Here is a 72089-nt window from a genome sequence, read left to right on the forward strand (position 1 = left end):
ACAATCTATTATTACCAAGAGCATCTTTTGAAAAGAAACAATATTTGCTGCTCTGTCTGCAGGTTTAGAGGTAAAAAAATAAAAAATAAAAATCAATTATTCATGGATGGTTTTAAACAATACAAACAACATTAAGCTCAGTAATTATAAGATAAGCACTGAAGTAATTTTCACTTGACTGGGTGGGGATGTGTAAGTCTAAACCTAAAATTTGCTTTTGCAGCTGCAGGGGTACCACTTTGTGCCTAGGGATGCTAAGGAGTAAACATATTTTAATTCTGTTTTAAAAATACATACCTGGATTGCATCTTCTAAACACCCTCCCTTAAATTGCTGGGGCTTTCTGATTGAAGAAAGCTAAGTAGCATTATCTTATTCTGTTGAGCTGGAAGTCAATAACAGTGCAATCCTCTTATACCCGACAAGTATGGAAGAAACCAATTTTGTCCTCAGAAAGTATAAAACGGAATTCTGGACTAAAGTGCAGGAGTGCTATTTTTGATGCAAAATAAGCAACTACAGTGGTACCTTGGTTCTCAAACTATATGAGTTCCGGAAGTCTGTTCCAAAACCAAACCATTCCAAAACCAAGCTGCGCTTTCCCATAAAAAGTAATGCAAAACGGATTAATCCGTTTCAGAAATTTAAAAACAACCCCTAAAACAGCAATTTAACATGAATTTTACTATCTAATGAGACCATTGTTCCATAAAATGAAAGCAATAATCAATGCACTGTACTATAAAATAAATAAGACAGTATTGTAGATGGTAAAAAATTATTTATTTATTTTTCTTACCTGCACTGATGATAGTCATTGTTTGGATGGAGGGCTTTTATCCATTTCCACAGTCACACAATCAGTAGCTGAACTGAGTTCCACACAGTCACAAAAACAAATTAACCAAAAATGCCTCAAAAACAAAAAACGCAAAATAAATAGCAAAAACAAAAGCACCAAACTTAATCCATTCCAGAAGTCCGTTAGACTTCCAAAATGTTCGAAAACCAAGGCACAACTTCTGATTGGTGCAAATGCCCTGGAAACAATAGCCAACAGCCTCTTTGGACATTCAGCTTCCGAAAAACGTTCAAAACCCGGAACGCTTGCTTCCGGGTTTTCGGCGTTTGGGAACCAGGGCATTTGAGAACCAAGGTACTACTGTATTTAAGTGTATAGCTTTAGTGTGAAAAGTACAATGAATCACCCTATACTACTTACGTGATAAAAGCATCCCCTCCTTTCCTTCCCAGGTGGTGGCCAAAGTACTAACCCATACAATTCTGTCAAAAAACTATTCAAATCCAGTCTCTCACAAACAAATACTGTACCCCTTGCTTCCCATATTTGTCTTTTCTCTCTCATCACTTTCTCCCTGTCTCTTGTATTTAGGTAAGATGGAGATACACAGCCCTGCTGCTCTGTTTGCTAATTCATTTGTTAGACGCAAAACACAACAAAATTTGTATGAAAGTACACTGCTTGGTTGCTATGGTCTGTATATGTATGTGGGCAGGGGAGGTGAAACCATATCATCCAACAATCCTCAGAAAATAGGGACAGAGTGGGACCTTTAAAGCGCTAAACAGCCTTGGCCCACTATACCTGAAGGAGAGTCTCCACCCATCGTTCAGCCCAGACACTGAGGTCCAGCTCCGAGGGCCTTCTGGGAGTTTCCTCATTGCAAGAAGTGAGGTTGCCGGGAACCAGGCAGAGGGCCTTTTCGGTAGTGGCGCCTGCCCTGTGGAACACTCTCCCATCAGATATTAAGGAAAGAAACAACTATCTGACTTTTAGAAGACATCTGAAGGCAGCCCTGTTTAGGGAAGTTTTTAATGTTTTTTTATCGTGCTTTTACTATTCTGTTGGGAGCCGCCCAGAGTGGCTGGGGAAACCCAGCCAGGTGGGCAGGGTATAAATAAATGATAATGATGATAAGCTGGGGTGCTGTGCAGTGGCGTGGCATGAGGCTGCCTAGGGGCAGTTGCCCCTGGTGCAAAATTGTTAAGAGGCGCAAAATTTCAACACCCAGTGCTGCCTCAGTACAGCTCTGCCTTTCCGTCGCTGGGCTCCACTGAGAATGGATTCTCCCTACGAACAAGGAAGTGACCACTCCAGACAACAATATCACTCTTCTTTTCTTATCTCTGTAGCTGCGATCTCCAGGTTGATGCAGACGCCATTAGGGGAATTGAATGCACATCCTTCCCACCTCTTCCATGTGAGACAATACCTCAAATAACTATGAACGGACAGGGAAATAAATTTATCTGAAAAGTTCTGAGTTGCCATTTCACCTTATGAGGTGGTTGCAAGTTTTCCTTTTTTTCAACTTAAAAAAGGAGTAGTTCTGAGCATCTTACAGTGATGTAATCTATATAACTATACAATCTTTAGAAGACACCTGAAGGCAGCCCTGTATAGAAGAAGAAAAAGAGTTTGTATTTGATATCCAGCTTTATCACTACCCTAAGGAGTCTCAAAGCGGCTAACAATATAGGGAAGGTTTTTTAATTTTTTTTTAAAAAATGTTTAATGTTTTCTTATGTTTTTATATGTGTCGTAAGCTGTCCAGAGTGGCTGGGGTAACCCAGTCAGATAGGTGGGATAGAAATAATCACATGATGATGCTGATAGAATAGGAAGTCCCTATTTTCATCAGAGAAATGTCAGAGGATATGCCATTTCAGTTGGCAAGACTGAACCCTGGTTGCCCTACTGAACCAGTCTCTGCTGACTACAGTTACCTTAAGACAGGGGTCAATAAACTTCTTCACCAGGGGGCTGGTCCACTGTCCCTCAGACCTCATGGGCGGCCGGACTATATTTTGAAAAAAAATAATGAACGAATTCCTATGCCCCACAATGCATTTTAAATAAAAGCACACATTCTACTCATGTAAAAAACACCAGGCAAGCCCCACAAATAACCCAGAGATGCATTTCAAATACAGTGGACCCTCCGGATAAGAACTTAATTCTTCCTGGGGGTCTGTATTTCCCCGAAAAGTCTGTATCTGGTGGCGCCGCTTCTGTGCATGCATGTGGCATGATAGAGCACTTCTGCACACGTGTGCGGTGCAATAGAGCACTTCTGCACATGCATGCAGGGCGAAACCCCAAAGTATACACTTCCAGGTTTGTCGCGTTCATAACTTGAAATTACATTACCCGAAGGTAACGTAACCCAAGGTACCACTGTAAAAGGACACATTCTACTTATGTAAAAACACGCTGATTTCCGGACCATCCGCAGGCTAGATTTAGAGGGCAATTGGGCCGGATCTGGCCCCTGGGCCGTACTTTGCCTACCCATGCCTTAAGACCTCACAAACACAGTTAATAGTAGCGTGTAGATCCTCTCACCCAATTCTCTGAACCTTGAATCCCTGGCTTGTGTTTTTTTTAAAAGCCAGAAAAGATGTCAGATATGAAGAAGAAGAAGAAGAAGAAGAAGAAGAAGAAGAAGAAGAAGAAGAAGAAGAAGAAGAAGAAGAAACTTCCATCAGCAACAAACCGAAGAAGGTCTACTAATTAAAATTTGGCAACAAAGAAGGATGAGCTGAGAGGTGCAAATCAAATCAAAGTTGAGGAGAAGCTGTGGGGAATGCTGTCTCCTCCAGCGCTTGTTTTCAGGGAAATGGGGATGCATATTTTAAAACAAAAATAATGATTAAAGCTTGATTGCATTTACTCATGGCATATTCGGAAAGAAGAAGAAGAAGCCGTGAACATGCACCACTGGTTCCATCCTCGTGTCACTGCTTAGCAGGGCTAATACTAAGCCTTGAAGCTCTTTTACATAAATAGGATGACAGCTCAAAACAGTTGGGGGTGTTTTGATTGCCAATTTAACTTGTGTTTAAATTAGTGGGTATTTAAGTGTTACTAAAACATTTAGGGCCCTATTCACCAAAGCATCAGTTCTCATATTCTAATGCTTTGGCACGATGTTCAGTTTGTTTTTTTTCCCAATGCCATTTTGTTAGCAAGCATCTTGAACAGGATGTCAACCGACTGCAATTAAAACTTACTTGGAAATACCAGATACACTGGCATTAATGGCAGGGTAAGAAGGAAACATTCTGTGATATCAAGGATTTCCTACCCCACAACCTCAAGATAAGCCTCAGCATTCCTGGGGTTCTTTTTGTAACTAGGAATATTTGGTTTGATTTGATTTTCTAACAAAAACTATTGCTTTGTTGGACCCCGAGGATCATCTAGTCCAACCCCCTGCAATGCAGGAATACACAGCTGCCCCATTCAGGGATCGAACCTGCAACCTTGGCATTATCAGCACCATGCTCTAACCCACTGAGCTATCCAAGCACCTTGAAAAGCAAAAAACCAAGGACACCCCTGTGAATTACTTAATATGAAATACCAAAGTGCTGTGAACACATTTGCTGTTGTGGAAAAGCTATCTTCACTGGATCTTCTCAGAGGAAAGGCTTCTAGGACCTTTGTACGCAGCAAGCTCTTATTTGCATGCATAAAATGTTTCTCATGTACATGTACAAATGTAATGCATGCATGCTGTAAATGTGTATGTTACACATGAAGGTGTGCTGTGAGCATGCCTTTCCCCTGTGTGAATGTAAGGTAAACTTACACAGGCCCTCAAACAATTAATTCAATGCAAGAGGTAATTTGAAGAGCACTTAGTTAAAAGATGGAAAATAAGACAACAATGAAGCAGAAGTAGCAAATAGTTAATGAACCAGAAGGGGAAGTTGGGGGAAGTTATGGGGTGGGGGGAGTTCTGTTTTATTGTATTTCTCTCATATGATAAATGTGTTGAATATTAAAATGTAAACTTAATAAAAATTTATTTTTTTAAGAAAAACATACACAGACCCTACAAGTGTCCCTATTTTCCAGAGACAGTCCCAGAAGCCGTCCCAGTTACAGAAGCCATCCCAGTTTCGGATTTGATCCCAGAATGCCCCGCTTTTTCTTAGGACATCCCTATTTTCATCAGAGAAATGTTGATGGGCATGGAGTTATCCCCGATCCAAGGTGACACCTGAAGGCCCTGTAGAGGGAAGAAGAAGAAGGAGAAGAAGAAGAGGAAGAGTTTGGATTTGATATCCCGCTTTATTACTACCCGAAGGAGTCTCAAAGCGGCTAACATTCTCCTTTCTCTTCCTCCCCCACAACAAACACTCTGTGAGGTGAGTGGGGCTGAGAGACTTCAGAGAAGTGTGACTGGCCCAAGCTCACCCAGCAGCTGCATGTGGAGGAGCGGAGAAGCGAACCCGGTTCACCAGATTACGAATCTACCGCTCTTAACTACTACACCACACTGGCACACTGGAAGGTTTTTTTAATGTCTAATGTTTTATTATGTTTTTATATATGCTGTAAACCACCCAGAGTGGCTGTGGCAACCCAGTCAGATGGATGGGGGTATACAGAAATAGATAGATAGAGCGGAACCTCAGTTTTCGAGCGTTTCAGAAGCCGAATGTTTCACAACCCGAACGCCGAAAACCCGGAAGTAATTGCTTCCATTTTCGAATGCTCCTCAGAAGTCGAACGGCTTCTGCTGCATGTTTTTCAATCTCCTCAATGGAAATTGTCAACAGCCCTTTTGCGCCTCGGTTGTCAACGTTTCGAAAGTCGAACGGTCTTCTGGAAAGGATCACGTTCGACAACTGAGATTTCACTGTAATAATAGAATAGGACGTCCCTATTTTCATCGGAGATATGTTGGAGGCTATGGCATTTGTTTAAATGAAAAGATTTCGTCTGAGCATTTATGTGCTCAGACCCCTTTGCTACTTGATTATGAAGCCTGACCGCTCGAGATGGAGTCAGTTGGATAGGCGCTAAGTACAGTCCCCATCCTCTGCCTGGAGAATATAGCTCTCCCTGCCCCACCTCTGGAAGAAAAAAACAGAACTATTAGCTCCAAGCGTTACTTCCTGTCTGCTAATGAGTACAGCCAGGAACTGAAACAGATCGATGCAGACCAGCTCATGCTGTATAGCGTTGGTGTGATCAGCCAACAATCATAATCTCTCTTTGTTTTGTGCCACCCTGGAGATGAATTATTCATCAGGCCCAATTTTATATGCCTATTATGTCTGTGGGTAATGTCACTGTGGCTCACGGCACCAGGAAACCTTGGCACTCCGCTTAAGGCACGGCGTTGTGTGCCATTGTGTGCTTTTTAGGTTAGTGAAGCAAACCCAGGGAGTTTAGAGTGGCATCAGCTGTGGAGGCAGCTGTTATGCCCAGCCCTTGGAGCTGGAGGAAATGTACTGCAGGGCCCACCCCCAATAGAGTGCAAATGAGGAAGAGGGGGGGAGATTTGGGGATCAAAGAAAGATGGATGTTCCACAGTTAGTGCTGTTGTTTGCGTGCACGTACACACACACACACACACACACACACATCTTTGAACGCACACTGCAGCCTCCAAAACTGCTCATGAGTCATTCAGTCGTCGTAATTTATGTATCAGAAATATGTGCTTGTGAAATTCAGAAATGATTTATTCTTCAGTTGTTGCTTTTATTTACTTGCTTAATGGATTGACTGATGTGCCAGCACCCCTCCGGCAGAAGAGCCCCCGCTTCTTTCTGCCTTTTCTTTAAGGACGTATATTGCTAACAGACAGGACTTTTTTGCAGATGTGCTAAATCGGATCGCCGTTGTTCTTCTGTGTTTATAACTGAGTTCCTGTTGGTCTGATGATTGGATCTGTTCTCCACTGAAAAACACCCCCAAACCCAGGTACATGGCTCGCCGGGGCATTCAGAAAGGAACAATAATGTTAATTTTCATAATAATCAACAAGGACAATAGCAATAATAAGAAACATCGAAAATACTTCTGGAAACTCAAAACAGGATTTGAAACCAAGATAGGCACCTAGACTAAGCAGTTCTCTCAAAGAGCTCTTTCCCGAATCTAATAGAGTCATTCCATAACAATGGGAGTTATTACAATTCCATCTGGCATCATTTATCTGCAGATGAGAGGCGTGCAGGCAGAGAGGTCCACAATCTAATTTACTAAAATGGCGGCTTCAGATTATCTCCTGCTCTATGTGGCCATCCAGCTCATTTTAATTTTGAACTGCAGCCATGCCACTAGAACAGAGGTAAATGATCGTTACTGGGTTGGAGGCTTCTGGGCAAAAGAGAGCTGTGGGTGTCTCCTGACTTGTAAATATTTTTATCTGGCAGATTCCATGCTTGCTATTGCTTATCATTATTACTGTTGTTGTTTTTCTTTTAAAAGAAGGAGAAACCATTTTGAAGGTAAGAACAAAACTGTAGCCACGAGATGATTTGATTTGCAGAATGCAATCTCGACAACACATCTCTGGCTATACGTCTGGGCGCATGTGCTGCAGTTTTCACAACGAAGCCAAGTGAACTCATGCCAGCAAATGATTGCTGAGAATGGTCATAATGGAGGACTCAGCTATACGGCTGCAAAGAAAACATTTTAAGTGCGTTGTAAAGTGCATTATACCAATGTGACACTAGATGGCGATGGTGAGCTATGGCAAATTCCATATATTTTTCAAATCGGTTTTTTTTAAAAAAAGCATTTTCACAATCTTTTTTTTATACGTGTGCAGATTCCACCTAAGGCTCACCACCTTTTGGCAAACTCATTTTAAAGGGGCTGTGTGACATCACTTCCTGTTCATTACTGGCAAGGGATGATTGCATCACAGCACATGTGATAACAGATTTCCAGACAACCAGGGACATTGGGTATACAAATGGCATGCTGTGTGCATGTGACAGATCAAGAAGGTCATAGTGTGAGCTGCTATAGACTGCTACAGTTGGGATCAATCAGACAAGAGCCAGCCAGCAGAGCACTTTTCAGCTATGATGGGTCCCTGGTTCTCCTAGCAAATGGATGTTATCTGGCCTTCTGCTGCCTTTTTGACCTAAACCCATCTCTTGGCAGGAGTAGCCTCCACAGGTGTCCAGAATGCCTGAAAGACATGGTGTCAATTAGGAGAGAGATAAGCGGATCTTAATTGTCAGCAATGAGACAGCACATCGAACCCTGGGTTGTGGGTCGTGACAGAATACTGAGAGTCATAACGCTAAAGGTAAAGGGACATGGGTGGCGCTGTGGTCTAAACCACTGAGCCTCTTGGGCTTGCCGATCGAAAGGTTTGAATCCCCGCGACGGGGTGAGTTCCCATTGCTCTGTCCCAGCTCCTGCCGACCTAGCAGTTCGAAAGCACACCAGCGCAAGTAGATAAATAGGTACCATTGTGGCGGGAAGGTAAACAGCATTTCCATGCGCTCTGGCTTACATCACGGTGTTCCACTGCACCAGAAGCGGTTTAGTCATGCTGGCCACGTGACCCAGAAAGCTATCTGTGGACAAATATCGGCTCCCTTGGCCTGAAAGCGAGATGAGTACCACAACCCCATAGTCACCTTTGACTGGACTTAACTGTCCAGGGTTCCTTTACCATTTTTTTACTTTAGTCCTAATGCCTTCGAAGGCAAGCCTGGTTTGGTGCCATGCAGTGCTTCCTTTAATCCTTGTAAAGATGCATGAAGAAAACTCTTTTTGCCAAGAGCTTAGGGCAGTGGGTATCGGAATTTCTCTTTTTTAGCTTCAGAACAACCCTGCAAAGTGGCTCTAGGCTGACCGTTGTGGTTTGAGGACCCGACCCCCGTGAAGTAAAATGAAGACACAGGGACACGTGATATAAGGTTAATGGGCTAGAAAAGGCCACAACTTTATTGATTACAGCAATGAAAAGGTATTGGCTTAGGCATTGGATTGCGAAACAAGTGGGTTTATTCACCAGGGGTTCATCACCTGTTGATGCTAATCCAACTATAGGCTCACCCCTGATGTCACCGAGGGTCGTGCCATGGCCTCCCGCCAAGCAGGCTTCGGACGGAATACACGACCGCCAGATTCCTTTAATGGAATACCCCTAGACATTGAAGGCATAGGCGATGGCCACACCTAGCACTTTGACACACCACAACACATTATTCCAATGCCTAACCTACCCACCAATACCACCAAAAAGTTGTGACGATTGCTACGAGGTAGGCGAAAAAACCAAAAAGCCTAATGCCAAATGGAAAAACTCCTACCAGCCCCCCCGGGCAACCGGGGCGACCAACCTAAGGTCCATAGCAAGGCCAATGACCTAAGCCCTAACTCAAAGGGAGTGGAGGGTGGGTGACTCGCACAGGACGACAAAGAGAAATGAGGCCGGGGAAAAGGCTGGCACTGCAGCATAAAGGCTGCTGGACACGCCCCCCCCATGGCACCTGGTTGGATGGCCACCGGGGGGGCGTGAGTGCCAGCCAGGTGAGCTGGAGGCAGGGGGCAACGCCCCCTTCTAGGGGCGGTGTTCGGGCTCCCGTCCACAACCACTCACCTCTCTTTCAGGGAGGAGAGTCTTTGCTGACTAGTCCCATCCACGGAAGGTCAACTTGTGAGTCTCATGGATCAGCAGAGGTTTAAACCCAGGCTCTGCTACTCTCCCTATACGCCACGGTGCTGGAAATTATCCAGTACCCTTGTGCCTTTGCTGAAGCAAAGATGAGTCATATTGGCTAAGTGAATTGTCAAGAGAAGGTAGATCAGTGCCAGAGCAAATTATAATCTTCAGGAGCTCCTGGCTGTCAGGTTTGAACTTTACAAAAGTTGACCAGTCTCCTCTTTCTGTGAAGACAAACTGGATGTACTAAGATGAGGAATAGTGGTGTGTACATAGACCATAAAAGCACTGCATTTGGAATGAGCTTAGATTGAAGGCTGGCTGGTTCCTATAAAAACAAGAGATGAAGCTGAAAGCAATCACCTAATGTATTGGCGAAAGTACCAGTCAGCAAATGCTGACTGAAAGTCTCTGGGTACCTCACTGAACTCTCAGAAAGCATAGGAGTGAAGTGGGAATTGTTGCCGTAATGACAAGATAAAGTTACTAGGGAATACGAGGGAAGTAGCTACACTAACATAAATTCTTTTTGTTTGCTGTTAAAAGTGGCTGATCAAATAACGGGATATATTACCCCAAGCCCTGTTATAGGGGCCTCAGCACGTCCCCCATATAACCTCAGGTCAGCGTAACCCTATGTAAACAGCTCTTCAATTTACCTGAACTACTCAGTTGTGTGATATTTAGAATATCCTCAAGCCACATTTGGACAAACATTTCTCTACAGCAATTTGATAGGAGGGTGGTGGAGGGGTTTGTGGGGTTTTTTTGGATGTTATTTTTAAAAGAGCTGTCGAAGATTTCTGCTCCATCGTCTCAGCATCCGTTGAACATTATACCTTTGCTTTTAATTGGGGGGAGGGGGGAGAGAGAGATGCAATGTGTAGACTGCTTGCCTGCTAGGGCCAATAAGGCAGATGGCTGGATAACTACCACTGCTGCAACAAGATTTTGAGTTGTAGGCGCCGCAGTGAGATTCTCATTTAACTGCTGGCACAGTAGGGCTTGTGCAAATACTGCGTTTTATACTTGGTTGTTGCATCAAGGGGAATTCCCTTTGAACAAGTGTAGCCAGATCTTGTGGACTCCAACTCCCATAATCCCTGATCATAGCCCATACTGACTGGGAGGGTGGTCACTGGAATTCACTGGAATCTGCAGCACATTTGTTAGTGCTGCCTCAGTAAGTCAGCTTACTACAGATGTCACAATACTCAGCATTTTTGCATACTTGCCACACCATGTAACTCTGACAACAACAACAACCCTATCAATTAAGTGAGTAGTATTGTCATCATATTGCCTATGGGGGAGTGGGTAGACTGAGGAAGAGAAGAGTTGCCGAGGGCTACTTGCTAAGTTCATGGTAGTTACACAGGTGTTACTGTGGTCTAAACCACTGAGCCTCCTGGGCTTGCCAATCAGAAGTTGGTGGTTTGAATCCCTGCGACGGGGTGAGCTCGGTCCCAGCTCCTGCCAGTTCAAAAGCACACCAGTGCAAGTAGATAAATAGGTACCACTGCGGTGGGAAGGTAAATGGCGTTTCCGTGCGCTCTGGTTTCCGTCACGTCCTGTTGCTCCAGAAGCAGGTCAGACCACATGTCCTGGAAAAACTGTCTGTAGAGAAATGCTGGCTCCCTCGGCCTGAAAGCGAGATGAGTGCCGCACACCCCACAGTCAAATTTGACTGGACTTAACCATCCAGGGGTCCTTTACCTTTACCTAGGGTGAGATTTTTTTTAAGAAAGAGTCTTAGAGACACTTAGAGAGTCTTTTTAAGAAAGAGTCTTAAAAAGTAGAGACATCACCTTGCCAACAAAGGTCCGTATAGTAAAAGCTATGGTTTTCTCAGTAGTGATGTATGGAAGTGAGAGCTGGACCATAAAGAAGGCTGATCGCCGAAGAATTGATGCTTTTGAATTATGGTGCTGGAGGAGACTCTTGAGAGTCCCATGGACTGCAAGAAGAACAAACCTATCCATTCTGAAGGAAATCAGCCCTGAGTGCTCACTAGAAGGACAGATCGTGAAGCTGAGGCTCCAATACTTTGGCCATCTCATGAGAAGAGAAGACTCCCTGGAAAAGACCCTGATGTTGGGAAAGATTGAGGGCACAAGGAGAAGGGGACGACAGAGGACGAGATGGTCAGACAGTGTTCTCGAAGCTACCAGCATGAGTCTGACCAAACTGCGGGAGGCAGTGGAAGACAGGATTGCCTGGCGTGCTCTGGTCCATGGAGTCACGAAGCGTCGGACACGACTAAACGACTAAACAACAACAACAGGGTGAGACTCAAACCAAGGACATCCTGGCTTGTAACTCATTGTTGATCAACATGTGATGTGAAAGGTCTATGGCAAGAACTATTTTCTGTTACTTTCCTGTGACTCAATTCAAAAAGCATCCATAGTGGGTGGGGGGCAGGGAACAGAGCTGTGGTACAGAGGGCAAAGACCAGATAAAGATGGTTGTTGCTCTCTCTAATTACACCTTATTGGAGATAATGGGACATTTCCATGTATATCTGTCCCATTTGGGTTTATATGTTTTCTGCTCTAATAGCAACCTTCAGGGGATTCTTTTTCCATCAGCAGACTCAGCAACATTAGTATAAAAAAGGAGAGAGTATTTAAAATGTGTTACAACACTGTGACACCAGATGGCGCTGTAGGGTTCCGTCTTTCGCTAACATGATTTTTCATTGTAGTCATACCCCGGAAGTCGGACAGAATCTGTTCCAGAAGTCCGTTTGACTTCTGAAACGTTTGGAAACCAAAGTGCGGCTTCTGCAGCCAATCAGAAGCTGCAGAAGCCCCATCGGACGTTTGGCTTCAAAAGAACGTTTGAAAACTCCCTGTTTTTGAACGTTCAGAGCCGGAACATTCAACTCCCAAGGCGTTCGGGAGCTGAGGTATGACTGGATGAGGTTTGCAACGGGTTTTTCTGAAATGTTTTTTTTGATGTGTCTAGATCCAGCCAGAGGTGCAGTGTGTGTGTGTGAGAGAGAATAACTGCTCTCCCTTGCACCAGTTCCCCATCTTAAATTATCTCCTGAAGCTGTTCCTGGCTGCAAAGGAGAAAATGTAACCTACTTAAGAAGTTATGCCTATAAGTTTTCCCTTCTGCAGCTGATAATAGCCCTGGGGTTATTTGGATTGGGGCCATGGCACGGTTGCAAGTAAATAGACAGTCAGGAACACTATGGCCCCAATTCAAATCTCCAACCCTCTGCGTGACGGAGTTTTTGTGGGGGGTTTATTAAGTTCTTCCCATTATGCAGAAAAAAGGAGAAAACAAAATATGCAACGAAAGAAGGAAAAAGCTCACAGAAACAATCACATCGTAAACGTGAGGTCACACACATACAATGGTTCTGCATGAATGAGATATGGGGTTTTGTTTTCGGATAAAATAAAAACAGGAGTTTCGGTCATGGTAATCTTGAGCTATGTGTTGTTTGACTCTCTCTGCCACTATGCTGCCGACAATTCTGTGTTTCATATAGATGTGTAATATGAGAGACATTGCTCTCAGGGGGTTATCTGCAGCCTTCTAATGCTTTGAGAAAGATGGCAAAAAAATCACTATCTGATCCTAGATAAATGCTTTGGATTTAGAGTTTGCACACAAATCCTTGGTCATTTTACTTCCAAGTGAAGCTGTTTCACTGAGGTTTTTATCCACAAGGGTTTTCTCTCTCCCACTCCCTGTCCCACTGATTTGGCACTGCGCTAGAGGTGTGGAAACATTTGCCTCCTACTCCTCCCTAGATATGAGGTCACACCAACATCTCACTTTGGGTCTGCCTCGATGGTGCACCCAACTCTGGAGCACTACCTTAGATAGCATTCTTATTTGATTGTAGGTTCAGGTGCACGTGATTCAGTTTCTCAGAAGCAAGAACCCACAAAGGCTTCTAAGAAGGCAACGAGATTTTATTAGTGATAACAGGGTTATCTATCTACATTCTACAGCAAGCCTTCATGGGTGGGAAAGCTGAAAGAGATGGAAGAGATGTTCAGGTAGGGACATGAAGAGGGCTGTTGCAATCTCAAATTCATAGATACATGTCTATCACACCTGGTGCTAGGGAGAAGGGGTTGGAGGGCTGGGGCACCGGGAGAGGTTCAGTTCAGGGCACATGTACATGCAGGGAATGGCGGCACTGCATAGGTTTTTTCAAAATGGTAAAAAAAAAAATCCCCTAGCAGACTATAAGAGTGAAATATGTTGTGCAGCAGCTAGACTGATGACTGGGAGTGGCTGCCGAGACCATATAACACGGGTCCTGAAAGTCCTAAATTGGCTCCCCGTACATTTCTGAGCACAATTCAAAGTGTTGGTGCTGATCTTTAAAGCCCTAGATGGCCTCAGCCCAGTATACCTGAAGAAGCGTGTCCACCCCCATAGTTCAGCCCAGACACTGAGGTCCAGCTCTGAGGGCCTTCTGGCCATTCCTTCCCTGAGAGAAGTGAGGTTACAGGGAACCAGGCAGAGGGCCTTCTCTGTAGTGGCGCCCGCCCTTTAGAACCCTTTAGAAAGGAGGTGGATAACAATTAAGGATTTATTATGTTTTGAGAATGTATTAGAAAAATTATATAGAAAGGTTTATTGTTTTGTGTACATTCAAATGTAAGATAAAATATATGTAAAGGGACTTGACAGGAAGTCAAAGTTGAAGAAAAGATTTTGGAAGATAAAAAGGGAAAAAATATTTACTTTCATTATTATCATTTTCTCTATGGGTGTGGGTGTGTGGGTGTCTGCACATATGTTTGTTGTTGTATGTGTGTTGTTGTATGCAATGTTTGGGAGTAAATAAGACAGTAAATGACAAATAACAAACTAAATATCAACGTAATTTTTATTTCTTAATTATATTTAGTGGTAGTATGGCTGTATTGTTTTTGTAACATAAAATCATTCAATAAAAATTATTTTTTTAAAAAAATAGAACGCCCTCCCATCAGATGTCAAGGAAATAAACAGATATCTGACTTTTAGAAGACATCTGAAGGCAACCCTGTTTAGGGAAGTTTTTAATGTTTGATGTTTTATCGTGTGTTTAATATTCTGTAGAGTGGCAGGGTATAAATATATATATATATATATATATATATTATTATTATTATTATTATTATTATTATTATTATTATTATTACAACAACAACAACAAGAGTGTTTTTGTTCCAGGGCTGCTACTTGTGAAGTTTTCACTATTAGCTTTCCTGTGCCACTTTCTGGGAACATATTTTATTTTCATACTGTCAGTTCCATTTTGCAATAACCAGAGACGTGGCTCTTCTCTAGGTGTACAGAATAATGGTGTTTTCATTTGGTCTTGTCCAAGACCTTCCTCTGATTTTGTTAAGAACTCTCATACTGGTGTCAACTCACCTCTTGCCCACCTCTAAATGTCCAGCTGTGCTATGAATGGAGCACCATTTCCCTCTGAAGTTCTTTCCCAGCTCAGATGTTAGCATGAGCTTCTGAACATACCTCCCTCTTTGACATCTTGACTGCTGCAACAAGAGCATTTACAGTTACCTGTGCTCCTGGAACTTAGATTTCCAAGGTGCACGAGTCCTTAACACGGGTGTCAGGTAAAAGGAAGGAGGAGTCAGCTGGGGGAGTTGTCAACAAGTTAAGCAGATGGTCTCTGCTTAGTAAAGAAGAGTTTTATTGCTTGACTGCTTTTGCTCCTTTCAAGTTTCCTTCATAAATAGTTTTGTTTGCCAAGGGGAAGCACAAGGAACCAGATTATTTGACTTTGTAATTTCAGGTTCTGACTCCAGCATAAGAGAAAGCTATCCACCACTGAGAAGAACAGCTACGAAGGCTTAAGCAGGATGTGGGAACATTTGTCCCTCAGGAGAAATGGCGACATTAAAAGCTGCCCATGCAAACAAAATCTGCAAAGGTTTACATTGGAACCAAACCTAAACCAAAATACTCATAGTAAACACATAAATATGTGTGGGTAGAATATAGCCTACTGTAGAAAGGCAAGCATCACTTCTGTTGTTTGGCTCACTTTTGCCTCTAGCCTTACCTTCTCGTGGAAGGTGGTTCCTGGAAGTCCCCATCTGGGAAAAAAAATATCCCCACTCCTGCTTCAGAGATAGCAGTTTTCAGGTTGTGCCTTTGGCCACATCGTTAGTCGATGTCATCAAATTCCTTTGTCCCAGAATATTTGTGGGACTGCTGACATTGCACCTGGTTTTGTTCTTTATACTTAGGACCCTGTTGAAGTTTCTGGATACTATTTATTTGTTAATACACTCCAAAACCATCCCAGATAAAGATACGCCTGACTTCTAACTTCTTTCTATTTTTGCATTGGCTGCTGCAAAAATCCCAATGCTTTCAGAGATAGCTATAAATCATCACAACGATGTCTTTCTTAGCCCTGGTTTTATTACTATTATTTTATTCTTCATTCTGGCTTTTATTTACGGCACACAATGTGCATAGTATTTGCAGTATTTACGTGTGCAATTTGGGGTTTTGTTTTGTTTTTACTTTTGAGTCTGTTTGAATTTTTGCAATGTCCTTTGGCCGCAAGCAATAAAAGTTTGACCGGAATCAAGAACATGCTAATTTTGGCAGCTGTGGAAATTCCTGTCAAACAGTATCTGACTTGGATGTTTGATTTGTGTCTCCTGCCACAAATGTACTGAACCCACTCCAAGGAAATATCTTAAGTTCTGAGAAACAAAAATATATTAAGAAAATGTGTTCTGAAATGTAATATGAAGTTCCTCTAATCTAGGGCTGGGGAACCTTTTTCAGTCTGAAGGTCACATTCCCTCCTGCACAGCCTTCTGGGAACTGCATGTCAGTAATGGGTGGGGCTAGAGTCAAAAGTGGAAGGGGCAATTGATGTAAATTTTATCTTTGTACAGTTGGCTGGTCTCTACACACATTCACACAGCCCACTGTGTAACAAAGCTGGAGGCAATGATATTTGACATTGGCTCTATCTATCTCTGCCTAAACCACTGAGCCACTTGGGCTTGCTGATCAGAAGGTCGGTGGTTCGAATTCCCACGACAGGGTGAGCTCCCGTTGCTCGGTCCCAGCTCCTGCTAACCTAGCAGTTCGAAAGCACGCCAAAAAGTGCAAGTAGATAAATAGGTCCACTCCGGCGGGAAGGTAAATGGCATTTCCATGCACTGGTCTGGTTTTGGTGTTCTGTTGTGCCAGATGTGGCTTAGTCATGCCGGCCACATGACCAGGAAAACTGTCTGTGGACAAATGCCGGCTCCCTCGGCCTGTAAAGCGAGATGAGCGCCACAACCCCAGAGTCGTCTGCGACTGGACTTAACTGTCAGGGGTCCTTTACCTTTACCTTGCAGGCGATTGCTTGCAGGGTGATAAATTTATAGCAGAATACATCTTAACAATGACCAGGAAGGAGAAAAAACAATGCTAACCTTCTTTCTGTAGAACCCCAAATATAAAAATGGCACATGAGACATAAAATAAGCAAGGATGAATTACTGATTAGTGATTCACATAAAAGGCAAGCAAAGGTTCAAATGGCAACTCCACAAATTGAGCAGATCTATAAAGATTTATGGCACATATTAGATTTTTTTTTCTTTAATCTCCCTTGAGTTAAATCTATCTTCAAAGGAAATTATGGGCAGAGGGATACTTTCCTCGGCACTGGAGGGGATAGGATTATTGATTTGAGGTGAGCACTCACTTTGATTCTAAGCTCTTTACAAATCTGGCCATTTCAAGTTCCCTGACAAAGAGAATATGCAGTTTTGGATTAGGCCTCTGGCCATGTGTGGTGTAGCACTGGGCACCTTGAGAACCTAGAAGAACTGAAATCCTTCCAGCCAACTGGTTTTGCAAGTATTTAACCTACGTACACTGCAGGTGTATTATGTTGCACCCAAGGCAGAACTTTGGTGGCAGAAGTCCAGGGCCACATCCTGCAGAATGGGCAGGAGGTTTCTAAAACAGATGCGAGCTATCTTACCACATTCTAAAAGCAGTCTCCATTGAAGAAGCGGGGGCATATGAACCCATCAAGTCCAGAATCCAAAATTGCTTGACTACACCACTGTGCAGGTTAAGTAGCTGAGCAAGTATTCATCTTCCTCAGTGAAGGCTACAGAACTCTAACGTCTATAATTTCTGTGATCCTTTGGGAGTAACTAGGGTAGGGCTGCCATATTTCAAAAAGTAAAATCAAAAGTTGTTGAGCTTTTTTTTGCCAAATCTCAAGAGATAACAAAGTTCTTGAGCTGTTTTTAATGAAATTTGCCAATCATGACTTCTGACATCAGTTGCTATACATATGGATTTTCTCAGACATTTCAGCGATTTCCACCTGGACACTGCTTTGAACTGCAGTGTTGCACCTATGTCCTGGAAATTCTGGACATATGGCAGCCCTAAATCAGGGCAGTTAAACCAGAATAAACGGGATAGATGTTTATGGTGTAGATACACCCAAATGCCAATTCTGTTTCTATTTCTATGGGTAAATACTTGCTCTGCCAGAACTTTAGCACTAGCATAACAGGATTCCCCCCCCCCCCCGTGTGCCTTGCTCCCCCCCCCCCCCAAATCTGCTCTGGAAGGCTGAGGGACAGTGGCATAACATAGGGGAGCCACAGGGGCGGTTGCCCCAGGCACAAAATTATTAGGGGCGCAAAATTTCAACACCTGGTGCTGCCTCAATACAGCTGCGCGCTTCTGTCTCTGGGATCTGTTGAAAATGGCCTCTCCATGTGAACCAGGAAGTGACTCCTCCAGACAATGGAACAACTATGTTTTTTCTTATCTCTGTGGCTGCGATCTCTTGGGCGACGTGGATGTCATTAGGCAGTTGTATGTACATGTATGCTCCTTCTGTTTCCTTCCCTGCCATTCCACATCCAAGCAGCCCCGGGCACTGGCAACCCACGCTATGCCACTGCTTAGGGGAAACAGATTTAGAGGGTGTGTAGTGGGAGAAGATTTGAAGGACATTTCCTGGGGAAGGAGAAATACTTGGACGGATGGACCGTTCGCCATAGGATTATGTTGAATTCAACTCCTTCCTGATAGAAGTGAGGAAGTGGCAGGTAACAATGATGACTGACAGTCAGAGACTCATCCTTTAGCTGTGAAATTTGCCAAACCAGTGTCACATCTCCCTGCTATGTGGCTCAATTTCAAATGCCATCTATACTGATAAACATGATTTCCCATACAGCAGTCTTACATTGTGCCCAATCTCTCAATGCAGAAATACCAAATTGATTTTCCTCAAGAGATTATCTCTCCTTTTGCAATGCAAATATTTTCAAGTGTACTAAACATGTCCTAGCACCTCAACAGAGACACTAAACTATTTGCATGCAAAATTACCCAGAGTAGGCAGACTGGCACAAGCTTATACTAGCACCATATGTGCTAAAGAATTTGAGCCAGGAAACAACTAGTGTCTGGACACGATTTCCAATTAAAATTTAATTAGATATTGTAATTCAAAAGAGATCCTAAATCGAAAGTTCCCATGAAAATTAATGTTGCGTGTCAAATAAATCTCAGGCCCAAAATCATAGATTTCTTGTGCAAACTAATCCAACTCAATAAAGTAAGATGACTTGTCTCTAAATTTCTTGTTCCTAATAGGAAAGGCACTCCAGCAGAGACAGATGGTTGTATTTCTTTAAACATGTCATATTTTGACCACTCACGGGGGCAATTACAAAGGTTGGTCTTGAAGCTCAAACAGTGAATGGAATCAGAGAAGAGCACTGGGTTTCTCCACCCAGCCTGATTTTCCATTACAGCTGTTTTTGAGAAACATGAGCAAGCAACCAAGAGAACTATAAAAGACAGTGAGAATGATGCTAAGTGATATACTATCAGATCAAAAGTAGTGACATCTTAGGCTGAAATCTTAACCCCACTTACCTGAGAGCCAGTGTGGTATAGTGATTAAGAGTGGTAGACTCGTAATCTGGTGAACCGGGTTCACGTCTCCGCTCCTCCACATGCAGCTGCTGGGTGACACTTTGAAGTCTCTCAGCCCCACTCACCTCACAGAGTGTTTGTTGTAGGGGAGGAAGGGAAGGAGATTGTTAGCCGTTTTGAGAATCCTTTGGGTAGTGATAAAGCGGGGTATGAAATCCAAACTACTACTACTACTACTACTACTACTACTACTACTACTCCTCCTCCTCCTCCTCTTCTTCTTCTTCTTCTTCTTCTTCTTCTTCTTCTTCTTCTTCTTCTTCTTCTGGAGATTAGCCCCATTGAATTCAATAGCACATGGAGAGAACTGCACTCTTTGAGTCTCAGCCTGCTCTCTATTGTAATTTCTCAAGAGAGAATCAAAATTCTGCCATAAGGTCTGTGAAAAATGCTATTGAGAAAGTGGCTACCCTGCTGAAAACTAGGAAGTCTGGCTTTTTGGCTGGGGCGTAGCCCATAGACGGGGAGTCTGCAGCCCTCCAGATATTGTTGGACTGCAACTCCCAAGGGTGCCAACATGAACATCCTGTTTGAATGGCAATGCTCATCACCTTGGGGGGGGGGGCTCAAATATTTTATTGCCGGAGCTGAAGGGACCTTGGCCCCAAGAGTTGGCTCTTGTGCATCAGCCCCAGTCAACATGGCCAACAGCCAACTATGTCACTTGCAGTCCAAAAACCACTGGAAGGTCACAGGTTCCCTGGCCAATCCCTTCAATTCCCGGTCATTTTGAATTGTGTTTTTTAAAACAAAACAAAAAACTGCCTGTTTTTGTTTTTTTCAATCTTAAGTTCAGTTCTTCACATTTTCCTTTTTTTAATATAAATAATATTTATTGGGTTTTCCATTTTAAACCAATTAAAGCCACATTAAAACATTCCAAATCACATCCGCATTATATTTCTGCTCTCAAGGGCCATAACATTCTCTCAAACAAAAAGACATCAACAGCCCTTGAGCTCTTCGCATTTCCGTATCAGTTTGTGATTTTTTTTTTAAAAAAGTGAAAATTCAGCAGCATTTAAGTGCAAATTTCTCCTAATGTATATACAGATTTGTGTGGAATTTTGTCCAGTATACATGTTTATGCCAAGCAATTGCCTCCGATGTAATGCATTTGAGTATGTTGTTTTCAGTAACACATCCCTCGGACGCTTTTGTACACGCGGCTAGAGAACCGCACCGCAAAATAGTTGTTGTGTGATGTTTACAGGCACCTGAATATTACCACAATGTGTGTGTGTGTGTGTGTGTGTGTGTGTGTGTGTCTTATTCAAAAATAGCATTCACATGTAAGATTTATTTTTATCATCTCAATAAAACCATAACATGGTCCAAGTTCCATGTTTTTGCTGGTATAAATTGGCTTCGCTCCATTGACAATGACAAATTGAGAGAGTGGGCTTTACCAAAAGACAAATGTGGTTTTGAATCCACTGTATATGTTAAGCTTCTTAATGTCTCCCAAAAGACAAAAAAGGGGGGAACCACCCCCTTCCTAGCTCAAGTCTTTCTCCATATATTAGAGTAAGCACATTCCTGACCTGACAAGACTGCTTTAGATCATATCCTTCCATTTTAAAAGGCATATATTCTTTTTATTATGATTTTTTTTTTGGTTCAATATCAAGAAACGGCAAAGCTGCGAAGGGGATCCCTCGCTGAGAAGTTTGAGTTAAGAGTGGCCAATATGATCAATGCCTGGACTTAGAATCCCACAATAAGTTCTGCAAGTGTGCAAAAGTGTTGAAATCACCCATGTTTACATGTCTCCCTTTGCATATTAATATCATTGTGTTTTAAACAGTGGTTTGATTTCTAACATTGTATTAATTAAGTGACAAAGAAAAACAGTCAATCAGTCCGCCCCAAACTAATACCAACAGCTCCCTCTTCTGGCCATAGCCGCTGAAAACAGCAGCTGTAGCCCCTGAGAGAGAACAAAATTGTGTGATTTTAATCACAAAACACCTTAAAGCTTTTTGCAAAACAGAACGACTTGTTTGAGAAGCGCCTGTCTCCTTGCCTGGTCCACCCTTAACAGCCCAGGCACATATCTTGGTGCAGTTTTCAGGTGGCGGGGAATGAAACGAGTGAACAGGATCAAAGAGTGTCTTATGGATTGCTGTCGAAAATGTCTGACTTTTAAAAGTCTTTATTGGGTTGCTTGAACTGAAAAAAATCAGGGACTCCTCCCCTGCCCTGAAAGCTGAATGTGGTCCACCAACTAACTGTGTAGCATGTATCTAAAGTGTGCATAATAACCTCCTGGGAGGCACAAACAGAAGTTTTACCTTGCCTTTAGCTGTCCATACACACCAACATATGTTTAGCCTGATGGGTCGTTTATGTCATGGCCTGGTTCATGGGCAATCAAAGTCCTGGCAGGGGACGTCAGGACCAGAGGCAAGATGGTGGAGTGGGAGCAGGAATGGGGGTCCAGAAGCCAGGAAGCCAAGCGTCTGAAGGTCAGAGAGCCGGGAGTCAAGAAGCCAAGGGTCTGAGGGTCAGGAAGCAAGGAGTCAAGAAGCCGAAGTTCAAGGATCAGGAATCAAGAAGCCAAACACAGCAAGGCAGGAAACATGTTGCTGTGGCAAAGAGCTGAAGGGAAACGCTGACCTTATATCCCTTCCTGGCTCTTGCCACCAGGTGCTGTGAGTTACCATCAGCCTCACCTGTGTGGCCGTGCCTTGCCTCTTCAGAACAAACAGGAAGGCCCCAGTCCTGCAAAGTCCTATTGGTCACAGGGCCTGGCTCTTACACGCACACCTGACAGTTTATTCATTTATTTGGTATATTTCAAGGCTGCCCATCATCACAACCAATCTCGGGGGTGGGGTAGGGTACAATGCTTAAAACAAAAGTCAGAATGACCGCAAATAAGAAATTTGCCTGCCACAACATGACCAGTTAAAACAGATGCAATTGAAAACCCCAAATGGTAACAGGCAATATTTTTTAAAAAGCACAGGACAGGTTCTAACATCTAAAGCCTTCTAAAATCTTTACCCTGGTTCATATCTGGCCTGGATCTCAATTGATGTGTTGCTGTTTAAACTGTTGTTGTTGTTTTTTTAATATAAAAAATATAGGTTTTTAAAAATATATTGTTTTATATGCAATTGTTTTTAACTGATATATATGTAGCTGTTTTATATAGGTCGGTATAGATAGCAAATCGCTTTAAGATGCCTCATGAGAAGTGACTCGTGAATCAAAGTCAATAAATAAATGAATACAACTTCCACACTAATATAAAGCTAGCTAAAACAAATATCATACAAATACTTGGGCAAACAAATGGGTTTTCATGGTATAAGGGTAGGTGTTGAGCGATCCTCTGAGGGGAGGGCATTCCACAGCCATGGTGCCAACACCCAGAAGGCCTTACCTTAATTGGTAAGTTGTGTAGACCAGGCATAGGGAAACTCGGCCCTCCAGATGTTTTGGGACTACAACTGCCATCATCCCTGACCACTGGTTCTGTTAGCTAGGGATGGTGGGAGTTGTACTCCCAAAACATCTGGAGGGCCGAGTTTCCCTATGCCTGGTGTAGGCCTTATCTTTATTAAGCATATATACCAAAAAGTCTTAATAGGCTCCTGGAATCTGAGGGTGTACATAGGAAAGGAGGGAAACAGCTTGCCACTCTAGCCATCTGCTCTCTCATATGGTTGGATGGTGTGCTTGCCGTCTGCATGCACGCACATATGTGCAAATTCCGCGGAGAGCATAAAAATACCCCCAGCCTAATATTAATTCCAAGACTGCTGTTCGTTGCACATTTATTTTTTTGTTTCAAAAAGTCTGGCATAACCATAGTCTGGAAAGTCATGCTAGCTCTTTCTCGGTTAGCACACTACGTAAGGAAAGTCACAGCATCACACTCGTGGAAAGAGGTGCATGTGCAAAGCATTGTATGCCTACAGTAGAGTAGGAACCGATTCTTAGCCAAGTTCCTTGGTGAGCATCTTTTAACACCTTGTAGTCAGAACAAGGGGCAGAGCACGTACTTTTGCATGCAGAAGGTCCCAAGATTCAAGCTCCACGAATGTGAGAGCTGTGAGTTCAAATTTGGAGGCACGGCACTCCTGCTTACACGGCTGTTTCCAGAAAGTAGCACTGGGAAGATTGTGCCTCAGACCCCTGGCAGCTACGTCGTGAAGTGCCACAGGATCTATTATTTCCCCATTGCTGTTTAACATCTATATCAGGGGTAGGGAATAGGGCTGTGCGATATATTGGTATATCATCCCATGTCCATGTCGTGATATCGGTTTCATAATTTCTGACCTGGCTATATATTGTGAATCAAGGTGTGCGTGTGCTGTGCAAAAATCATAATGCGGGGGAAACCGTGAAGTCAGCCAATGCCTCTACATTGCTCCACCCTTATTTAAGACACTGTGATAGATCAGTATATTATGGTGATTAGGTGGTGATATATCACAATGCTGAAAACCAGATATCATCCAGCACCTTGTCAGAGCTGTCTTTACCCAGGGGTGCAAGGGGTGTGGGGCACCCGGGTGCCGCGTTCTGGGGGGTGTGTGCCAAATGTATACCTACTGTATACCGGTCCCTCTTGATTGACGGCAGTGAAAAGCAATCTAGCGAAAGTCCCTTCCCCCCTCCTCCGTCACTCTGTTACTCTGTAGTGTCATATATTCCCGATGAGTCAGGAAACAAAAGCAGTTTTTTCCTCTGCTTCCCCCCCCCCAAAAAAAAAGCTTAGCAGCTTTGAGTTCGCCCCCAACCCCCTAAAAAAGGTCAACAATTTTGGCTTCCCCCCTCCCCCAAAAAAGCTCAATAAAAGTTAATTTGGGGGCAGCGAAACTAAATTTGGGGGCAGCGAAACTAAATTTGGGGGCGCTGGGCAGATATGCTAAAGACGGCCATGCCTACTGTTCGCCTCTGCGTACTGCCATCCTTACTTCAGAACTTGTGATATATCAGTATATCATGATGTTTAACCCGTGCAATCTTGCAAAGTTGAAAACTAGCTCCATCGTTATTTTCGGACATTGTGATATAGCGGGATGTTTAGCTGGTGGTGTATCACGATGTTGGAAACCAGATATTGCCCAGCCCTTGCGGGGAACCTCCCAGGGGAATCATCCAGGCTCAGGTGCCAGTGGATGGCAGGGCCAGAGGAAAAAGTAGGCAGGTGAATGGATGTGAGTCTTACATTCCAGTGACGGAAAGGCAGAGGTGTCTACACAAGCACACAAACACCCTTCTCCTCCATCGTCCATCCAGGCATGCAAGAGGCATTCTTTCCAGTCAGGTAAAAGCTCTCAAGTAAGGGAAGGCTGCAGGGCAGCTTTCATATTTCTGGCCCGAGGTCCCAAAAATTAGTTTCCAAATGAAAGAAAAGGAGCTGTTGAGGATGCTTATGAGGTGACTAGGAGTGAGGCATCACCAGTGTGCTGATGGCACCCAGCTGGATTTCTGATTAATCTAAGGGCATAGCTACAAACTATATATTTAAAGCACATTTATACCACTATGAACAGCAATGGCTTCCTCCTAGGAACTGTAGTTTAGCCCTGACAGAGCTACAATTCCCAAGGCCCTTAACAAAATTGCCCAAGATGTATGAAAGCCCATAAACCAAAGTTGAATCTCAATAAGAGGGAGGTACTTATGGATGGGCAGTTTTCAGATCTGGGAACTGGGCAGATGGCTCATTTGGGATGGAGTCACATTCCCCTTAAAATAAGGAATGGATACTGGAGCACCATTGCTGGAAGCAGAATGAGCTACCCACCCAGCATGGATTACCTTTGGCCAACATTGAGTGGTCCTCTGACTGCGGCGTTCTTGGACAAGAGATAATCTGGCCATCGCAATCCATGCATCAGTCTCCTCACAGTGTACTATTGCGGCACACTTTCCAGGAGGCTGCCTTGGAAGTTGTTCTGGAAGCTGCCGATGGTGGTGGCATGGCTGTTGTGTGGGACAGCCTGCTGGGAATACATTATCCCTGTCTTGAAAGAACTGCCTCTTTGCTTCCAAGCCAGGTTCAAAGGGCTTGTATTGACATACCAAGCCCTTAACAGCTTGGCAGAGCACCTGTTCCCATTTATACCTGCCCGTATTTTAAGGTCTGCTGGGGATGCTCTCTTGGCAGGACTACGCTGTCCTGAAAGTCTGTATGTGGTTAAATAGGAGAGGAGAGGATGAATTTCTCTCCCCTCTCAAACAAGGCTGGTGCAGCAGAACATTATGTCTCTTCAATGCTGGTTAAAAGCCTGCCTTTCCATAGAAAGCTCCTCTTCACATCTACTTTAATGTCCTTTCAGTGCCAAGCAAAGACAACTTTATTTTCCAAGGTTTTCAGATGCAAAATTAACCCTGCTGACTTTTTTTAAAGGCTGCTTTCATAATGTTGTGGTGTATATGCTATTTCATGCATTGACATGTTAATTGTTGTACAGTGGTACCTCAGTTTAAGAACAGCCTGGTTTAAGAACAATTCGGTTTACAAACTCCACAAAACTGGAAATAGTCTCCCGGTTTGAGAAATTTGCCTCGGTCTAAGAATGGAATCTGAACAGCGGAAGGGCACCAGCAGCGGGAGGCCTCATTAGGAAAAGCATACTTCAGTTTAAGAATGGTTTTGGTTTAAGAACGGACTTCCAGAATGGATTAAGTTCGTAAACCGAGATACCACTGTATTCCTTTTGTAAACCACATTTACAATTTTTACCCACAATACAAGGGTGAAGACTAAGTTATGGGTGAAGACTGAGTTAGTCCTCCTGAATTATTTTTGATGGCCATAACAATGATTCTTCCTTCATTTCCTCCAGGGCTCTGGATAGGGTTCCTGACAAGAAGGTGAAGCTTTTCCCAGTCTTGCGCACTCTCTGACTTCCTGGAAAATAAATTCACTTTTAAAAAGGCAAATATAATGAATAGTTGCACTTTTTTTGTTCAACCCGAGATGGCAAGTGGGGCAGCAGGGAAATGCAAATGCATTCTTTTGCAAGGAAAGCAATGCTTTGCTGCTGTACATGGAGTTTGACACTTCCAATATTATTCTGTGTGCTGCAACATTAATGTGCACTTGTATCTCTCTCTCCCATCTCAACAGGCCCTAGTTCAGGGGTGGAACTCAGGTATCCAAGTTAATGCTTTTCATGGGAAAGTGACTGCGAGTGTTGTGGCAGAAAAGCTACAGGTGTTCCTGTATGAAACTGGCCCTCTGGAGCCATTTCCATCTCAGTTCAGACCGGACTTTGAGACCAAATTGGTCTTTATCGAGAGAGGGACAAGGTAATTGTGACCTTGCTTCTCCAGCTTGATATCTCCATGACTTTTGATACCATGACACCCTCTTGTATACCTGAAGAAGCGTCTCCACCCCCATCATTCAGTGCAGACACTGAGGTCCAGCTCCGAGGGCCTTCTGGCAGTTCCCTCACTGCAAGAAGCCAAGTTACAGGGAACCAGGCAGAGGGCCTTCTTGATAGTGGCGCCTGCCCTGTGGAACGCCCTCCCATCAGATATCAAGGAAATAAACAACTATCTGACTTTTAGAAGACATCTGAAGGCAGCTCTGTTTAGGGAAGTTTTTAATGTTTGATGTTTTATCGTGTTTTTAATATTCTGTTGGGAGCCACCCAGAGTGGCTGGGGAAACCCAGCCAGATGGGCAGGGTATAAATAACAAACAGTAAATAATAATAATAATAATAATAATAATAATAATAATAATAATAATAATTATTATTATCTTGGACTGGCTCTTCTAGTCAGGTATCAATGATGCTGTTTTATGTGCTTCTAGTCATACCTGCAGGGTCAGTTCTAGGGAATGATTTTCAGCTTCCTGGCATTTGTTGCTGTGGGATGCTGATGGGCACCATTTTGTTCCCATTTAAATAGCACCATTTTGTGCTATTTAACATCTGTATGAAGCAGTTGAGGACTATCCTTAGGAGAATGGGAACAGTTCTCTTTCTCTCCAGATCAGGACTATTAACTATTAGCTTTGTTCTAGAGTCCTGCCTCAAATCCTCTGAGGTAGTTGTGGTTATGTAGACATCTCTGCCTTATGCCGACATATTTTTAGCATTGTTTCTTCTTCTGGAAAAACCCCCATCACCCACAATCCAGTCTGTTCTCTCTGGAAGTCCTTGCAAATGGATGAAAGAAAGATTTATTGTGAGCAGATCCCGTGGCAATTAGGAAGCAGGACTAATGGAACCCATTAATGCCGTCTCAACAATCGGATGGATTTTAAATCAATACGGCATATTAATAGATTGGAAGAGACTGAATATGATATAAACATATAGTAGATGAACAGTAAAGAAAGGGAAAGATGGGAAGGGCTTCCTACGTGTTTTAAAAACTACTTTCTCATGGGAAACACATTTTTGTTTCATACTTTTCTTATTGTAGGAACAATAAGGTTAAAGTTGATTATTGTACCTACTGGTTTTTGATACCAGAGTTCATTTCCCAATAAGAAATACAGCAGCTTTTAAACAATCAAACAATCCCTGTTGCAGCAGGGAAAATGCCTACTCTTTTCGGTATGTGACCTCTGCCTTTTTAGTATAAGTGACCTCTTTCTTTTTAGCACTGATACAGCCTCATAAATGGAGCAGGGGGTGGGTGGCTACTTAAGTTACGATCAGGGCTTTTTTTTCAACTGGAACTTGCCGGAACTCAGTTCTGGCCCCTCTCAAGTGGGTGCCATTGCCATTCTAAGAGAATGAGGGCGGAGTTCGTGGTGAGTTCCTGCACCTCTTTTTCTAGGAAAATAGCACCACTTACAATTGATAAAACAATTCCACTCTACCAAAACTGTAAAGGGAAACCTTAAAGAAGAAAGAAGAAACAGGTAAAATTGTACTATGGCCAGGATTAGCAATGTCTTAAAAAGTGGCCAGTCTTGCTCCCGTTATACCAGGATGCCATTCCGTGTCTATTAATAAGTGAGCTTAAGGAACTAATTATGATTTCAACTTGGAACTCATAGAAGTCCAATGATTCAAGGAGCTTCTCTTTATAAAAATGTTGGAAGGCTGTTCATCTCCTTTTCCCCCAAGATGGGTTTTTAATTGAAAGATATATTAAATTAGTTGCACTCCTTGGATGCCTTTGTGTCTTTACCTGAGGGAATGCTTATGAGACTAGAGGATGGTTTAAACCACAAGTCTTTGCATGGTCTCCTGCTCCCCATCCCCTTTTGCTAGCTTCCCTATAGCCTGCCAATGTGTTTTGAATTTTCAAAGCAAGAATCCATATTCAGGATCTCTTAACAGTTAAGGCAGAACTAATCTATGTTAAATGATCATGATCACACGTTTGCTGAGCATAAATGCCTTGCTGGATCAGACGGCGACCCTTATAGTCCAGCAAAAATACCAGTTGTGGGTGGTCTACCCCAAACTGGCCCACGGTCTACCACAATTTACCTTCTGCATGCTCTGGCATTAAACTATTGCATTCCTACTAAGAGAAGGGCAACAAACAGGGAGTGGGTAGTCCAGAGAAAGAGAAAAAATAAATTCATCTTCATCAGGAGAGAACAGTATGTTCAGCTATATATAACAATGGTTTATTTACTTATTAGCAACAGATCTTGGGAATTCTGTCTTCCAAAGCTTTATTTCTCATGGCTTGTTCCAGGTTGCTTCCCTGTGACCTGAGGACTGCAATATTAGGGTCGGTGAGGGACAGAGAGAGGGGATTGGAGACCAATTGTATATGCCCAATTCCAATTATTTGCTTCAGGGAAATGAAAACCTGTGGGGGGAGAGATTTCACAATCAAGTTCTCTTATCCTGGGTGTCTGGAGAGCAAAGCAAATGGAATGAGGCTGCGTCAAGATTCTTAGTGGCCTAGCTGCCGTCATTATGAATGTATTTTATAGCAACCTGGATACTAAGTACTTCCATTGATGTTTAGATTATGCTTCATGATTAGTTAAGTGTACCATTAAAACTTAGCATTACTGACACAGGCAATATTTATTTAATTTAATTGAGTGGCATATACTTCAAATGGTAAAAGGTAAAATACAGCCTGATCTCCTTGATGGAGGAAAGGTTTACTGCTAATGTCAAGAAAACTCAAGGTCAAGCGATCGTTCCCATCAATATAATGACTGTGGACATTTTGAGATCGGGCAGATTAATGAGAGCTGGCGATGTTGACCGCGGAACTGCCTGTTGGCCTTCCCATTCAGTCCTAACCCCAATGTAACTGCTCTGGTAATGCCCACTGACTATGAGTTTTCCTTGTTTCCTTCCAAACTATTGTCATGACTGTGGGAATGTTAAGGATTGTGGGAAAGGATGCATTGAATAAGTATTATCCTTCCTTCACTCATTCCCCTCAATATAACTGGAAACTAGTTTGCAAATTCATTTGAATCTCCTAGTTAAGATTATTTCCTGGTGTCCCCTTTGTTCCCTCTTAAAAGAATAAAGACACAAGAGTCTTTCTGTGCTGGTCCAGGGGGGAGGTTACCGTAGAGCGAGGTCCAGGACCTGAGTTGAGGGTCGGCAGACAGTCCTCCTCGGGCGAAGCAGGGTCCACAGCGAGAAGCCGGGCAAGGACAGGAACTCTGGGGGAACAGGAGTGGATGCTGGCCGAAACAGCTCTTCAACGACGTTGCTCCCACAACCTGGGACTGGCCTGACTGGCCTTTATCTTCTCTGAGGCCAGGGGTGGTCCCGGCCCCCAGGAGACCCGCCTCTCCTGGCCTTAAGGCGAGCACTCCTCCTGGGAGAAACCAGTTCCCTTCGCCTCTCTGCCCTGAGCCTCTGCAGTTCAGGAGAGGCTGAAGGGTTACTGGACCCAGGGGGAGACTCACCTGTAGGCACTGAGTCCTCAACCACCTCCGGAGCCAGAGTGGATTCACCTGGTGCCTGCTCCTGAGGATCCGGCACAGGTGCAGGCGCTTCAGAATCAAGGCCCTGCCCCAGTTCAGCCAGCCCTGGAGGCGGGGACTCCTGTGCAGGCTGGGATTCCTCCGGTTCAGCCTCTGAATCGGATTCCCAGGCCATCACACTTTCTGAGTAAAGTAACAAAAAGTTTACTCACATTTTAGTTCATGATTTGATCCATGAAAGGCAGGCTTTTCTTAGTAGTTACACAAAGAAACTGTGAGTTCATCTCATAAGGAGACTGAACTCATGTGCTGCTGGCTGAGAGCCAGCAGACATCAAAATTACATTTAGATAGCAAAATGGCTGCAGGAGAGCAGCATGGCAGCAAAAGAACAACAACAAGAGAGAGAATAAGACGACTGAGAAAATGGCTGCATGACTTGGTTCTTTTATGGAGTCAGCCACAGCCATGCCCATCTCCCAGGTCACATGCAGGGGGGAGGATGCTCCAGACCAGTGGAACAGGAAGTTACACTGACTGGATGTCCCCCTGCTTGTGCTCTAGGAAAATAAGGAATGTTGCATTTGACTGGACCAATGGATTACATCCCACAATGACAGGGAATGGATTGGTGTCAAAAGAAAACAAAGAACAGGAAGGATCTCTGCATTGTGTTTATAAAGCACTTCAGGCAGAGATGGTTCCATGTTTGAGGGAGTTTGGGCAGACTGGTCTCAACTAAGGGCCCATCCTTTGCCATTTAAATTCCCCTGAATGGTCTCACATACTCTCCAACATTACTCTGATTAAATTTGGGGTGTGTGTCTTTTGGTGACATGCTTTCGCGGGGAGCATGGCGCTACTGCAAGCTCATCTTGCTCCCCGAGCTCAGTGGTGGCGGCAGTGGGGGGGGGGAATAGGACATTCTAGGATCAAATCAGAAGCCAGGATGTCGAGAAAATGAAAATTAAATGTGTCTCACTCTGTGTGTGTGTGTGTGTGTGTGTGTGTGTGTGTTTGTGTGTGTGTGTAAAGAAGAACTGAAAAAGCCTGCAACACACATACAGTTGTACCTTGGTTTTTGAACAGCTTAGTTCACAAACAACTTGGAACTCGAATGCCGCAAACCCAGAAGTTGGTGTTCCGGTTTGCAGACTTTGGCTTAGAAGCCGAACGTCCGGCATGGCTTTTGTGGCTTCCGATTGGCAGCAGCACACTCCTGCAGCCAATCGGAAGCCACACCTTGGTTTCCAAACATTTCAGAAGTCGAACAGACTTCCGGAATGCACTATGTTTGAAAACCAAGGTATGACTGTACAGGGTTTTCATAGACATTTGCCTACAGAACATACAGAGAGCAAGTCCAGTCATTTGACACCACCTTCAGGATCACATTAATCGATAGTCCCCTCAAGGAATATTGAGCTAATGGTGACCTGTGGCAACCCCTGCCCACCCCGCCTCTCTTAACAGATGTGAGGGAAGGAAAACCAATTTTGGGAAAGCTATCCTATTTGACTGGCCCATTCATTTATCTTTTATTAATCCAGATCATTAATCCAGCTTCTCTGGAAGGGTTATTTGCTATATTCCCTCAGTTCTGAAAGCCCTTTTAACCTCCCACCCCTTTGCCCCATTTAAACTGTTGTTCCACTGTTTCCTCTATTTGTATACTTATTCAGTGACATTCAGTTGAGCAAAATGAAGTGGGAAAGTCCTGAGTTGTTAGAATGGACAGTCGTCTAACCCATCTGGGAGTGGATCTACACACAGGAAAAACTCTGCTTTAAATAACTCAGAAATTATATCATTATAGCAAAAGAAATGAAAACCCTATGGAAAATTGTGTAGAAAAAATTCTGCTCTCTGTCACCATCTGGTGCTGCATGTTTATAACAAATTCAAATAGTTGTTTTTGTTTCTTTACTAATGTATCTGAGTCCTGGGCTCTACTTCAATCTCCAGTGTGTGTAAACAAGGCCTTACTTTTGGGCAGTCCCAAAAAATACTCATTACAGCTTAGCAAATGCTTGAACAGGCTTCCTGTTACAGTTACAAAACTAAAATGAAATCTTCATTTCCCTCCCTTTCAGAAGCTGATTCTTTCCTCTCTAGGTTCTTCTTTTAAAGTTGCAGTAACATGCTAACAAGGCCAGTTTTAAATATAATCTGCCCTCCTTTAAAATAGGTTGGGCGCGCACACAATTTTACTGGAGGGAAGTGGCTTGCTAAACATCTCAAAACTTTGAATTCAAAACTTGTTAACTTCACAACAGGAATTCAAGTCAGTATATCATCCTTCCTCTCCTAAGTGTGGCTGGTTAGAAGAATTGAGAAAATACTGCTCACAGATCCAACAAATTACGAGAAATTACCAAACATTCAATTACATTTTACCAGAAAAAAATAATTCACAATATTTACTTTGGTTTCTATGGCAGTCTTCTTAAAATATAGTTCCACCTAATAAAATAGGAAACATGTGCTTATTCTATCATACATTTAATACCTACTCAGCTACAAAGTTCAGTGGGTGGCCTTGGGTAAGTTAATATCTCTCAGACCTTTCGGGGCAGAGATATTAGTGGGATATGCCCTCATCTTCAGCCCTTTCTCTTTCCATTCTGTGTGTTCTCCACTAGTGCAAGACTGTTTTTGAGCTGGCATTGACTCCTACTCAACAAGCATGGCATGCTTCCAGTGCTTGTGTTTGGGGGAATGTGGCTCAGCACCACCAGAGCCCAGCAGGGGGCACCTTGCAGAGAAGAACAGAGAATATTTACTCCAATTAAGAAAGACTCCTACATTAATGCAAAATGAGCAGCTAAGCCTGCAGTCCTATCCACACTTACCTGGGAGTAAACCTCAGTGAACTCTATAGGACTGACATTGGAGCTGACATGTATATGATTGTACTGCAAACAGCAAAAACCCTGGGATGTGGGGCATACTGCAACAGTGACAATGTGCAAAACAAATCAAATTAACAGGGGAGAAAAGGCTACCTCCTAAAAAGCAATAGCATCTTAAAATCTGAACCCAAAGGTCTCATTTGAGGTCTTTTGACCCAACTCCAATAATTTCCTTTTTCAATGGCAAATCCGGTGCCTATGTTCTGCCTCTACTGTCAGAGGCTAATAGTCTCTTCTTACTTTCAGCATTCTTCTTTTTCAGCATTCATCAGAGCAGATTAAAGTGTTACCATCGTACGTTGGGCCCACAGAATAAGGAACAAACAGCAAGGATACCATACAGCTAATTCCACAATTTTAACCATATCATCACTATGTCAGGAACTGATTAAAACATTCCTTCCCTGAGCAAATGTAGCTCATGTAGGCAATGACCATGAGCTCTGAACACCCTAGCTTCTGCTTCTTGGGTGTATGATATTTTGGAGGTCTTTGATAAATTCTTCATTTGCAACAGAGGGAGGGAAAACTATGTCCCAACTGTGGAAGGATGTGGATCCAGAATTGGCCTCCGCAGCGACCTATGGACACACTGTTAAGACCATATTCATGGAAGACAATCTTACTTGGCTACGAGTGATCGCCAAAGACATCACTAAGATTCATAGATGCTCTAGAAGTACTTTTATGCTCCACACTGATATCATATGGAAGGAAGGAAGGTGCAACTTGCCACTCTTAAGAAAAATTCTGGGGTGAGAGACTACTTAACAGCCCAGGTCATCTGGATTCAAGTCCCCAGTGGGTCCATGCAGTCAGTAAAAGGAAATTCCAGCCAAGCAATTTGGAGCAAAACAGCAGTCAGTAGACTTAGATCCTTTATTGTTGCACAACAGGTTCAAAAGCAGTGAGCGAACCCAGAGCATGGACGACATTGACTTTTAGAACTTTCCCACCATATCCCAGAATACAGTTTGCACAGCATCATCAATACATCATTGCTGCATCACTAAAACATCAGAAAAAAACAGGAGGGTTACATAAGATTAACATAAGGAAAATGTGTCAGGGCAACACCCAAGGATAGGATTAGCATAGGCAAACATGTCTTAAGTACCCATCAGCCAAAGAACAATAGATTTCCCTTGCATGTCTGGAGCCTGAGGCAAGTCCAGTGATGAGATTTGGCTTCCCTTGGAGAACAATGAGCCCAGCAATTCATAGAATCATAGAATCATAGAGTTGGAAGAGACCACTAGGGCCATCGAGTCCAACTCCCTGCCAAGCAGGAAACACCATCAGAGCACTCCTGACATATGTTTGTCAAGCCTCTGCTTAAAGACCTCCAAAGAAGGAGACTCCACCACACTCCTTGGCAGCAAATTCCACTGTCGAACAGCTCTTACTGTCAGGAAGTTCTTCCTAATGTTTAGGTGGAATCTTCTTTCTTGTAGTTTGGAACCATTGCTCCGTGTTCGCTTCTCTGGACACTTCTTTCTCCCTAAATCTAAAAGATGGATCAAACTGTGCGTGCTGTTAGGCGCGCGCCACTGCCCTGCAAGCTCTGATAAGCTCCTCCCACAGCCAATCACCTGCCTCAACAGAAACCCTGCCCCCTCTGACCTTTGCACAGGGAGAGCAGCTAATCAGCCACATTGTCACCTATGAGCATTTCCCGGGGTAGGAGGTGTGTATACATGTCTTCAAGCTTGGGGAGGTAGCAGGGGAAAGAGTCCTTTTTCCAAGGGCAAAATGGCGTTGGGATGGAGGAAACTGGCAATGGAGTTGATATTATATGATTTTTAAAGCTAGGTATCTTCCCTGAGCTGTCAAGTCGAAAGGATACATTCAGGCATAATATTTGTAACATTTAACAACTTTAAAGATGTGCCCCCCTGCCTGTAATTTCCATAACAGCACTAAGACAGACTGAATCACAGCACTCCACCATGGTGAGTCCTTGTATTTCCTCAGCTCCTGCCTCTGGTTATATGGCTCAGTCAGATCCCACCTGAAGCAACATAGCAGTGACAAAAGCAGCTACCACTTGATGGCTGTCCAGCAGTATCTGCAACAATGTAGTAAATAAAGGCTGCCTTGGTCAGATGAGAAGCAACCCCCCGACATCTGGCGCCAATTGATCCTTGTCTCGCAGGTGGTCTTGTCAGCAAATCATCTGGGTAAATGAAAAACACTCTTGCCATTACAGGTGGTCCTCATAGCTTATGCTCCAGCCACCTTGGCAGGGCTGCTGCTGTGGTTAAAGAGGCACTTTCTGCTGTGAGCATGCCAACACTGGCATCCGTTAAAAAGAAAAAGCAGATTATCAAGTCTAATGAGAGATGTATGTGGGGGAGTGTAGAATGTACTCTGGTGAGGTCTTCCTGAGAACACTGATATGCATAGCTCTGATCCCTATGAGCACATAGGGGAGAAGGGCAAGGATTTGGGGAGGTTTCTGGGAACCAGGAAAGGGAAAATGCAGTTGCTAAAAGGGTTCAAGGAGGCAGCAAATGGGAAAACAGGATGGAGAGTCCCATGCTACCAAACATTTGCATCGGGCACAGTCTTACCAAAGTTTGGCACTTTCAAGTCCCACTAATTTCAGTGCTTAGCTTTGCATATTGCAAACTCTCCATCAACAGAAAAACCAGCTGTGTCATTCTTGTTTGGAGATCATATGTACCACAAAGCCATACAAATAAAATACCTAGTGGAAGTTTTGGGGTCATTTGAAATGTTTTTTTAAAACAACAACAACAGTGTCAGATCTTCTTATAAACAAAACAAAACAACAACAACAACAACAATGTCCTGTTGAATTCAGCAGGGCAAGGTCCCCAGTAAGTGGGGTTAAAATTGCAACCTACATATTGATTTTTTATCCTCTAAACTTCTGCGCCACAATAAATTTGAAGAAAAGGTTTGGAACTGTGCGTATGTAGACATGAAGAGTAACTAAATATTTTAAACAGCATTTTGAAGGGTGATGTTGCCCCCCAAGCACCTTATATGCATTTTTTGTTTTCGCAGGCATTCCGTTTGTGGTTGAATTGACCACAACAGCTGTAAGAATAAAAACATCAATTTCCTTTTAGATTTAGATGTGGCAGGACAGTGTCCCTGAAATACCACATGGCAATTCACATTGTGTCATGGTTGAGTAATACGAGGAGCATGGAGTTGTGGAAGACTGACACAAATGTTTTATGACTCCCCCAGCCCCACCATGCTATCAAGGTGTGAATAGAGACTTAAGTCCTATGTATTATCAATGGAGCTTGATAATCATGCAGAGATTTCTTGATGTGACAGCAAAAAACTGTATTCTTCATCGTGCAGAAATGCATGCAGGTGTATGTCTCATAAAGACATCAAACACACACATACAAAGTTGGGAAACTTTGGCATTCATACTTCTGAGGGGGGGGGGGAATTTCCCACCCAATTGCGGCGATTCGAACCACCAACTTTCCAATCAGCAAGCCCAAGAGGCTCGGTGGTTTAGATCACAGCACCACCCGTGTCCCTTTTTTACCTTTTATTATCCATAATTGAGCAGATACGTAGGCATTTTAGAAATATTCATAACACAATGTGCCAGCCTTCTGATTAGTTTCTGATAGCAAACATAGTGGATGCTACCAGAACATAATTTAACTATGTCTTAATCCAATTCAGCTCAAAGCAGCATGTGTCAGACTTTCTGAACAAGGAAAGTTTTAAATTTCAGAAACTCAGAATCAGATAGCTGCTAGTATTTTCAATCCTTGTATGACAGGGACAATGCATGAGAAAATGTTTCTGTGTGTGTAAAGTATGTATTTTATAAAAGATGCACCAAATTAGCTGGTTTCTTAGCGGCTAACTACTATGGCTAAAGTTTGACACCTATTTACAGACAGGCAGTGTCAAAAAATGGGATTTTATGATGGATGATAGTGTGGCACCAAAACTCTAGCTGTTTGAGTAGTGCAACAACATTACTGCTGGTGCTGAAAATGAAAAGCAGATTTCTTGTGTATATCTACAAAAGACCCTCCATGTCACTCCCGTGATATATTTGCTTAACAGCTGCTGCCAGCTGCTTTTCCTATGAGACTCAAAATGAGAGTGAGCAGGGAGGATGGCAAGGCAATACAGCTGGTAGACCTTGTTTGGCACAATGAACTCTCTGCTCAAGAAGTAGCATGCACATGTGCTCCATACCAGTCTCAAGACTACATGCCAGGAAGCTGCCGGCCAGATAGGTGTGCAACATTCCAATGTCAGTGGAACAATTAAGCCACCAAGCTTGGGACTGCCAAGTTTCTTCTCTGATGCAATAGGTACATGTAATCTGTTACTAAATGCTCTTTTGGACCATTCTCCTTTTCAGGAAGGATGAAGAAAGCTCTAGTAGAAAAATCCATGGTCATCATAAGACTACTCTGTGATTTGTACAAAGGTCTCAGAGCAGGAGAATCTCTCTTTGCTGGTCTTAATAAGGATGTTCATATGGTGAACATATGGAAGAGCTGCTAGAATGCATCTAAAGGATTTTTTTGTCATGGGATACTGCTTTAGCAACTACAGTGCATACCTCTGTTTGTGTCTCAGAAGCCACAGAGCTGTTGATATTAACCTTTTCTTACAGGTGTTTGTAGATGGGTTCTGGGGGAGCAGGAAGTTAAACACTGAATGGCTCAATGCCACTGATTCCGACATGTACTCATGTTCCAAGGATTTTGAGATAGGAGAAGGGGGTGGGGAGGAAGTAGAGCAGATATTCAATATTTATACTGAATGTCTGCCTCACTCACTAAAAATTCTGGACTTGGGGGGGGGGGGAATATCCCAGCATTCCTTGAAATGCTGTGGGGACAAAGCATCTTTATCGACATGGTCATGACTGCATAGAGCTGTTCCACAATGACTTACAACACTCAGTTCCACTTCCAGTGGAGAAAGGCTGACCTGCCAGACCATTGGAATGAATGAGTTTCACTTTCTGGGCCAAAGAGTTCCTGGCAAGGTTTGACCAGAGGGCAGAACAGGGCAATCGCAAGGGATCAGGACCCTGGTCAGCTCCCTGTGGTACAAGCCTCAGAGGCAACAAGCTAGAGCAGGGTAGTCCAACTTTCCGATCAAGTGGGCCACAAGAGAACGAACCTGTGGGGTGCACACTGTCTTGTCATGCAGGGGAAGGGGAGAGTGAGGCCAAAATTGGATGCCCTCTCCAGTCCTTGCACTACCTTCCCAAAGCTAGCCAAATGAGCAGGGTCCTGGAGCCCTCCCACCTCCTTTCCAAAGCTGGGAAAGTGCTAACTAGACTGGGAAGGAGGCAAGAGAACTCCAGGACCCTTGCTTGCCCAGCTTTGGGAAGGCAGCATGAGGGCAGAGGGGGACATGTCAAATGTTGCCAAGGGCTTCCAAAATAGACCTTTAGGGCTCCATGCAGCCCTCAGGCTGTGCGTTGGGCCACCCAGGAAACCTGTTGTAAAGGTGTTGTCATTTATGCCTTCTGCCTTGGCTCTGGCAGGGTTAGGGAGCCTCCTGGTTCACCTGTTTGTAGGGTGACAGTGATGGGGAGCCCTCGCCATGAGGTGTCTTCCTTGGATTGGAGTAGGAGTTAGTCTGTCAGGTAAAACAGATATCAGAAAGACTGACTTCTGGGGCTCTTCTTTTCCCCCTGGGGAGTCTCTGGAAGGGTAAGTATTCCTGGGCTTCATTCTTTTCCCATGTCTTCCCCATCCCTTGTTGCACTAGAGTCTGAATCTAGAGCCAAAACGATGTGGTAGCTTCTGCATACTAGATCTATGTGTGTGCTCTGGAAAGTACCTACAGTTTTGGATCCTAACTGCATTGTGTATTCCATCCAGCTGACCCACATGCAGTGTTCTGCTCCCTGTACTGTTAAATAGGTCATAATTCAAACAAGGGTTTACCACCCATTAAGTCTGGCAGGCTGCTACCCGTTGTTGCTAAGTTTCCTCTACACTGTTGCGAGCACAAGGAATGTGAATTATAGGCTTTCATTTAAGGAAATATCCTTTCAGACTTGCTGGCATTTCTTTATTAGTTCTCTAGTTCTGTATCATCGGTGAAAACTTTCCCACCTCCTTTGAAGAGCTGTGTGGTTTCCTTGCTTGATCATCATTTCTAAGTCAGTTATATTACAAGTTCTTTTGGACATCTGGAGAGGCCATTTTGCAAAGGAAGTGAATTCGTTTAGGGAATTGCATTGTAATTCCTCTTCTCTCCCCCACTGTACTCAACAGGCGGGATGAGCAGGTTAGATTACCATTTTCTCAGGACAGCTTTCCAGCTGGCGCTGTCCAGGTGTTCTGGACTACAACTCCCATCAGTGTGCTGATGCAGTAATAGTAGCAAGTTAAAGATTGCCTGGATCATTGATTTTGCTGCAGTATTTTCATGTGTGTTGTTTGACAATTGAATATAGGTTCCATACACGGCCTTGGCTCTGTATACCTGAAGGAGCGTCTCCACCCCCATCATTCAGCCCAGACACTGAGGTCCTCCTCTCAGGGCTTTCTGGCAGTTCCCTCCCTGCGAGAAGTGAAGTTACAGGGAAACAGGCAGAGGGCCTTATTGGCAATGGTGTCTACCCTGTGGAACGTCTCTCATCAGATGTCAATGAGATTAAAAAACTATACAACCTTTAGAAGACATCTGAAGGCAGTCCAGTATAGGAAAGTTTTTAATGTTTTATGTTTTATGATGTTTTCGTATATGCTGGAAACTGCCCAGAGTGGCTGGAGCAACCCAGTTAGGTGGGCAGGGTACAATGATGATGAGGATGGTGATGTTTTGTTAACTTAACTGGTTTATGAACATAATTATACACAGCTCCCCTGGCAGGCTGCTACCCGTTGTTGCTAAGTTTCCTTTACACTGTTGCGAGGAAACTTTTTCTCAAGTTTGCTCACTGCCTGAACGGTGCCAGTACTTTTGTACAGGCTGTGTTGGCCAGCCTGAAGTCCTACTGTATATGAAGTCCTACTGAGGAAACTGAATGAAATTTATTCATTAAGTCAAGGATTCATTTATGGTGGTTATTTCATCTAGATCATGGTTTCCCAAACTCAGTTTGGGAACTCAGAAACATTTCACAATTCCCATCATTCCCTTAACACAGGCCTGAAGTAGGGTTGCTACTAGTCTTACCAAAGTGGGAAGGCTGAATACCTAAGGAACTGAACATAACACATTGTGTGTCCAAGAGGAGACTGTCAGAGAGTTATTAATGTTTGTGAATGCACCTTTGTATTAATCAGAGTAGTGTTCATATATTACTCATCTTAATAATTTAGAAATATGTGGTGGAAGCCAGTTAATGCAGCAAATAGATCCAAATTATGAGTGAGGCTTGTTTCACTAATACAGTAGGACTTCAGGCTGTACAAAAGTACTGGCACCATTCAGGCAGTGAGTCAACTTGAGAAGAAATAGGGCTGATGCTATTTTTCTATAAATACTAAATCAGGATATGAGAGAACTATGAGTCGTGTGGCAAATGTACAGAAAGTGAAAATATTCTCCCTCTTTTGACTATCCTATAAAATTGATGGGTAGTAGGTAGAAGCCAAAGAAATTTCTTCATCCAGTCAAGGATTCATTTGTGGTGGTTATGTCCTCTAGATCACGGTTTCCCAAACTCAGTTTGGGAACTCAGAACCATTTCACAGTTCCCATCATCCCTGACCACTGGTCCTGCTAGCTAGGGATGATGTGAGTTGTAGTCTGATCTCATTTTTTGACAGAATTACAAGCCTGATAGATGAAGGGAACACAGTGGATGTAGCCTACCTTGATTTCAGCAAGGCATTTGACAAGGTGCCCCATGATATTCTTGTAAAAAAGCTGGTAAAATGCGGTCTTGACTATGCTACCACTCAGTGGATTTGTAACTGGCTGACTGACCGAACCCAAAGGGTGCTCATCAATGGTTCCTCTTCATCCTGGAGAAGAGTGACTAGTGGGGTGCCACAGGGTTCTGTCTTGGGCCCAGTCTTATTCAACATCTTTATCAACGACTTGGATGATGGACTCAAGGGCATCCTGATCAAATTTGCAGATGACATCAAACTGGGAGGGGTGGCTAACACCCCAGAGGACAGGATCACACTTCAAAACGACCTTGACAGATTAGAGAACTGGGCCAAAACAAACAAGATGAATTTTAACAGGGAGAAATGTAAAGTATTGCACTTGAGCAAAAAAAAATAAAAAATGAGAGGCACAAATACAAGATGGGTGACACCTGGCTTGAGAGCAGTACATGTGAAAAGGATCTAGGAGTCTTGGTTGACCACAAACTTGACATGAGCCAACAGTGTGACGCGGCAGCTAAAAAAGCCAATGCAATTCTGGGCTGCATCAATAGGAGTATAGCATCTAGATCAAGGGAAGTAATAGTGCTACTGTATTCTGCTCTGGTTAGACCTCACCTGGAGTACTGTGTCCAGTTCTGGGCACCACAGTTCAAGAAGGACACTGACAAACTGGAACGTGTCCAGAGGAGGGCAACCAAAATGGTCAAAGGCCTGGAAACGATGCCCTACGGCAAAGGGAGCTGGGCATGTTTAGCCTGGAGAAGAGAAGGTTAAGGGGTGATATGATAGCCATGTTCAAATATATAAAAGGATGTCACATAGAGGAGGGAGAAAGGTTGTTTTCTGCTGCTCCAGAGAAGCGGACACGGAGCAATGGATCCAAACTACAAGAAAGAAGATTCCACCTAAACATTAGGAAGAACTTCCTGACAATAAGAGCTGTTCGACAGTGGAATTTGCTGCCAAGGAGTGTGGTGGAGTCTCCTTCTTTGGAGGTCTTTAAGCAGAGGCTTGACAACCATATGTCAGGAGTGCTCTGATGGTGTTTCCTGCTTGGCAGGGGGTTGGACTCGATGGCCCTTGTGGTCTCTTCCAACTCTATGATTCTATGATTAGTCAACTACAGCTGGAGACCTAAGTTTGGGAAGCCCTGGTCTAGATATACTAAGGATCACTAGTTTAAGTGACTTAGGAAGGTTGCAGTTACAGATAGGTAGCCGTGTTGGTCTGCCATAGTCAAAACAAAACAAAATTTCTTCCAGTAGCACCTTAAAGACCAACTAAGTTAGTTCTTGGTATGAGCTTTCATGTGCATGCACACTTCTTCAGATACACTGAAACAGAAGTTACCAGACCCTTCTATATAGTGAGAAGGTGGGGAGGGGTATTACTCAGAAGGGTGGTAGGAATGGGTGATTGGCAGATAGCTGTGATGAGCCTGTTGACGACTAGGAAGGTTGGTAAGTTTACATAGGATAGGAGATTCTTATGCCCATCACGTCTTGATCATGGTCTTACTAGGGACATGCAATTGACTATCATGGCAGACAAAACAAAAAGTTAGTGTTTGCAAATAGCCCTGATAATTTGCCTCTACTAACAGTCTTTGAAATACAGCAGGTGGCTTGTTTCTCTTCTAGGCGTTGAAATTAAATTGATGAGGAATAGTCTGTGTGAGGTTGGTGTTTAAGGGATAGGAACAAGACCTGTATAAATCTGGTAATTTTCCTTAGCACTGTTCCAACATATGCTGTTTGGCTTGGCCCACATAAAACACCTTTGTCCTGTGCTAAAAATGTACCCATTGCAGTTGGCTATCAGTGGGTTGTTGAATTAAATCTGTAAGAAGCATGCCTTCTTGACTTCCATGTCTGTAGTGTAACTTGTGTTTAATGTTTCTGTTTCAAATATCTGCAGATAAGTTTCAGAACCATTTCACAGTATATGATGGGGCAACTCTCTCTCTCTCTCAGTGTGTGTGTCACTGAGTTTGCGTGGTGAGTGGCACGTGTGAATGAGGGATCACAGATCAAACATGGCAGAAATTCCATGTCCCAAACTGCAATGCTTTGCAATGAAATCAGTTCACATTGTCAGCTATGAGTTATAAACAGATGGCAGCTTGAGTGATGTCCACTTATGTGTGAATCAGTGGTGTAGATATATGGTGCAAGTTCAAATAGAACGTCTTAAACATATGCCTAAAAAGGTCAAGGTAAAGGACCCCTGACAGTTAAGTCCAGTCACAAATGACTCTGGGGTTGCTGCGCTCATCTCACTTTACTGGCCAAGGGAGCTGACGTTTGTCCGCACAGTTTTTCCGGGTCATGTGGTCAGCATGACTAAGCCGCTTCTGGCAAAATGAGAGCAGCACATGGAAATGCCATTTACCTTCCCACCGGAGCGGTACCTATTTATCTACTTGCACTTTGACATGCTTTTGAACAGCTAGGTTGGCAGGAGCTAGGACTGAGCAATGGGAGCTCACCCCGTTGCAGGGATTTGAACTGCCGACCTTCCGATCACCAAGCCCAAGAGGTTTATACCACAGAGCCACCGACATCCCTTAAGCATCTTAAGCATATGCCTAGCAGTGTATAATTTGCATCCCTCAGACAGTTTGGGGAGCTTTGCAGACAGAAGATTCTCAAAGTGCAGCCTTATGAAATACACCATTCTTTGCAATGTGTCCTCCTGAATTTGGTAGTGTAAATTAGATGGGAAGAAAACCTGCTGCCCCTGGCACTCAGTGGAGCTATGCAATGCAGCTATGTAGATCTTTGCAAGGTTGTGCTAGCTGCTTGTTAATTAGGAACAGAGTGGTCCTTCTTTCAGAGTGCACCATAAAGAATATGCACATTTGCTGGCAAAGAGCATCTAATATTTCTTTAACACTGACTAGGTGACACCTCATTTAATTAGGTTGCGTTCAGCTCTCAGGACAGCCTGTACAAGCGATAGTTTTTCATGTCTGAATTCTTCAGCTGTGAAGACATAAAGCTCCTTAGTCAAATTACTAAAAACAAAACAAAACACCAAACCCACCAATTAATTTCCTTAATTTTCCTTTGGCTAGCTGCTGTATTTCTGTATTTTAGATTTAGTGGTTCAAATGAAGCAGCATTTCCTTCAGGCTCTCGCTTTCTGCCTTCTCGCTTGCCAGCTCCTTTCCTTTGGAATGGTTGTGTATTAATTAAGGTGCCGTGTTCTTAAATGTGGTCTTTTGCTTTTCCTTCATCAAAAACAGAAAAAAACACAAAACCATAAGCTTGTTAAAACTTCACTTCTGCTAGAAACAGATAGTGGGGCATTTTTATCCGAAATCTCCTTTGGGGTCATTTAAATATATCCAAATTTCTGAAGACAATAACCTTCAATTTTCTATTTAAAAAACCCAAAAAAAACCACTGAGAAAGCAAAGGTTGTATGTAATGCTAGTCATACCCAGGGGAACACCTGAAGACTGGTCAGGAATGCACATAGACTCCCTGAGCCCTCTAGGCGCTGTGGTCTAAACCACTGAGCCTCTTGGGCTTGCCGCTTGGAAGGTCAGCAGTTCGAATCCCCACGACAGGGTGAGCTCCCATTGCTCAGTCCCAGCTCCTGCGAACCTAGCAGTTCGAAAGCACATAAAAATGCAAATAGATAAATAGGTACTGCTCCAGCGGGAAGGTAAATGGCATGTCTGTGCACTGCTCTGGTTTCCGTCAAGGTGTCCCGTTGTGCCAGAAGCGGTTTTGTCATGCTGGCCACATGACCTGGAAAGCTGTCTGTGGACAATCGCTGGCTCCCTCAACCTGAAAGCGAGATGAGCGCCACACCCCATAGTCGCCTTTGACTGGACTTAACCATCCAGGGGTCCTTTATCTTTACCTTTTACCTAGATTCACACAATGGCCAGAAGGCAGAAAGGACTAAAGTTCTTCTGATCCATCTGTCCATCCATCATATGGTCTATGTGTATATGCATATGTGAGACAGTTTTCTATCTTTTCTTTGCTTGACACACTTTAGTGGGACCAATAAATGAAACCCTATATGGTGCTATATGGAAGTCAATAGAGTTTTTCTTTAGTTGTTCCTATTGAGGTATATCAGCTAGGCTTGCCATATTTCAAAAAGTAAAATTTCTGACACTGCCAGAGTTGTTGAGTTGTTGTTTTTTAAGTGTAAAAGTTGAATGAAAGTTGAATGAAGGAGAACTGGGGACACCTCGCCCACCTGCCTCGAGGAAAGGGCTAAATGTGGGGCTGAAGTCATGCCAGCATGTTCAGGATACCTGGAGAGGGGCATGTGAACTGAGAGGTGTTGGGCAGGGAGGAAGAAGAAGAAGAGGAGGAGGAGGAGGCAGAGGAGGAGGAGGAATTTGTTAATATTTATACCCCGCCCATCTGGCTGGGTTTCCCCAGCCACTCTGGGCTGCTCCCATCAGAATATTAAAAACACAATAAAACATCAAACAATAAGAAGCCACAGGTGGAGACAGGGACAACTCCCTCCTGCTGCTGCTGCTATGAGGTGGCCTAGAAAGACAGCCTCGTGCCCAGCCGAAGGCGGCAGTCCCCGACCCCTGTTCAAGGGACAGAGCACGAAGGCTTCACTGGAGCAGCAACGCCAGAGATGCCTTAAGTATTCGCTGACAGAAGATTTATTTATTATTTTAGCAATATCATTCTGCATAAAATGTACCTTATCAGCACGAAGGCCTCGCCAGAGCAGCGACGCCAGAGACCGGGCAGCGTGCAAAGGTGGGGAGCAAACCCAGAGACCTCAGCGGAGAAGGACTGAAGAGGCCCTCAAGGAGTGGAGACGAACCCCTTGTGGCCCATCCCGGGAGCCGAGAGAGAGAGAGAGAGAGAGAGAGAGAGAGATGCTCAAGGAAGGAAGGCACTCCATGCCTGGCGCAGGCTCTCCCTGTTGAGCGCTTCGCCTCACCCATGCCTGCGTGTGTCTACCACTCTCTTGCCTCCAAAGGTGGCAGTGGCAATATGGCGGGCAGGGCCAGAGTGTGTTAGGATATAGTTCCACTCCACCTTTAGAACAGGCATGTGGAGTTGTTGTATGTCACATGTCTGTTTACTTCCAGCACAGTCTGCTGGGAACTTCTGTTGTATATAGCTTTTGCCTGTGCTGTTTGCTTGGACACGAAGGGAAGCAGACATGTTTTCCCTTTGTCCTGATGCTGAATAAATGCTTGTAAATATGCTTACATATGCCTCTGTCCGCTACTTCTGCTGCAAAGAGTTCTTATCTCTGCTGGCTTGCGTGCTCAGTTTCTAAAGGTCTCTGCAGCTTGAGTCGCAGTTTTGATGCTGTTCTGAGAACTGGAGTTCGCCCAGCTGCCGGCCAGTGGGCTGGAGCCAGTTGGGGGCCTGCCAATTGCCCCCATCTCCCCGGACGCATTCCAGCAGAGTGATGGGCCAAGTGGATGTTCCGGGAGGTGAAGGACAGGACCAAAAGGAAAGCCAACGGCAGCTGAAGTGGGACACACACACACAGAAAGCTGGAAAAAATCATCTGGTTGCCATACATGTGGGAAATTCCGGACATCACTTAAAATTCAAAAAATTCTCCCCAATCACCATTTTAGGCATACGATTTCTGTACACGTCTGGAATTTTTCGGACGTATGGCAAGCCTATGTATCATCACCATCAAAAAAAGAACCAGCGAGAGAGGCAAAATGTGCCCTCCCAAGTGGGTTCACCAATTTACTGGTGTTCATAGTATCATAGGATCTTAGCGTTGGAAGGGACTCCAAAGGTCATTCAGTCCAACCCCCTGCAATGCAGGAATCTCAGCAAAAGCATCCATGGCAGATGGCCATCCAACCAATATGAATTACTGTCTGAAAGTGCAATGTGTAGAGTACACAGAGATATATTATGTCCCATCCCCCCCAAAAAAAACCTGTAATCCTTATAATATATAGACACACCTTAAAATGCTTTGCCCTACGCATATATTTTTAGTACATAAATGAAAATTAGTGTCTTGAACAAAGATACGCTAGTGGAAATTCATCATTAGAAGTGCAGTACAATTTGTAATACATAACACGCTGACTTTATGCTTAGCAATGCCTTAAGTATTCGCTGATGGAAGATTTATTTATTATTTTAGCAATACCATTCTGCATAAAATGTACCTTACCATTTTGTGACCTGTCATATACTTGGCTTTCACAGGCAATTCTATAAATTGCTGTTCCTCTGTAAATGGCTACATTTTTTTAAAGGGACATTTGTCTCGCTGCGGTAAGTTTTTGGATTTAGAAATACAAAAGTTTGACTCCAAGTTTTATCCATTCTAGCACAATGGTGAAATGTGCCATGCTTACTATTGAGCTTTTTTTAGACCAGGCAAAGGCAAACTCAGCCCTCCAGTGCTTTTTGGGACTACAATTCCCATCATCCCTGACCACTGCTACTGTTAGCTAGGGAAGATGGGAGTTGTAGTCCCAAAACATCTGGAGGGCCGAGTTTGCCTATGCCTGTTTTAGACAAACCCCAAAGCTGTTCGCAAAAAACCACAATTTTTCAATTGACTTGCCTAGGATCCGGGATAAACCACTGTCTTTCAGAATGCTCTCCCTGTTTTCTGCAAAGAAACAGAAGTGAAAATTAAGTACTTAAGTTTTGAAATACCTCATTATCCATAAATATATCATGTGGAACAACATACATATACCACTTTGGGTTCCATGACAAAATAAAAGTGGGGTAGAAATGTAAGAAAACAACTAGCTAGCTCTGAACATTAACCTGTATGCAAAGTGACCTTTGGTGCATATTGTGAACATGCAAGTCCATCCTTATAAAAAAAATTCATGGCTTATATTGTGTGATGTTGATAATTCTGATCTACTGCTGTCTCATGCTTGACAAGCCTGGATGGGTGTGATTTACAAAACTTTGACTGAACCCTTTAAAAAAACATGGGTTATGCGGTTCTAGTAATTTCACCTGGGACAATGCCAAAAAGTTACAGACTCTGAGAAAGGTGAAAATCTCCCTACAAAAAGAAAAAGAAAAAGAAAAAGAAACACAATTAATGCTGTCTCAACATTGTTAAGCTGCTCCAAAAGCGTTTGCAAACAATATCCCTCCATTTCTCTGCTGGATGCCAATAAATGGGGGTCAACATTAATCCAAGGAATTTGAAATATAGCAAAAGTAGAGGCTCATTTACTACATTTTATGGGGTTTCTTGAGTCTCCAAGGGGCACTTTCCTCTTTTATAATGTGGAACTGTTTCGTTTTGGCTTGTCGATTTACTGCTGTTGACTCAAGAGAAGAAATGGGAGAAATTGAGTGCCAATTTCTGTTTGCTAATTCTGTGAAAATATGCTTAAACTACCAAGGATTTGTAGTAGAATTCAACAGATTAGTATCTGGGTCAGTGTTTCGAAACCTACAGTGAATGCTCAGTGACCTAGTTCTGCACCTCATCTCTGTTCCTAATTCCCTCTGTGTACACTATGAGGGGTGTATATGATGGTAAACGTATGGTAGTAAAATAATACATTGATGCCTTTCTATTACAGACTATGGATCGGATCCACTCAGTGGCGTAGCGTTGGGGGTGCAGGGGGGGCCGGCCGCACCGGGCGCAACATGGGGGGGGGCGCTAATCTAGTGGAAGAGACTCGAGTGCTAAAATCCACGGGTTAGGGGGCGCAAATTACTTGCCTTGCCCCGGGTGCTGACAACCCACGCTACGCCACTGGATCCACTGCATGACTTCATGAAGCTTTTCCATAAGTTATGATGCATTTCATTTCATTTTCACGTCATTTTAAATTTACAAACCGCAAATTAATTTGTGTATACACAAAATATGCAGAAAAGGACATATACCTTAAAATAATCTGATCCAACACAAAAAGCCAGAATACAATGGAACAACATATTAAATAAAGTGATATTCAATAATATATTAGAATATAATAGTACACAATAGAATGAACTCTCAAAATATCAGCAAATAATAATTAAACAGAAATTCATTCTTAACAATTACAATAAATAATTACTAAACTATGAACTTTGGCTCCAAGCGAGGGATGGATGAATCCGTCAATTCCAATTTTTCTCAGTTTCCCAGTCTGAACTTCGGCTCCTGAAATTTCAGCATAGGTTTGTATTTTTTAAAAAAGAGAAGCCCTCAAAATATTTTTTTTGGCATTTTAGTACACATTGCTCATAATATACACATTTTGGCAAGCAATTTTGGCCTCTAGAATGCATTTTTGCATGTTGTTTTCACCAACATATGCATATTTAGTCATGCATTCCCCATAATGTATGCATTTTTGGACACATTTTTGATCGGAGAATTTTGCATTGCAAAATTCAGACAACTGTTAATTTTGAAGGATACCCATGTTGTTTCAGGGAGCACAAATTAGTCAGATTTGCATTAAAATGCAAACTGAACTGAAGTTTTCCTCCATCCTTAGTACAAGGTTACGTGTACACATATGTATGAAGAAAATAATACATGAGGAGTTATGTTGCAAGGTCCTTTGAGGAATGCACTATATCTCTGTACAGTCTGCACACAGGGACCTAATGCAGCCTTGTGGGGGAATCCTGTCAGCAGTTGCGGAATTACACTTTGGGGGGCTTCAATCTTGAGCTGGTATGGGGGCCCCTTTGCAACAGCTTTTACAACATCTATGCTACTGACTCTCAAACTTTGGGATTGTGGACCCAATTTTTAAAAAGCAATGTGGATGAAAATCACTTCTGAGTCACCTCCACAATTAGGGTCTCTGAAGCTTAATCTTCCTTAGTTTTATAGTATATCGGCCCCTGCCTGTATTGGAGGATGAGAAAGAATGTTTTACCCTCACAATAACCCTGTTCCCAAACATTTTACTTTTCACCACAGAAGTGGATGGCAATGATTCTGGTACAGGGAAGAAAAAGATATGCTTGGAGACTCTATTGGAGTGGAAGCGATACCTTCTCCTTCACCCTAGTGACCCCACCTATGTAGAATCATAATTGCATAATTTCATCTGACCGGTGACTGGGAGCAGCCGCTAGGACCATATAACACCGGTTCTGAAAGACCTACACTTGCTCCTAGTACGTTTCTGAGTACAATTCAAAGTGCTGGTGCTGACTTTTAAAGCCCTAAACAGCCCCCGCCCTGTATACTTGAAGGAGCATCTCCACCCCCATCATTCAGCCCGGACACTGAGGTCCACCTCCAAGGTTCTTCTACTGGTTCCCTCACTGCAAGAAGTGAAGTTGCAGGGAACCAGGCAGAAGGCCTTCTTGGTAGTGGTGCCCTCCCAGTGAGATGCCCTCCCATGAGATGTCAAGGAGATAAGTAACTATACAACCTTTAGTAGACACCTGAAGGCAGCCCTGTATTGGGAAGTTTTTATTGTTTTATAATGTTTTTGTATATGCTGGAAGCTGCCCAGAGTGGCTGGGGCAACCCAGTCAGATGGGTAGGGTATAAATATCATCATTCCAAGGCCACTTTCTTTGTGATCTAGCATGTGATGATGTGATGGAACATTGAGAGTGACAAAATGCTGAGAACTGGCTTTGACTAATTGATTTAATTCTGTGGTGTTGTGAAGCCAGCACCTACGCCATTTTTACTTTTGTGGGCTGAACATTTTAGCCAAATATTGGCTGGTGATGAGCCTAGAACAGGGGGAAGTTAGGGGAACATCCTTCCCTGTGTCCAAGACACCCCTTTCAGTAATGTTTGCAACTCCCCCACAAAAAAGGTACAAATCTATATGCAAGAATATAGCAGATGCAAGGGAAGGCAGGACATAAGCTGATGCACAACCCCATCTTGTCATAAGTAACTCTAAGGAAGTAAAAGTGAATCAGGGTGAAAAGTGCTGCTAGATGACACTGGTGGGCCATGAAGCTACCAGAAGAGCAGGGAAAGACAAGGAAAAACAGGGGGGCTGGCCTGGTTGCCTGGGCAATGGGGATGTGTCTCCCCCTTTCTATTGTGAAGACAATAGGATGGCTTTGTATGTCTTCAATGACTTCATCCTATGTGGCGCTGTGACATCAGCCAACCAGGGACCATGTAATGAACAAGATGAAGGAGCCCTTTAGTTAAAATAGGAAGAGTCCAAGGAGGAGCAGATGGAGAACGATGGCTGCAAAAAGGTGATATTTTTTTTTAATAAACATGTGTGTTCTGAAATGGCAGCCAATGCAACTTGAAGCCATGCAAAAAAGCACTAGTAGTGTAGAATTCCTAGATCTCCTGAGATCTGGGTTTCAATATCATTCTGTGGCTTGCAGATGTCTGTGGTGGAAAGATCTGGTAAAAGTTGAACTCTCCCTTATTCCCACTTACCAGTGGCTTTTCCAGATAAGGTAACTTTTTTAAAAAAAGAAAAGATAACAGCATTGTAATGATAATCCCATCCCCATGTTTTATGCTCACTTCTGAGCACAATTTAAAGTCCTGGTGCCTAAAGTGCTGGTGCCCTGTATACCTGAAGGAGCATCTCCACCCCCATCGTTCAGCCCAGACACTGAGGTCCAGCTCTGAGGGCCTTCTGGCTGTTCCCTCACTGCAAGAAGTGAGATTACAGGGAACCAGGCAGAGGGCCTTCTCAGTAGTGGCACCCGCTCTGCAGAATGCCCTCCCATCAGACGTCAAACAGATAAACAGCTATGTGACTATTAGAAGACATCAAAGAGATGAGTAACTATATAACCTTTAGAAAACCTCCAAAGGCAGCCCTGTATAGTTTGATATTTTACTGTGTTTGATGTTTTAATCTGTTGGAAACCACTAAGAGTGACTGGGGCAACCCCATCAGAAGGGTGGCATATAAATAAAAAGGTATTGTAATATTATGATTATATAAGGAGATGAGGCTAGCTTTACAGTCTGAATGTGACATCATGGTTGAGACAGACTTAAACAAACAAACATACATGCATGCATACATACATGCATAGGAGGTGCGTACTGCATTGCTGTGGAAGGTGAATGGATAGCCTTAAAACAAGCAAGCAAAGCATCAAGGGTATATAGCCAGACCAGCTTGTGAAGCTCCAGATCACAGGAGTGCCCCCTTGGTCCTGCAACTGTGGGGGCCCAAGGCTGTGGGTGCCATGCAGCATGCATGGCCCTGGTTCTGAAAGTTGTGGGTGCCTGGCCCCTTCATGGGGATTTTTGTGGGTGCTGGGGCCTCCAGGGAGTCGGCACCTGTGCCAGATCACATGCTAGCACCTCAATTAGTGCCAATAGTACTAAGAGAGCTGAAGTGTATGTTGCTGTTGTTAATTTTGCTGTCTGGTCTTTGACCGCAATAATGGATGATGGATGGATGGATGGATGGATGGATGGATGGATGGATGGATGGATGGATGGATATGAAGAGAGCTGTCTCCTGCAATAGAAATGAAAGGTGCTTCCTGTTTGGTCTGGGAACTGCTGCTTTCTTCAAACTTCTGTTGGGGTTTTTATTACAGTATAAGCGTAATCACCCTGTAAGGGAAGGTGATATTGTTAGCCTGGGGTGATATTGTTAGCCTGATTTAATAGCAAACCTGAGGTTTCCTAGTGCAACTACAGAATGTGCAAGAGTTCCTAGGACATGTAACAGAAATTCAAATTCTTTATTATTATCCTGAATACACACATTAGGAAGTGAAATCTCTCCACCAAATACACTAGTCATCTGTGATGTCATGGATTAAGAGACCCCTTTTTGGATTAAAAAAAAACTCTGCTCAGTCATAAAGTTCACTGGATAACCTTTGACAAATCTCTTTCCATATCATGGAGCTGTAAAGAAGTACATTGATGCAACAGACATTACTGATAATAACCAAAAGAGGAGTTTGGGAACATCAAGTATACACTCATATAGTACTGGAGATTGTAAGATTCAGGGAAATAGACATAACCAAGATTTTAAGATATTTATGTATTGGAGCGTAATATAGAATGATGACTAGTTTTTGCCTTAAATCCTCTCTTTACTTTCTGTGAGGCAATTCCACCCTAAATGTTGCACAGATTGTCTGCAATTAAGTCCTGAGATTTCAGGAGGATATACGTCTGAGCAATGAGTTTCATATCAGAGTGTCTGTCCGAGTCTGTAACTGAAAAGTTGCATGAAGACTAGATTAGGTTAATTGCACTGCATCCAAGGTTCCTTTCTGAAGGCGTTTGAGACGTGTCACTTGTGAGTCACACTCAGAGCTGGATGTTGGCCCATTATCACAGAGACTCGGCTGAGCAGTTGTTGGAGTCAGCAGAAATGAGAGGGCGCTCTGGGGCTGATTGATGGGAGCTCTCCTGTATGTGAGAGAAATAAGCTGCCTGCGGAGAGTCTCTCAGGCAACCTCAGGTTTTTTTTGTGTTTTAATTGGAAGAGGCCTAGTTGACAAAAGTCAAAACCGGAGAAGGATTATTTGGCTAACCTTAGAGCCCAGCACGAAGCAGAACGAGGATAAATTGTCTTTCTTTTCCTAGCTTTACCACTTCATCTGGGTGCTTCTGGTTTTAGCCATGGCTCAGTTCAAACACTTTGCTTTTCAATTCTAGGAACAGCAATTGGGCTTTCTTGCTTGCTTTGCAGGATACTTCTGCTATGCTTTTATTGTCTCCCCAAAGAGAATGCTGTGATTGGGGTTCATCTGCAGTGGCTGTTTCAGCCAAGGTGCATCTAAGGGGCAATTTATGCAGTCTCCCCCCCACACACCCAGATTGTCCCCCATTAGTCCTCCATTTCCAGGACTTGTTTACACCCAAATAAATGAGTAGTTAATTAAAATTTCCTTTACAATATTCCTTGAGCTGTCATTTCCAATATCTCAGGATGTATTGCCACTGAAGCAGTGAGATGAAGCTGTCTCCCAGCTTTGATGAATGGAGTTTAATTCTGAGTAAACATTAGAGAAGGATCTTGGCCATGAGAACAAGCATTGATGGTCAGGCTCAGGACTGGAAATGGAGCTTAGTATTGGTCACCTGAAAGCAGGGGTAGGCAACCTAAGGCTCATGGGCCAGATGCGGCCCAATCGCCTTCTTAATCCAGCCCATGGACAGGCCGGGAATCAGCATGTTTTTACATAAGTAGAATGTGTCCTTTTATTTAAAATGCATCTCTGGGTTATTTGTGGGGCCTGCCTGGAGATTTAACATGAATAAAATGCATCTCTGGGTTATTTGTGGGGCATAGGAATTTGTTCATTTTTTTTCTTCCAAAATATAGTCCAGCCCACCACATGGTCTGAGGGACGGTGGACCGGCCTATGGCTGAAAAAGGTTGCCAACTCCTGCCCTAAAGCAGTGTTTCCCAAACTTGGGTCTCCAGCAGTTTTGGACTACAACTCCCATCATCCCTTGCTAGCAAGTCCAGTGGTCAGGGATGATGGGAATTGTAGTCCAAAAGCAGCTAGAGACCCATGTTGGAGGAGTACCGCCCTAAAGGATTGGTGAGCACTAGAAGCCCTTTGGATCTGAGCTGGAGAAGACTTCCCAGCTAAAGAGCTGCTCTCGGGAAAATTGGAACTTGAGGCAAAATCCCACCTACCACAGGGGATGCTCTTCACTCCATATATCCCCCAGTGTATGTGGCTGACCCTTCCTTGCTGGCTGCTCCTGGAGAAATGTCTGTTGCTTTGCTAGGTGGCTGTATGAAGCAAAGGTGCTAGGTGAAGCATGGAATGAAAGAACTGATTCCAGGAAATCTGAGTAAGGGGCCAAAGACCTCCTCTGCAGGCAACCCTCATAGTCCAAGGTCTTCATACTCCATTTTCTCCAGGGTCAGCTCTCCAGTTCAGCTCCCTATGAAAGCAATGTAGATATTATCTTTTGCTTTGCAAAGCCAGACCTTTTGGCCAAGAGGATCCCCCACAAGAGGTGGGCTGATGGCTCTGACTCCAAATTTTCTTGGGCCTACTCTTCAAAGCTGAATCCTTTCCTTACTGAGGTCTGCCTTGAACAGCTGCCCAGACTGCTTCAGCAATGAACTGAGCTATGTAACCATTTGGAAATAAATAGCTCAATTGCTTTCTTTGCCAATCTGATGTGAGCTGAGGGGAGCTTGTCCATCACTAATTTCTGGGTAAGATTGCCAGGGCTTTTTTTCTAGCCGGAACTCACTGGAACTCAGTTCTGGCACCTCTCAGATGGACACTGCTGCCATTATAAGAGAACAATGGAGGTGTTCACAGAGAGTTTCAGAACCTCTTCATCTAGAAAAATAGCACTGAACATTGCACTATATTAAGTCCCAGTTCTGCTTCCAGACAACTGCAGAAAAGCAATGCCTCAGTAGCGCCAAAAGCACCAAACAAACCAAATATGCACTTTACATTTATTAAAGTACTTTTAATTGCACATTCAGTTGCTGTTTAGTTTAGTTTGTTTTATGACAGAGCTGTTTGTTTGCTATTTATGGGATTTGTTGGTATGCATTCTGTAGTTTTTGCATTTATTTTTTAAGTATTTCCCCCCCTGTATATATTTTTTAATTGTTTCCCCACTATGGGATTGAACTATTTAATGACAAGCAGGTTATAAATACTCATTAAAAAAATAAATACATGTCCAGTACACAGAAGCAAATGAGTGAAATTACCTTCGCATTTTCTGAATTCTCTAGGCTGTGCATGCTCATGGCAAGAAACAGGACATGACAAAACGAAGATCACCAGAGGGAAGGTGAGGGAACTTTTAGTCACTCCTAATGCATGCCAAGGGACGTGGGTGGCGCTGTGGTCTAAACCACTGAGCCTGTTGGGCTTGCCAATCAGAAGGTCAGTGGTTCAAATCCCCATGACGGAGTGAGCTCCCATTGCTTGGTGCCAGCTCCTGCCAACCTAGCAGTTTGAAAGCACATTGAAAATGCAAGTAGATAAATAGATACCACTCCGGCGGGAAGGTAAACAACGTTTCTGTGCACTGCTCTGGTTTCACCTGAAGCGGCTTAGTCATGCTGGCCACATGACCCGGAAAAACTGTCTGTGGAAGCGGACAAACGTTGGCTCCCTCGGCCTGTAAAGCGAGATGAGCACCGCAATCCCAGAGTCGTCTGTGACTGAACTTAACTGTCAGGGGTCCTTTACCTTTTTCTTAATGCATGCCAAGCATGCAGCATGGGATGGAGAATTATGGTAACTTCCGGAGAAAATGACAGAGGAAGTCTTTTGCATACAGAAACTCTCAGTTTCAACCCTCAGCATTTTCAGGTAAAGTTTGGAAATACTCCTATCTGACATCCTGGAAAGGCCTTGTCCAGTCCATGTAAGCAATTCTGAACTAGAAGGGTCAACAATACAAGGCAATTTTGTATGTTTCTGTAGCTGTCATTCTGCTTAAGTAAGTTATCAACAGGGCACAAATCTCTTATTAAAAATATGAGGAGAAACTCAGAAGCAGGAATGTCGCAGCTTTCAAAGCCAACTTATTACCCTCACGAATCACAACCAACTGCTGGTAGTGCAATATTCCTCCCTCCCCACATATGATCAGGAAGAAATAAGTCTTCCCAGGCAGGAGCAAATACTCAGCAACCAGTGGGGACGATGAACTTAGTTTACTCCCTTGCCTCCCTCTCCATTGCTGGACCACACCTGAAGGAAAGGTACTTTCATCATGTAACCCCACCTTGAAGAAAACTGTCTGGATTTCATTAAAAAAAGGGAATAACAAATGTTTATTTATGCCAAATAAAGGCCCTCAGCCAATGGGCTGCTTTGGAAGGAAGGGAAGGTATAATAATAATAATAATAATAATAATAATAATAATAATAATAGATTTTATGATGAAATCATAGACTGGAAATGTAAATAAGGCTGTAAGAAATATACCTATGTTAAAATAAATAGGGACTTACTTCAGAGAAAATATGTTTCGGATGGGAGCATTGATTTGACTGATAACTGATGTTTTCTTTCAGAAACCTGACATATTGGACAAAGCAGGCCGCTCCAGAAATGCCTTTTGCTCTTTCTGTGTCACATGCCGATATTTTATTCTGGAGCCGCCACTGCAACAACTACAATACAAATGGATAGTAGCTGTAGAATGAACAGCAACACAAGATTGCAATCCAAAGACTAAGGGAAAGTAGCATGCTAACTACACAAAGCACTGCTTTGAAGAATGGTGTATGGACTTCATGAAACAAATGAAGAACAAATGTATATTTATTGCCTAAATAAAGGTCCTCAACCTGGTGGTCTTCTTAAATCAACTCAGGCCATAGAGAATATAAAAGGTACTATGTAGTTTATGAAGAAACTTACTTTCAGTTTAATGATTACAGTGACACCTACTGTTCCCAAATAATCAAAATTATGTACATTTCATTCCGCAATATGTTAGGAAATTATTGTTCTGTAATTCCCATCTACAAATTTATTGCATGGATTTCAAGTGGATTTCCATCCCCTCTCAAACGGATTGCATTTTATTACTTCAGAAAAGCTTTACAGCACCGTGAAAAAGCACAACTTTTTATGAGTCAGTGTATTTATATTCATGGTCCCACTCAAAGAAGGAAGGATTTTATGTAGCTCAAGACATCTATAAATAGTAAAATAATATCTCATTATTTGCAGTTTATGGCTGCAGCACACGTCTGAATATTTTTAGTATTAACTGCCACCAGGCACAATCTGGCCAACCTTACGCACATCCGTCACATTTATCTCAATGGGAGAAAATTAAACACTTGAATATTTGGGGATATTTGCAACATTCACTAACCAGACCTTTTTGAGGAGGCACTTAGAAGGCTGCAATGTTTTGTTTTTCCAGTGGTTATTTTAACTTGTTTTGCCCCTTGAAGGAGAGATTATGTTCAGAACTTGGGAATGTATTTTGTTAAATAAAACTTTGCACACGCTCTGTGCACATCTTGTTGGCTTTGGTGCATTGTCTTCATGCTGCAGACATAGAGGAGGGGTGGACCAATAAGCAGGGGATCTTCAAAGGTTTGCTAACTTGTTGAACATCTGCATTCAGTGTTATTAACAAATCTTGCTCTAAGTTCAGAAAGAACAAGTTTGGTGATAGCAATCAGAGGAGCTCAGTAACCTATTTTTATTTTGTTGTGAATCTCTAGTGACAACTGTGTAGTAAAAGATTGCTTTGGTTAAAGGTGTATTTGAAAATAATAAGGGATTGTTATGTGTAAGGATGGGCAATGTTTTGTTAATTCCGGCTATGCTGTGTATCACATTTGTGGGAAGAAACCCAGTGGGTGAGCTCACTTTTTCTGCTTTTATTGGTCTACAGTTGGTTAGCTAATTGTAGAACTGGTCTGCTTTCATCAGTTGATGCTGGTAAATATAACACTTAAAACACTTTATTTGCTGTTGGGGTTGTGCCACAGTTATCTGAATTAACCAAGTCCATTTCAGGAATTGTCCCAATTCTAGATAATTAATTGTACCATCTGCCAAATTAATGTGACTTATCTGTCTCTTTTGTTTATTCCCTGAGCTTTCCCCTTAAATGTCTACCAGATTCATTAGTTTTTCTATTTGGAGATGCACTCATTGAGCGTAAACAGCTGTTTGATTTTTTTTTTTAATTGTTAAGGTTTGCAATCTCCCCTAGTCTTATTTAGTACCTCTGGGTTCCTAGAAATTTTAATGTACAAACATAAATTTGATTTTTCCCATCAAGAGTGAAAAACAATTTCCCATTATGATGAATATGGAATTCTAACGTAGAAAACCACTGTGAGGAATATGAGTTTTATTATTGTGTTTTGACACTTATATCCCAGTGAAGGCAAAAGACACTGAAGTAAGTAAGGTAAACAGACATTTAATACCATTTTGAGAGATTATTTGTCAAAGATGTGAAGGTCCTATCTTGGATAACGTGGTGTGTTAAGTATCTGCACCTGTTCTGTTCCCTCAAATGTGCCTCTACCACATACATTTGCCAGTTTCAAATGTTACTTGACTGATTCCATAAAATTCCTGCAAGCTCTAAGAATTCTGTATATGTAAGGAGAGGAGAGGGACTGTTGTGGTTAACAATTGTCCTCCTGGCAACCTTGTCTTCCTTAAGGTAGTCCTTAAGATACATCAATGCATATTTTCTGGCACTTTATTTCATGCACTCCTTTTTGGGGAGAAGAGAAACGCTCTTTGAGAAACTGCACCAGGGCTCCCAACCACCTTAATCCATATTTGGACCTGGGAGAGCTGTTAGTGAACACCAAGTCAGTCCAGAGTAAAGCATATACAGTGGTACCTCAGGTTACAGACGCTTTAGCTTACAGATCCTTCAGGTTACAGACACCCAGAAATAGTACCTCGGGTTAAGAACTTTGCTTCAGGACGAGAACAGAAATTGTGCTCCAGCGGTGCAGCAGCAGCAGGAGGCCCCATTAGCTAAAGTGGTGCTTCAGGTTAAGAACAGTTTCAGGTTAAGAACGGACCTCCGGAATGAATTAAGTTCTTAATCCGAGGTACCATTGTATCATTCATTAATTAAATGAGGATGAGCAGGGCCAGATTTAGGTTTGATGAGGCCCTAAGTTATTGAAGGTAATGGGGCCCTTTATATGTCCAACTGTCCTTTGTTAACAACAAATTGTTGCTTTTTTGTGTGTTGGATATATGCTTGTCAGGGGTTCAGAAGGAGAGACACAGGAGGGGGAGCAAATGGAGAGTGAGGAGGAGGAGTACGAGGGGGGCGCAGGCAGTGACAGTGGCCAGAGTTATTCCACAAGCCTCTCTAGCGAATCGGAGGACTCACAGAAGGGAGCGCCGGTGGCCAGAGCAAGGGAGATTCCAAGGGAGAAACCTCAAGAGGGAGGGGCCAGCGGGGAGTCCCTGAGCAGCAGCTGGAGATCAGGACCAGCGTCTCCACCAGAGCGCAGTGGGGAGGGGGAGTCCCAGGAGTCGGGACCAGTGTCCTCACCACCAGAGGGAGGAGAGGAGTCAGGTTTGGCAACACCCACATCAGGAAGCGGGGAAACGGTCAGAAGGAAAGTCACCGGCTGGGCGCGCGCGCCAAGTTCAAATGTACAGGAGCGCGGCACAGCGGGGAGCCCGGGAAGGGAGCCAGGTCCTAAAGCCCGCCGGAGGGAGGGGCAAGACTCAGGAGGCTCCGCGTCAGAGGAGTCCAGGAAGGAGGGAACCCCAGAGGGCAGAAGGACCCAACGCAGGAAAGAGCAGCGCAAGAGGTGGAGCCAGGCTAGAATCTTAAACTGGTGTGGGTGGAGCAGTGAGTCAGAGGGGACTTAGCCGGTCTAGCGTTAAGACGTGGGTCTGCGCGCCCAGAGCTTGGAAATGGAAACTAAACTTCAATAAAGACTTTTGTATATAATATCCACTGGGCGTTGGTCCTCTGTGAGCTGGGACCTAGCGGCAGTCCTGACAATGCTATATGGCAATTTATGGACCTAATAGGTATCTAAAACCATTTGCACATGTTGCCGTGCAACCAGTCCATGCAGACTGTAGGCACCCTATACATATAGAAATGAGCAAACCAGTGATATTTTAGGGAGCAGGCTAGCAAGCTGCCTATTTACATCATAGGAACCTACACAACACAAAACACTGTTGCTGTATAAAGGTTTTATTTTATGTGTTTTTTATCTTATATTTTGGAAATGTACATCCAGGTTTTTTTCCCTTTAAATTTTTTGGGGGCCCACAAGAGAGTGGGCCCCTAAGCTATAGCTTGTTTAGCTTATATGTAAATCCGGCACTGAGGATGGGGGCGGCTGTGGTCTGTGAGGATTCCATCACCCAATTTGGGATTTGATGCTGGCACCTGGTGTTGGGCACTAAGAATTTTCTTCCTTTTCATTTGCACAACTTTGCATTTGTCAAGTGACTTCATGAGTCAGCAGTGCTTAACATGAGTTAACAGTGTGATGCAGCAACAACAAAAACCCCTAATGCTTCATCAACAGAAGTCTAATGTCCAGAACAAGGGAAGCAATAGCACTGCTCCATTTTGCCTTGGTCAGACCATACCTGGAATGCTGTGTCCAATTCTGGGCACCACAAATTAAAAAGGATGGTCACAAGCTGGAACGTGTGCAGAGGAGGGCAACCAAGATGGCCAAGCGTCGGGAAACCAAGCCTTACAAGGAGTGCTTGAAGGAGCTCAGTATGTTTAGCCTAGAAAAGAGGAGGCTGGGGGGAGATATGAAAACCACCTCCAGATATCTCAAGGGCTGTCACATGGAAGATGGAGCAAGCTTGTTTTCTCCTGCTGGAAGGTCTGACTTGAACCAATTGCTTCAAGTTACAAGAAAGGAGATTCTGCCTAAACGTCAGGAAGTACTTTCTAACAGCAAGAGCTGCTTGACAGTGGAACGGTCTCCCTTGGGAGCTTGTGGAGTCTTCTTACTTGGAGGTTTTTAAGCAGAGATTGGATGGCCATCTGTCATGGATGAGATTCCTGTATTGAAAGGGGTTGAACTAAATGACCGTTGGGGTCCCTTCCAGCTCTATGATTCTTTGAATCACCTTAAAAGTAAAGGTAAAGGGACCTCTGACCATTAGGTCCAGTCGTGGCTGACTCTGGGGTTGTGGCACTCATCTCGCTTTATTGGCCAAGGGAGCCAGCATACAGCTTCCAGGTCATGTGGCCAGCATGACTAAGCCGCTTCTGGCCATCCAGAGCAGCGCACGGAAACACCGTTTACCTTCCCGCTGGAGCGGTACCTATTTATCTACTTGCACTTTGATGTGCTTTCGAACTGCTAGGCTGGCAGGAGCTGGGGCTGAGCAACGGGAGCTCACCCTATCATGGGGATTCGAACCCCCGACCTTCTGATCGGCAAGTCCTAGGTTCTGTGGTTTAACCCACAACACCACCCGCGTCCCTTTTGACTCACCTGAGGCTATACCAAATGTGATCCTATCCGTGCAGGACTGGCTTTGCTACTACAGTTATCCATGCACTAGTAACTTCCCATTTGGATTACTGCAATGTGCTACATGTGGGTTGCCTTTGAAAACATTAGCTCTTCTGTAATAATAACAATATTTTTTTATTTATACCTCACCCTCCTCAGCCAGAGCCGAGCTCAGGATGGCTATCACCCGTAAAATTACAATAAAAACATAATGGGGGGGGGGGACAATTTAAAATACGAGTTAAAATACAATTTAAAATGCAGCCTCATTTTAATAGTAGCCCATAGATCAAAACCATAAGGGGAGGGAAACATAAGGGTCAGACTGAGTCCAAAGGCCAGGTGGAACAGCTCTGTCTTGCAGGCCCTGTAGAAAGATGTCAAGTCCCACAGGGCCCTAGTCTCTTGTGACCGAGCGTTCCACCAAATTGGGGCCAGTACTGAAAAGGCACTGGCCCTAGTTGAGACCAATCTAACCAGACACAAGATTTACCCACGCTGGAGGAATGGCAATCACAGTTGATGGACTATATGGAATTGGCTGAAATGACTGGCAGAATCCGAGACCTGGGAGAAGAAACAATTGAGGAGGACTGGAAAAAGTTTAAGGACTATTTGAAAAAACACTATAAGCTGTATGGATGTTAAAAAAAATGCACCTTTCAGGAAACTCTAGCTTCAGCAAATGTAAGTTAATGGAATGAAAATTAAGACACAAGAATTTAGAGGTAAAATAATGAAATAACTTTATTGTGTTTAATACAAAGCATACAAGAATTGGGTTATAGTAAAATTGAAATCAGGGAACATGATAAAATGGAAGATACAATAAGTTTTGAAATAAGTTAACAAATTGCTGATGTTTTATACGACAGAGAACGCAGGGTTTGGAGGATGTGGGGAAGTCCTTTAGATTGGATGGAAAAAGAACATGGAAATTTGTTATTCTTCTATTCTATTTTCTTATAACTATCCTTTATTCTTTTTTCTGTATTTCTTAAAATTAATAAAAATATTTTTTTTTAAAAAAAGAGACCAATCTAACCACCTTGCGACCTGGACAGCAAAAAAATTCTTCTCCTTCTCCGTATTATAGTGTTATATACTGCTTTTTATTTACAAAAGAGAAAGAGGTATAAATACAATATAATATAAACATAATAAAAAACAACAATATCCAATAAAAATCAATAACCATCAGTTACTGATGGTTATCTGCGACCAGATACGGCGACGATTCCCGGGAGAAAACCAGGAGGAGGACAGGTCAGAGGAGTCCCAAGGGAAGAGCGGGGCAGTGAGGCCCATAGAGCAGGAGGGGCCAGCAGGAGAGGCAGAATCAGTAAATACAGAGAGGACCCGCAAGGCCGAAAGGACACCGGAACCAGAACCACGACTGAGCGAGCCGGTTGCGCCAGACCAACCAGCCCCATCACAGCCAGCATCCTTGGAACACGAGCCAGAACCTGAACCCCAGACCAGGGAACACCCCAGGCCACAATGCACACATAGGCTGTCGGCATACCTTGAGGACTATGAATGCGACCTCCCGGGCAGGACTGGAACTTAGAGGGGAGGGGTGTTATGTACTGAGTTGAATAGGATCCAAACTGCAGCAGTCTGATTGGTCCTAGAACAATAGGATCCAAACTGCAGCAGTCTGATTGGTTCTAGAACAATAGGATTCAGAATGCAGCAGTCTGATTGGTCCTAGAACAATGCAGCAGTATGATTGGTTGGCAGGAACCACCCAATCATGCTCCAGATAGAAGTGAATCCACAACCTGATTGGCTTACAGTAGAATTCCGGAATTAGTCAATCATGTGCAGCCCATTGTGTAAATAATGTATATAAAGCAGATACTGTGAGGGGACTTTCATTCATTCCTCCTCACCATTATGAGCTGAATAAAGAGCATGAAATCACTTTGCGACTCTGAGTATATTTCACAGGCATACCCCCAAAATTCAGGCCACTGTGAATTTGCTTCACCGTGTTATGTCATTGATGATCAGGTTTTTTTCTTCATCTAAGCACCATCTGCCTCACAGTCCAAATGTTAAAGTGGTGTTGGTGCAGAGTGCATCTCTGAATGCAGGAACAACTTTTGCATTGCTAAGCTTCACAGAGTCACATGTTCCACGGGGACTGTGACCCCTGAGTTCTTTCAGCAGAAACAGCTTTGGATCCAGAAGTCTGCAACTGGAGCATGACAAATCTGTGGTCACCTTGGGAAAGCAGAACTGTTTTTAAAGTAGCCTTAATCTGGCCAAACCAGACATTCCTTTTAGGTATTTTGTGTCTGAATGATCTATGATAATGTTAATGGGCTTTGTCATTTATTTGGATTCACCACTGTGCCAAGGGCAAGGCCTGTGGTTTGAAACAATCATGTTTGCATATACAGAATTTATCCTTTATATTCCTGCACTTTCTACTTATTTTTGTTTTGCAGTTATAAATAATTAACATCCCTTTAATGATTTTTTTTCAAATTGCTCTACCTTAAGGGCTGTATTTTTTTTTATTTTTTTTTGTATTTTTTACTCCAGGCACACGTGTAACCTCCAGTAGAAAATTAAGAGTTATGGAGTTATGTACCAGAGGAAGCTGTGTTCTTTTTAAAAAAGGGGAGAACCTCTTAAAAATGCAAATCTATGCAACACCGATGCCAAAATAGCTGCTCCAGTAAGTGAAACTAATGTGCTGAACTTGCCAGTACAATAATCCAAAATATGGAATGGATCCCAAACAGCAAAGTTCTGAATTCTAACTTTTCTCAGTAGTAAACAGCGTGTTACCAAAACAGCTAACTTTCATTCCTTGAAGATGCTTTATGCAGGAGTTGAAAGGAACTGCCCTTAAATGCAAATTTCTAATTCTGTAATGAAAGTTATCTATTGACTGAACAAATTTAAGTAGACTTTCCCACAGCACTTTGACTACTCAAGTGTGGTTGCTTCTTCTGCCGACTGCACTGGGGGCGTTCAGCATGACTGGCTTAAATGTCCCCCTGGCCAGCCAGGCATGAAAGCAGACAATGTCTGGCCAACCAGCAAGGCACTGACCAGCAATAAGGGCCTCTGATTGGCCCGTTTGAACTTAAGGGAATTTAGGCTTCCAGAGGCTTTCCTCTGACTCTATTCCAATATATAATATAGGGTTTATTCAGTCAACAAGCTTTTGTCGAACATCACCTTGATCTCAGAACAGTGTGAGATCCAGGCACTTACCCAGGGTCTGTGTTTCCTTTGGAAATGAGGCACAGAGGAGACTGTGGTGTCTTTATGTGATATGGCTTATTATTTACACATATAACCAACCTGAGCCTTTGATGTAGGGGTTCACAACATTAGCATTAACCCCAAGAGGTTCATCATCACCATCCATATATATATAAACACATTTAAAAGGCTGTAGCATGTTAATCAGTCAATGGCTTGGTAGAAGAGGAATGTTTCTGCCTGGCATCTAAAGATTATAATGAAGGCACCAAACAAACCTCCTTGGGGTTTCTGCCACAGCTGCATCCTTGGGTTCAAGAAGAAATCACCCATGGCTCTCCCTCTGCTTTTCCAGCCTTCAAGCTTTCTCCCTCTAGGTCACATCACAGCAAACTCTGCTCAAAACTCTGTCCTCCTGATTATCTAAGAGCTGGAGGAGGTGCCCCACCCATTTGCCCTCTGGCGCAGAGTCCCCTCTCTTCTGCTTTCTTAATGGCCCATCACCTTTTCCGTTGTTCTCTCTTAATGGCTCATCTCCCAGGCAATTACCTCATAAGGCAAGTGGCCTGCCTTGTCTTTTAACCCTTGCTGGATCCAGGGGATCAGGAGGCTTAATTAAATTCTAACACTTACTGGGTCCAGGGATTTAGGGGAGTCTGACACCCCCCAAACTCATAACAATATATATTACCAGGTTGGAAGTGGGTAGGCTGTGTGCCAGACCCTTCTAATGCCTTCATGGAATAGTCTTCCTGGTTAGGTGATGGCCTAGGAAATGGCCATTAAGGGAACAAAGGAAATGGCTTAATACAACCCGCTGCTCAACTTCCTGCTAGTTAGAAAGACGAATGCCAGAGTTGAGAATACAGCTTCTGGCAATTAGAAGTAATGATCAGATAAAAGGTGTAACGTTGGGTAGGAAAGAATATAAGGTTAAAGCCTTTGCGGATGATTTAGTATTAACTCTGGAAGAACCTATGAACACGGTAACAGAAGTGTTGAAAGAAATAGACCAATTTGGCCAGTTGGCAGGATTCATCTTGAATAAGAAAAAAACTAAAGCAATTACTAAAAATATAGATCCGGAGATTGTTAACAGATTACAGCAGCAAACTGAAATAGAAGTGGTTAAGAAAGTTAAATACTTAGGAGTTTGGTTAACCCCCAGGAGTATTGACTTGTTTCAGAATAATTACATTCCAACATGGAACAAGATCAAAAGGGACTTAGAGGTGTGGGGAAGAATGAAATTGTCATTTTGGGGAAGAATTGCAACAATAAAAATGAATGTGCTACCGAAGATGTTATTCTTGTTTCAAACAGTTCCAGTAATCAAAGGGGCAGCGATTTTTTAAAATTGGCAAAGAGAAATTTCAAGGTATATCTGGCAGGGTAAGAAGCCGAGGATAAAATTTAAGATATTGACAGACGCAAAAGAAAAAGGAGGCTTCGCCCTGCCAGACTTGAAATTGTATTATGAAGCATCTTGCCTCTGTTGGTTGAAGGAATGGATTAAATTAGAAGACACAGATGTGTTAGATCTTGAAGGTTTTGATAATAGATTCGGGTGGCACACGTATTTGTGGTATGACAAGAAACGGGTACATAAAGGTTTTGAAAATCATATTATAAGAAGGTCTCTGATTGAAGTGTGGGAAAGATATAAAAATCTGTTGGAACAAAAAGCTCCATATTGGTTGTCGCCGTTGGAGGCAATGAGTGTGAAGAAAGTCAATATGACAGGGGGATGGGTGACATATGAGAAGTTAATATGTAAAAGTGAAGGAAAATGGAAAATGAGACCATTTGAAGAAGTTAAGGACTATGTGAATGACTGGCTGCATTTTTTTCAAATTAATGAGATGTTTAGAAAAGATTTGAATCAGAGGGATCTTGCTGATAAAGAATCAAAATTTCAGACAGAAATACTGAATAATGACTATAAGATTTTAGCAAAAATGTATAAGATATTATTGGAATAGTGTACAAAGGATGAGGAGGTAAAATCAGTTATGATTGACTGGGCAAAAGATATAGGGTATAATATACAAATGGAGGATTGGGAAAGACTCTGGAAAGAAGGTTTAAGATTCACTGCATGTACAGTTATAAAATAAAATGTTATGAAAATGATGTACCGATGGTATGTAACACCTGTGAAGTTAGCAAAAATGTATAAGACAAGTAACAAATGTTGGAAATGTAAAGAAAAAGAAGGTACCTTTTTTCATATGTGGTGGGAATGTAAGAAGGTAAAATGCTTCTGGGAGATGATTTATAATGAATTGAAGAAAATGTTGAAATATACATTTGTTAAGGAACCAGAAGCTTTCTTACTAGGCATTTCAGGTAATGAGATAAATAAGAAAGAAAAGAAGTTATTTTTATATGCAGTGACAGCAGCAAGAATACTGATGGCCCAGAAATGGAAACAGGAGGAGCTACCTACGATAGAAGAATGGAGAACTAAAATGATGGACTATGCAGAACTGGATAGAATGACTGGAAGGATCCGGAATCGACAAGATCAAAGATTTACAGAAGACTGGGAAAAGTTTATCCAATATATGCAAAAACTGAGTGATAATCAAATTATGTTTGTAAGTTTTCAGGAAGCTCTGTGAGGGGAAATGGTTAAAATGGCAGAAATGTGTCAAAAGTAATAAAGGGAAGGAATTGCAGACAAATTGAGGGAAGTCAAAAAGAGAAGTAAGATTTAATTAAGATGTATGGAGTGTATAAACTTGTTTTTTGTATCTGAAAACCAATAAAAATATAATATTAAAAAAGAGAGAGAATACAGCTTCTGGCAGTTCAGCATCCAGTGAGAACAAACCAGTTCCTGTTCCTCTAGGGTAGGGTGAGAGTGTATTCATATGTAAACAAAACTGTATATCCTAAAGACCCCATGGTTTCTGCCTCACTCTGAAGGAAACTCAAACCCTGGGTGAATGCCCAGAACTTCCAACCACTCAGAGATTGCAGTGGCCTGCTGCAATGAGCTAAAGAAAATGTTTTAAAATACTTTTATTAAAAAACCAGAAGCCTTTTTATTGGGTATAGTGGGTGAAGAGATACCAAGGGAAGATAAAAGACTGTTTATGTATGCAACAACTGTGGCAAGAATTCTCTCAGCCCCAAAATGGAGACAACAAGAAGTACCAATGAAAGAAGAGCGGCAGATGAAGATGATGGACTTTGCAGAACTGGCAAAGCTGACAAGAAAAAAACCGAAACCAGCATGATCAAGTATTCCAAAAGAGTAAATATATACAATATCTGAAAGATTATTGTAAGGAATTAACATCACTAGCAGGGTTGTCTGAAGACTTGTAATGAGAATTTTTCTACCTTTCTGTATTTATTTAAATTTTGAGCTATTTTGTAATTAGAATTGGAAAACATATAAAATGCAATGATATATAAAGGTTAATTTGGAAAGCCATGAGGCGGGCGGGAAGGAAGTCAATAGGCTCTAAAGACCCAGAGAGGTGAAGTGGATAACGATGATGTGAATGCATATTATTAAATGGAAAATAAATAAAAATTGTTTACAAAAAAACAAAAAACAAAAACAGAGATTGGGGTGGCCTACAACAAGTTGGTTGCACATCAACTCAAAATATGGCAGGCATCATGTCCTGTATTTTCCTCTTTCCCCAGGTCTTTTTCTTCCAGAGCAGTGACGAAGAAAGTAGGGCAGCTGCTGGTGATGGCAACATAAATAAAATATCGAGGGGGGGGGGTATCAGGTAATCAGCCCTCCTGCATAATCACATGACAGGGCACACACACCATATGAATTACCGTGCCCATCAATTGGGGTGGGGGCAGTCCCCTCAAATAATTTTTTTTTGGGGGGGCGAAGACCCCTCGCCCCTTTGGAGTCGCCTCCTGCGGCAGCAGCCGCAGGACCATCTGGCCTCCCGCCGGCTTCGCGGGACACCTGGCGGCCCCTCCTGTTGCTGCTGCTGTTGTCATGGCTCCTTCCCAGCAAGCAGCGCCCGCTCCGGCGGCGCCGAGATAGTTGCCTGGCCGGGAGCGGCTAGGAAAGCCGGGGCCGGGGGAGGAGAGCCGGGCTGGATTCACCGGCCGGGAGCGCGTTTCTCCGAGGGCGCAAAAGGAGCCGAAGGGGACCTCGCCCGGCAGAGAGAAAGCGGGTCTCTCTCGACACCCGCTGCCTCTCCCCGGAGACGGACAAAAGACTGAACCTCAGCTGAACTTCGGGAGGGCGAGGGTCACCCTCGGCCCAGCCGGGCTCGGGGCGAGGCGGTGGGGCAGCTCGTCAGGCCGGAGGGGCGGCGCAAGCTCCTCGCGGGACCCGCACTCGACCACCGGCGCTGCTGCAACTGTAAGGCGCTGCGCAAACCCCTCCTTGGATCTCGCTCTTTCCTGTCTTTTGGGAACCTCCCCTCTCCTCTAAGGGAGCATCCCGGTTCGGTCGGCTGCGCTGCTGGCGGGGGTGGGGGGCGCCAGCCTCTCTCGGCCAGCCTCGTTTTTCCAGGGGGGGTGGAGAGAAGGGGGGTCGTGCGCGCCGCTGCGCCCGCGGAGGACTCGGCCAGGCCTGGCCTGCATGGGGCGGGGGGAGACCGGCTGGCGGAGCGAAGGCCGCCTGTTGCTTCTTGGGCAGGAGCTGCTGGCGCTGGCCCGGTTCCAGCAGCGGGGTCTGCCGGGGGGGGGGAGGGGAGGGGTCGGGTCTCGGTCCGGGTCTTCACTCGGCGGCTGGACGAGCAGGAGGGATGCGGCGGGCCGGTTCTGTGTCTGCCGCGGGTAGGAGGAGGAGGAGGGATGGGGAGGCCCACCAAAGCGCGCCTTCCCCGGCCTGGCCTGCTGGGCTCCGTCTCCCCCCTCCCTTTCCTCTGGCGAGGAGTTTCCTGCGGTCACGCTCCCTGCTCGCCTTCCCAAGCAGCTCTGGTTCCTACTCTCTGGTCTCCCCCCCCCCCGCTCTCTTGATCGCCCTGAAACACTTGGGGTTGATCATGCTGCGCAGTTAGATGCAACATCTTTGCTTTTTGGGAGGGGGGGCGGACCGGGGAGCGAGCATCCTCTCCCCTCCCGTTAGGCGAACTGAGGTGCTGCGAATGGGAAAGAACTTGCATTGTTGAGAAGGGTTTTTTTTGGTGGGGTGGGGAGATGTGTTCCGTTTGCATGTGCGGTGGAGCGGGCTGGGGGGGCGAAGGATGCCAAGGAAGCTCATCATCCCCAGTTGAAGGAGGTCTGGTTAGCTTCGCTTTTTCGCCCTCCTCCGTGGAAACAGCTGAAGAGGACGAAAGGGAGGCGAGAACTCCGCCTTAACCTGGGCTGGGCGTTGTTTAACAAGGCTGATGTTGGAAGTACGGCGGAAAGATGAATATAGCCCCTCTCTTTCGGTGCACGTGAATAGGTAGAGCTAGGTTTCTTCTAACCTGTTGTAATAGCTGGGAGCACAAAGATAAGGAGTTGATAATTTCTTCAGATACAATTAGCGTGCAATAGAAGAGTTTATTGGTGTGTAGGCAGGAGTAAAGTGAGCAAAACCGTACAGACATCCTGCACGTGCTAATAAATCCACTCCTTTTATCTCGCAGTGAAAATGCCCGATAATCAGCTGATGATCATTGAGGGGGAATTAATAGCAACTCCTCTGTATTAAGGAATAACTGATGTGTCAAATGGTCCTGATCAAAACCTGTGAATGAGCATAGTCCTCACTGCTTATAATATTTGTATCATGATGTGCCCATTCTGCTGGAAACATGATTTGGCAACGCTTTCCCAAAGCAAGAAGGGGCCAGTCTATGCAAAACACTATTTCTGTGTTTTCAAAATAAATGCATGTCTGTAGTAAGCCCCAAAGTTCCAGTTCAGAGTTTAAGTGCACTTCTGTCCACTTAGCTCTCCGTTGCATTGCAACTACGTATTGAGTTTTAGTGGTGCACTATCTATTTTAAATCATTAGCTTTCCTGAAAATCCCAACCACTGTAAACTCTGTGGTATTGTGTAGAGATTACCAGACTGCAGTGTCAGACACTTCGTAGGCGTACTTATATAAATTGACGTATTTGGCTATCTCTACAAGTGTCGATTCAGAATGATTTACAGTATTGCATACAATGGGTGAATTCTGACCTCAACTAATTGTGCAGATCTGTATGTGTTTTTCTGTAATACAATTAGAATGAAGCTTCAAATGCTATGTGCTTTTTGTTTCTGATTGTGGTGGTTCTTAGTTTAGTTTTTCTAAAGGCTTTTATGGACTAGTGAATAACTATAGTACAGTATAAACACTGCATGGCAGTACAGAGACTTTCTCTCTAGTGTTTTTACATATAGGAGGACAAGTGTCTTGCGTTCTGTGTATCATGACCCTGTCTTCAAAGATGTCTTGTATTTACTTGATAATATAGCACCTATTTTAAAGAAAGGTTCACATGACATTTTGGAGAAGTGTGCTTGATTATTTATGGCAGTCTCCTCTCCAGTAAGCATTTCAGTCCACTCACTGAAATGAATGCCAGCATATTAATGGATCCTAGTGTGGTCTAGTAAGTTTTCTTTGCTTTGCCAATGACAAAACTACACTCTAAACCTAAAGAGGAAAGGTGGTAGGTTGTAGTTGACTTGAAGTCATTTTGTATCTGTCTGTTTATCCTGCTTTGCTACAGTGACATGCTTTGTTACATTGCACAGATGGTGGGCATTGCAACCCATTGCAATTGACTTGTTGGGCCAGCAAATAGGTTTGAGCAAAGAGTTGTAAGAAGCCCAGATTATGGGTGTGTTCACATGTTATATTCAACACATGTACAATCTCTGCACCTGGATACACAAGCAGTTTAGGGGGTACATTTGTACAGTATTCACATGCAGAGTTCAGTGACTGTACAGTATATGTACTCTGGTGCAGAATTGTTGTACTCTTGTAGTTATTCACATGTCATACCCAACTGATGTAGTCTCTAGTTTATACTGCCAAGA

At 43.5% G+C, this 72089-nt stretch overlaps 1 protein-coding gene and 1 long non-coding RNA gene across 23 annotated transcripts in view; both read left to right on the forward strand.

Annotated features, from left to right (window-relative positions):
* The first annotated feature begins 51092 nt into the window (after window positions 1-51092).
* On the forward strand, window positions 51093-57241 carry LOC310835226. Of its 2 annotated transcripts, XR_014559433.1 has the most exons (4): window positions 51157-51196; window positions 53635-53715; window positions 55666-55724; window positions 56963-57241. It is a non-coding gene; the product is annotated as an uncharacterized lncRNA (long non-coding RNA). The 2 variants fall into 2 exon arrangements; XR_014559432.1 differs by lacking the exon at window positions 53635-53715 and having other exon boundaries at window positions 51093-51196.
* An 11778-nt stretch (window positions 57242-69019) lies between these two features.
* Window positions 69020-72089, forward strand: part of MPDZ (multiple PDZ domain crumbs cell polarity complex component) — a 116015-nt gene continuing 112945 nt past the window's right edge. For 8 of the 21 annotated variants that reach the window (XM_083718160.1, XM_083718143.1, XM_083718145.1 and 5 more), the window contains exon 1: window positions 69025-69482. The gene's annotated coding sequence lies outside the window, so the exon portion shown is untranslated. Of the gene's footprint in view, window positions 69483-72089 lie in introns of all 21 variants that reach the window. The other 13 variants (XM_083718139.1, XM_083718163.1, XM_083718144.1 and 10 more) reach the window with 5 other exon arrangements.

Source organism: Podarcis gaigeae, assembly GCF_964106915.1.
Source record: "Podarcis gaigeae genome assembly, chromosome: 17".
NCBI lineage: Eukaryota > Metazoa > Chordata > Lepidosauria > Squamata > Lacertidae > Podarcis > Podarcis gaigeae.